Source organism: Panulirus ornatus, chromosome 4 (genome assembly GCF_036320965.1).
Source record: "Panulirus ornatus isolate Po-2019 chromosome 4, ASM3632096v1, whole genome shotgun sequence".
In the NCBI taxonomy this organism is placed as follows: Eukaryota; Metazoa; Arthropoda; class Malacostraca; order Decapoda; family Palinuridae; genus Panulirus; species Panulirus ornatus.
Genome location: NC_092227.1, coordinates 72,589,890 through 72,661,978, shown reverse-complemented (window position 1 = coordinate 72,661,978; position 72,089 = coordinate 72,589,890). Strand labels below are relative to the sequence as shown.

General features: G+C 39.6%; 1 protein-coding gene and 2 long non-coding RNA genes across 5 annotated transcripts in view; 2 read left to right on the top strand and 1 right to left on the bottom strand.

Annotated features, from left to right (window-relative positions):
• The window catches only part of LOC139767381 (uncharacterized), a 332,929-nt gene extending 320,817 nt beyond the window's left edge, over positions 1-12,112 (bottom strand). The window contains exon 1 of the long non-coding RNA XR_011717069.1: positions 11,496-12,112. This is a non-coding gene — a long non-coding RNA (uncharacterized lncRNA). The remainder of the gene's footprint in view (positions 1-11,495) is intronic.
• A 3,147-nt stretch (positions 12,113-15,259) lies between these two features.
• On the top strand, positions 15,260-57,505 carry Polr3E (RNA polymerase III subunit E). Of its 3 annotated transcripts, none has more exons than XM_071696676.1 (10): positions 15,260-15,404; positions 23,597-23,698; positions 28,343-28,497; positions 32,359-32,561; positions 37,629-37,776; positions 43,866-44,092; positions 44,653-44,861; positions 46,353-46,519; positions 52,941-53,019; positions 55,532-57,503. In XM_071696676.1, the coding sequence occupies exons 1-10, from the start codon at positions 15,363-15,365 to the stop codon at positions 55,685-55,687; spliced, it is 1,488 nt and encodes a 495-aa protein (XP_071552777.1). In that variant the 5' UTR covers positions 15,260-15,362; the 3' UTR covers positions 55,688-57,503. The 3 variants fall into 3 exon arrangements, with proteins under 3 accessions (XP_071552777.1, XP_071552770.1, XP_071552784.1); XM_071696669.1 differs by lacking the exon at positions 15,260-15,404 and adding an exon at positions 15,671-15,829 and having other exon boundaries at positions 55,532-57,505; XM_071696683.1 differs by lacking the exon at positions 15,260-15,404 and adding an exon at positions 18,100-18,234 and having other exon boundaries at positions 55,532-57,505.
• A 431-nt stretch (positions 57,506-57,936) lies between these two features.
• Positions 57,937-61,494, top strand: LOC139767397 (uncharacterized). Its single transcript, XR_011717089.1, has 2 exons — positions 57,937-58,097; positions 60,603-61,494. It is a non-coding gene; the product is annotated as an uncharacterized lncRNA (long non-coding RNA).
• The last annotated feature ends 10,595 nt before the right edge of the window (positions 61,495-72,089 follow it).

The following is a 72,089-nucleotide window of genomic DNA, read 5'->3' as shown; positions in this document are numbered from 1 at the left end:
GGCTTAAAAAGCTTACCTATCCCTGAAATTACAACACTGTTAAAACACAAACACACTGACATACCCTGACGAGTACTAAATAACCCATCTCTTTATTCAGTCTCAAACTCCAACCCACTAGACACCCATCAGACACTACAATATAAAAAAAAAAAAAACACGAGTCACTCTCCCACTTACACTATGAACATCACATCACATCACTACAACATAACCAACACCATCTTAACATCCCAAAACCCCTCATGCCAATGATATGAACTAAAGAAGACTCTGGGCACTTACTCCTCAAATTGCCTTTACTTTCTGTTAGTGAGGTAGTTTAAGAATAGAGTATTGAGCCTTTGAGGAAACATCCTCATTTGGCCCCTTCTGAGCCAGGTACCCATTTCATAGACCAAGCCCTGCAAGGGGGGAGATGAACAGCTGGGTTGACTGTGGACCAACTGTCACAACCAGGATTCAAACCTATGCCCTCAATCCTGGATGGCCTGTGAATGTGTACAGTCAGGAATGTTAACTGCTACATCACAGCTGGAACCTCATAAGGATAGAGTGCGAGCGGAAGTGGCCTTCTTTTGTCTGCTTCCTGGCACTACCTTGATGACCCAGGGGGTGGCGATGCTATTTCCTGTGGGGCAGGGGTGGCACAAAAGTGGATGAAGGCGAGCAAGTATTAATATTTCCATGTGTACATATGTATGTGTATGTATGTGTATATGTATGAATATATACATGTATGTATATATGTGTGTATAAGAGTGGATGCGTCTTTCTTGGTCTGTTTCCTGGCGCTACCATGCTGACACTTTGTCTCAGACAAAATCTGTAAACATTTCCCTTTCCAGGCCACATAATAAAATTTTATGGAACACATGATGACAGACCTGAACACCACCATCAGGTATCACTTGTTTATCAATGACATTTTGGCTACATCTCTTCCTTGTATATCAAATGACAGTTCTTTTGTCTTCTATCTCATTCTTGTATCTCCCCTACTATTGTGATCATTACACGAAAGTGCACTTGGGACCTTATTGTGTTTCATTTTCTTCATGGTCATCAGCAAATACTAGGCCATGTGCACCACTGTAACCTATTGCAATATATTTTTTTTTTCTTTTTTTTTTTTTGCTTTGTCGCTGTCTCCCGCGTTTGCGAGGTAGCGCAAGGAAACAGACGAAAGAAATGGCCCAACCCACCCCCATACACATGTATATACATACGTCCACACACGCAAATATACATACCTACACAGCTTTCCATGGTTTACCCCAGACGCTTCACATGCCTTGATTCAATCCACTAACAGCACGTCAACCCCGGTATACCACATCGCTCCAATTCACTCTATTCCTTGCCCTCCTTTCACCCTCCTGCATGTTCAGGCCCCGATCACACAAAATCTTTTTCACTCCATCTTTCCACCTCCAATTTGGTCTCCCTCTTCTCCTCGTTCCCTCCACCTCCGACACATATATCCTCTTGGTCAATCTTTCCTCACTCATTCTCTCCATGTGCCCGAACCATTTCAAAACACCCTCTTCTGCTCTCTCAACCACGCTCTTTTTATTTCCACATATCTCTCTTACCCTTACGTTACTTACTCGATCAAACCACCTCACACCACACATTGTCCTCAAACATCTCATTTCCAGCACATCCATCCTCCTGCGCACCACTCTATCCATAGCCCACGCCTCGCAACCATACAACATTGTTGGAACCACTATTCCTTCAAACGTACCCATTTTTGCTTTCCGAGATAATGTTCTCGACTTCCACACATTCTTCAAGGCTCCCAGAATTTTCGCCCCCTCCCCTACCCTATGATCCACTTCCGCTTCCATGGTTCCATCCGCTGCCAGATCCACTCCCAGATATCTAAAACACTTCACTTCCTCCAGTTTTTCTCCATTCAAACTCACCTCCCAATTGACTTGACCCTCAACCCTACTGTACCTAATAACCTTGCTCTTATTCACATTTACTCTTAACTTTCTTCTTTCACACACTTTACCAAACTCAGTCACCAGCTTCTGCAGTTTCTCACATGAATCAGCCACCAGCGCTGTATCATCAGCGAACAACAACTGACTCACTTCCCAAGCTCTCTCATCCCCAACAGACTTCATACTTGCCCCTCTTTCCAAATCTCTTGCATTCACCTCCCTAACCACCCCATCCATAAACAAATTAAACAACCATGGAGACATCACACACCCCTGCCGCAAACCTACATTCACTGAGAACCAATCACTTTCCTCTCTTCCTACACGTACACATGTCTTACATCCTCGATAAAAACTTTTCACTGCTTCTAACAACTTGCCTCCCACACCATATATTCTGAATATATATATGTATATATATATATATATATATATATATATATATATATATATATATTGAGAGGGTGAAGGCATGTACAGAGCATCAGATTGGGGAAGAGCAGTGTGGTTTCAGAAGTGGTAGAGGATGTGTGGATCAGGTGTTTGCTTTGAAGAATGTATGAGAGAAATACTTAGAAAAGCAAATGGATTTGTATGTACCATTTATGGATCTGGAGAAGGCATATGATAGAGTTGATAGAGATGCTCTGTGGAAGGTATTAAGAATATATGGTGTGGGAGGCAAGCTGTTAGAAGCAGTGAAAAGTTTTTATCGAGGATGTAAGGCATGTGTACGTGCAGGAAGAGAGGAAAGTGATTGGTTCTCAGTGAATGTAGGTTTGCGGCAGGGGTGTGTGATGTCTCCATGGTTGTTTAATTTGTTTATGGATGGGGTTGTTAGGGCGTGGTTGCGGGGCGTGGGCTGTGGATGGAGTAGTGCGCGGGGGGATGGATGTGCTGGAGGTGGGATGTTTGAGGACGGTGTGTGGTGTGGGGTGGTTTGATCGAGTGAGTGGTGTGGGGGTTGGGGAGGTGTGTGGAAATGAGGGGAGCGTGGTTGAGAGAGCGGAGGGGGGTGTTTTGAGGTGGTTTGGGCACATTGAGGGGGTGAGTGGGGAGGGGTTGACCAGGAGGATGTGTGTGTCGGAGGTGGAGGGAACGAGGAGAGGTGGGAGACCGGGTTGGGGGTGGAAGGATGGAGTGAGGGGGATTTTGTGTGATCGGGGCCTGGGCGTGAGGGGGGGCGGGGAATAGAGTGAGTTGGATCGATGTGGTATGCCTGGGTTGACGTGCTGTCGGTGGATTGAGTCGGGGCGTGTGGGGCGTCTGGGGTGAGCCATGGAGGGCTGTGTGGGTGTGTATATTTGCGTGTGTGGACGTGTGTGTATGCATGTGTGTGGGGGTGGGTTGGGCCATTTCTTTCATCTGTTTCCTTGCGCTACCTCGCAAGCACGGGAGACGGTGACGGGGCAAAAAGAGGGAAAAAAAGAAAAAAAAAAATATCCCTGGGGATAGGGGAGAAAGAATACTTCCCACGTATTCCCTGCGTGTCGTAGAAGGCGACTAAAAGGGAAGGGAGCGGGGGGCTGGAAATCCTCCCCTCTCGTTTTTTTTTTAATTTTCCAAAAGAAAGGACAGAGAAGGGGGCCATTTGAGGATATTCCCTCAAAGGTCCAGTCCTTTGTTCTTAACGCAACCTCGCTAATGCGGGAAATGGCGAATAGTATGAAAGAAAGAAAAGAATATATCTATATGTGAGCATCTTACTTCCTTTCCACAATGTCCCTTCTATCCTTGTAAAATTTCATAACTCATTGCTGAAAGAATATCATTCTCTCCACAAAAGTAAACACTAAATTTTTTTGTGATATCGTCAATGCTCCATATCAAGAAAACTTCATTCAGCTTTCTGATAAATGCTAAAAAAATGGTAATTTCTGTTTGGCATCACTTTCAGAGATATACTTCACAGAAATAAAAAGATAATAACAGGGTCTTTCTCTGTTTTTCTCTATTGCTTTGATGAACAATAATTATAACTTATGGTTCTGGTTATTCATGGTTAGCTGCAGAATATTAAGTAATGTAAGAAGTCTTGCTTTTATGATTTTTTTTAATAAGTAATGTCATCAGTTTTAAGAACTGCAATAAAATACTGTACATCATATATTTCAAAAGGAAATGTCAAACACCTCATATTCCTAAATGAGGTTTCATTCGTTTTGTACTGGTAAAATATTTCTAATGTAAATACATTTCCTGTCTTTGTTATGTCACTGACTTTTCAGAGTATACTTATGCTAGAATATGTATATAGTGTAATTACCTATTTGTACTGTATTGAGTCCTATACTTGTAGTACCATGTCTCACAAACTTTCTTTCTTCACACAACTTAAACTTCTGTATGCTGTCAGCAGTCACAGTCCCAGCACTTATTCTATTCATACACCACTCTCTTACCATAAAAGTGTTTCACATGTTTATAACATGAATATTGCTATGAACTCTTTTTGATCTTTTTTTTTGCTGATTTCAAAAAACTCCCTCATGACATCATCACTTTGATTAAGAAACTTGAAAGTTGTAATCATGTCTCCCTGAATTTTTCTATTCTTCACTGTAGGCAAATTCAGAATCTCTAACATTTTTCATATTTTCATAATTCATCTCCCTCATCTCCATTACTTTCTTGTTCAACCTTCTCCATCAGAGCTTCAAGCTCTTCAAGTACAGTGACTAAATTTAGGATGCTTCTGTAATTTTTGTCAAATAAATGTTGTAAATAATTCATTAAATATTTCATTACCCCTGTACTTACATGCAATTCTATTACTCATTAGAGGATAATCTGTCTCCTTAAGTTCTGCTATCATGCTGCTCTGGTGATAGGATGAGTACTATGTTGACCCCGAAGTTCCTTTCACACTTAGATTCACAGGGTTTATTTCCTTCAAGATTACAGTTCAGTCATGTCTAGGCTTCCTTTCACTGTGCTTCATCTTCATTTCATACTTTGCACTTCTCAGGCTAAATTACAGCACATGATAATCTCTGGAGAATGTCAAAGTCCCCTAATTTTCTCATGATCTGCAAATCTATTTAAGTATGCTTCTAGTCCTATGGAAAATTATTGACACATTAAGAGAAACATTGGCCCCATGATCAAGCTCTGGATACTCAAACTCAATTATAAAAGGTACCACTGGCATGTGTCTTCTGTTTTCTTCCAGTGAAATAGTTATTCTATTAATCAAAGAAGTTATCCCCCTGGGGCCTGCCAGAGATTCAATCTCTTAAGAAGTTTTCCCCCCTGGTGCCTGCCAGAAATTCAATCTCTAGGCCAACCCACTGAGTGGGATTGTATCATATGCTTTTTGCTTGTACAAGTACACACAATCTATCAAACTACCAATTTCATCTAAACCAAAGCTCACTCTGCCTTGGAAGTTTACAAGATTTGTTGCACATGACATCTGCCCTCAGAATCCATGTTACCTCTCTCTCATGTGGGTAGTTTCTTTCACAATCGATCATCCATATGCTCTCTAATTCTTCTAATGCTTTTGTGAAGATTTCAGATGTGTATCAAGTCTTTCTCCACTTGCTTTAAGTACACATGTTTGGACTTCACAGAACTAAGTGCCTTATGTGGATCAAAAATCTTTAATAGTATGTTTTCTATGAATTTTTCTAATTTCCATTGTGCCTTCCCCATTCCATCCCACTAGGGTTGGGGTTAGAATATTCTCCAATTTGGATAGATTTTGGAACATAGCATTCAGTTCTTCAGTCTAATTCTTGTCTACAACAACTCTTTCCTTTGAATCCCTTGTCCTAATTATTTGTCTTATAATTGATATTTGGCTCCAAGCAAATTCATGGAGCAAGTTTTCATTATCACTTGCCTAATCCATACAATTTCTTTTTTTAAGGTTTCTCTGTTCTCCAGTTATCTACTCTTACAACAATGACTATTGAATTCTGACAAATTGGTGCATAACCTATATCTACTTGGTGCATATCATTGATCTACAGCTTTTTGAAATATTCATCAAAACATATCTCACTAGCATCTGACCTTTCTCCACTTTCTGCCACTGGTTTCCAAATACATATAACACAGGAAATGCCAAACACATATGAAAGAAGAGAAAGATGAAGAATATTATGTAAATTATTCATATATCTATTTATTATACTTAGTTGCTCTCTCCCACATTAGCAAGGTAGTGCAAGGAAACAGACAAAAGAATGGCCTAACCCACCCACATACACATGTATATACATAAACACCCACAAATGCACATATACATATCTAAAAATTTCAACGTATACAAACATATACATACACAGGCATGTACATATGTACACATGTACATATTCATACTTGCTGCCTTCACCCATTATATATAAATATATATAAATATATATATATATATATATATATATATATATATATATATATATATATATATATATGTATTTATCATAATTTGTCGCTGTCTCCCATGTTAGCAAGGTAGCGCAAGGAAACAGACGCAAGAATGGCCCAACCCACCCACATACACATGTATATACTTAAATGCCCACACACACACACACATATATACATACCTATACATTTCAACGTATACATACATATACATACACAGGCATATACATATTCATACTTGCTGCCTTCATCCATTCCCGTCGCCATCCCACCACACATGAAATAGCACCCCCTTCCCCCCCGCATGCATGCGAGGTGGCACTAGGAAAAGACAACAAAGGCCACATTCGTTCACTCTGTCTAGTTGTCATGAGTAATGCACCAAAACCACAGCTCCCTTTCCACATCCAGGCCCCACAAAACTTTCCATGGTTTATCCCATATGCTTCACATGCCCTGGCTCAATCCATTGACAGCATGTTGACCTCGGTATAATAAATCGTTCCAATTCACTCTATTCCTTGCACGCCTTTCACCCTCCTGTATGTTCAGGCCCCAATTGCTCAAAATCTTTTTCACTCCATCCTTCCGCCTCCAATTTGGTCTACCACTTCTCGTTCCCTCCACCTCTGATACATATAACCTCTTTGTCAATCTTTCCTCACTCATTCTCTCCATGTGACCAAACCATTTCAATACACCCTCTTCTGCACTTTCAACCACACTCTTTTTATTACCAAACATCTCTTTCACCCTTTCATTTCTTACTCGATCAAAACACCTTATACCACATATTGTCCTCAAACATCTCATTTAGGACACATCCACCCTCCTCCGCACAACCCTATCTATAGCCCATGCCTCACATATAACATTGTTGGAACCACTATTCCTGCAAACATACCTATTTTTGCTCTTCGAGACGATGTTTTCGCCTTCCATACATTCTTCAACGGTCCCAGAACCTTCGCCCCATCCCCCACCCTGTGACTCACTTCCGCTTCCATCGTTCCATCTGCTGTTAAATCCACTCCCAGATATCTAAAACACTTCACTTCCTACAGCTTTTCTCCATTCAAACTTATCTCCCAATTGAGTTGTCCCTCAACCCTACTGAACCTAATAACCTTGCTCTTATTCACATTTACTCTCAGCTCTTCTTTCAAGCTTTACCAAACTCAGTCACCAGCTTCTGCAGTTTCTCACCCGAATCAGCCACCAGCGATGTACATAGCGAACAACTGACTCACTTCCCAAGCCCTCTCATCCATGCATGCATAATGCCATTGTATAAAGGCAAGGGGAATAAAGGTGCGCGTTCAAATTACAGTGGTATAAGTTTGTTGAGTATTCCTGAGAAATTATAAGGGAGGGTATTGATTGAGATTGTGAAGGGATGTACAGAGCATCAGATTAGGGAAGAGCAGTGTGGTTTCAGAAGTGGTAGATGTGTGGATCAGGTGTATGCTTTGAAGAGTGTATGCGAGAAATACTTAGCATTCGTGGATCTGTAGATGGCATATGATAAGAGTTTATAGAGATGCTCCGAGGAAGGTATTAAGAGTATATGGAGTGGGAGGTCAGTTGCTAGAAGCAGTGAAAAGTTTATCGAGGATGTAAGGCATGTGTACGAGTAAGAAGCGAGGAAAGTGATTGGTTCTTATGTCTGGGATACTATAACTTATAACCAATGTCATAAATAGACTTTACCCCTACCTTCAAGAACTATTTTGGAGTTAATTACACTATGTGTTACACGTTGTAAGTTCTAGTTCAATGGTAGTTTGTTCACTAAGCAGTTTGGTACGAGTTTTGAACATTCAGCCTTTTTGGGTAATTCGCATATTGAATTCTTTGAGCAAGTTTATAACATCTTATACGTAATATCAAACGTTACGTATACAAAACATCCACTTAAATTTGTACCCCTGTAATTCAAACATACACATCTGCACCCCCGACTTTATACAGCGGCACTATACATAGATTCTGCCAATGCGGAAAGATGCTAATGTGAACTGAATACAGAATAGCAACATATCTTCAGACGAACAGCGGGAGGTTCACTTTCAAAATGCGGGTACTCTCATCACTTATATTGTGTTGAATATCATGAAATTTTGATATGTTTGTAAGAAGTTATTACAAGGCTTCGATATCTAAAAAGTTTTTAAGTCCACAATCAGGATTCATTCACTTTTAACATGATTTCCGTCAAGAGAAGTCTTCCTTGCCATAGCATTGCTCGAATAAAAAAATCCCTTGAACGCCGGCCCCTGTGATTATTTTCTGTACGTCACTGCTGAGGTTGATTGGTTGTTTGGGCTTTTGACGTGTCAACGGCCAGTCATTCAAACCGTGAACGTGAAGCTACCAACTTCTTAAACATCTTCAAGTTTCAAGGATATTTATAAGAACACTTAAAATCTCAATTTGTAAAGGTCTTTCTGACTACTGAACATCCCCACTCCCCCACACCGACATATAGAATCCACACATTATATCTAGATATTTCTTTTCTAAGGGTAGTTTAAATATTCGGAGGACCACTGATGTTTTAAAACGAAATATATTGAAAATCCACAAGGTACGATACTTTAGTAAAGACTGTCGATACACAAAACAAAAACCCCGGGTTTTAGACAATAAGACTATCAAGGTCTACGAGGATAGTGATCAACGGCAACTGTGGAAGATGATACCCTCCACACATCTTATTTGCAAAATCACTGAAATGAGGCAAAACTGCCCTCACACAAATATACCCGAAAGTAGATTACATAAGGCTCGCCTCGCTTTGAGAAAATCTACAGCACAAATGAATTCCTCATAGCTGACAAAAGAAATATCGTAAAGAATAATCTCAGCCAGATACAAAAGTCAACTGCCTTTCAAAAACTTAGAGAAACCTTATTCACAACATTGAATAAAGGATTTCCATAGTTCACAAATAGTTCATATCCAGGGTGTTCGCTATTAACAATGTCTGATAACCTTCTTAAGCCACAACTCATTTGGGTCAATGTGGCCAAACCTTACTATGCCAACTGGCTTAATACATAGTTCACACACTAACTCTGCCTTCGTCAATAAATTTCTCTAGCCATTAATCCTCAACACCAGCACTGCTTTGTCACCCTCTAAGTCCTGCCCCAAATCTAACTCCACAACACATTAATGTGCTTCACCATCCCGTATCTCACATCTGGAGCCCAGCGGGAGCACTTAGTCCAACCATCCTTTCTCGTAACCGAATGGTCCTCCAACTATGCGTAAATGTCAGCGCAGTTTACCTATAGCCTGGGGCATTCTATGCCACGCCACAAAACAAGATAGATATCACATGGTACATTTCTTATCCCTAGGGTACCCCTTGGCCTCATTGCGGCCGTTTGTGGCAGACAGCAGCTGGTCAAAACCTGATGTACAATTCTGGGAATTACGTGTCCCCTCACACTCACCGTCCCTCAAGACACCGCCGAGTAGCAAACTTGATTCGTCAAAACTCCTAAATATCCTTCCTGTCGAAAATTTCCCAGATCACAACAATCTATGACTATATATACCACATACAACGATGTTCCACAACTCAGCCGTATAACTGCTTAAATAACGGCAAAATTTCCACCACATGCAATGAATTATGAACGTGTTTATCACTACAGTCGATATGTGCGTGCCCGCCGCATTTTATCACGACCACAACAGGTAACTTCCATTACTGGGAAATTTTGTAAGTCGAGGATATCCTGTTATCACCTCTACTTTCAATCATGTATGAAATATTCAATACTGTTGTTGTATGGGGTAATGAATTATATTATTCATACTTTTACGGAGAAATATAAAGGATAAATACACTCTAACCTAAGGCATGAATTCTCCATTTCAGTATCAAGCAATAGCATAGCCAACTTGATCCTGTATGATTCAAGCCATGGACAAATAAAAAGTGGTAAAGTACGAAATCGGGCATTCATTGGGAGTCCTGGGCCTTAAAGAGAGTGGATTCAGCATACGATTAACTTGAACACTTGATGTTAAAGAATTGTTGTGTGCTGATTTTAACGTCATGGTGAACTTACTATCCTGGCAGTAGATAGGCCAAGGAATAAACACCAGCCCGCTGCATGGTAATCATACCCACACAAATACTGGAAAGACACTGAAAACGAAGGGCTTACTATCATAGTGATAACTCATGTGCATCTACCTGTACTTACAAAGCTCACCATTCCTATGCACCGAAAAAGAGGGGTATCGAGCACGACAATGAACACGAAAGTGAACCAACACTGCGTAAACGCAGCTCCCAACTCCAATGAATTCGTTTTCAGAGAACATAGCATCACATGAGGGGAAATTTGCAAGCCGCCTGATCCAAAATATCTAAATAGATGAATCTTAAGTAAAAACTATGTTTTGTGTCAGTGACCCATTCAAACTAAATAGATGATATGAATGACATGTTGAATAGTCATTATTTGCTGAACAGGTTCATGAAGGAAAACTCCACTCAAGCAACTGGACCAACATCACATGATCTAACCGAGTTGATGCTTGACCTCTGATGAAGTAACGTGGTCATCTCTATGCACACATTTCGCACTTGCAAATCAACAGTCGCATCAGAAAAAAATATGCAAACGTCCTTACATCACTATATGTATTGTTTTAAGGGTTACAGGATTTCAGTTACTTATTGGAGGTTATTTTTCTCTTCTCTACTTTAGAAAAAAGTGACACCTTACGAAACTTCATTAAGACACACTTTTAAATATACGACAAAAAATCAAACCCCTTAAGACACGCTTGTAAATATACGACAAAAATATTAAACCACTATCTCGTTGTTCATGTTCTCATCATTACCATCCCAACATATACACTTACCATCACCACATACATATCTTGGAAGAAATGGAGAATCTGATGTTAGACCATCGACAGAAGAGTTTGGAATATATCTATTTTAATATTTTTCACCTGACGTGGACCAATGTGAAACAACTGTGGGTTATATTAATATCTGATAGTGGCTCACAGTCAGTGTATCTAACATAACCTGATATCCCATGAAATATGATCAACAAATAAATCCGGAATAAAACCTGCAATTAGTTAATTTATAACTAACAAAGAGGTTCATAAATAATTGTTACTTACCCTATGCTGCCCAGGTGTTGGACGGGTAGTCATCATTCACAAGTGACGAGACTTGCAAGTTGTTAATCACTTTAAAGGATTTCCAAGAAAAGACACTATATGAAAATGCAGAGTAACTTCCGAAGGCATTATTGTACTAAAGCCATTTACAGTTATCATGTAATATTTTTACCACATCGTTCACCAATCACATTAGCTCCACCGCAATGTTTAGAGACTCCATATACTTTTGAAATTTTCTGGTCTTCAGTCTTACTTTCCACATCATGAGCCATTAGTGACGCCAATACAGTTGTGACGTATAAAGTTTGTGTGAAAAAAATTATTTCCAAACCCCATCAATGGGCATATTACCAAATCACTCAGTTTTATTAACACTTTTGTTTTGTATGATCTAACACGGAACAGAATACTTCACTCCAATTAATGCTTTCTTAAATCAAATCATTTGCATTACTTTCTTCGTGTGATTTGCTGCTTATGTTCTCACGGCGAATCACTCAACTGTTTCATTTTACAGACAGTAAGTTAGTATTATCATCACCAAAAGTAATTAACGTATCACACAACAAATATACTAAGCGTTATGTACAATGCGTCTTCTTCCTTGGAAGGTCTGGCCTTTACTGATGGGGAAGGGGTTGAAGCTTGTTCGTGGGTTGGGCGGAGCCAATTAACAAAAGATCATGAAAGGTAGTTTGACCAACGAACAGTTTTGTTGGGACATTGTTGACTGGTAAAATATGCACGGCATCTCGATTATGCTTGTAATTGGATATAAAATTGTTTATAACGCACCAACAAATGTTTTATATTTTCTCTACTAATTACCAGAAATGAGTAGACGCTCACAAACGTAAATACTGGCAAACAAGTGGGTGGGTGGGGCAACGTTCGGCTATTTCTATTATTATTATTAATTATTATTATTATTATTATTATTATTATTATTATTATTATTATTATTAATATTATCATTATTATCATTACTACTACTACTACTACTACTATCATTATTATCATTACTATTATCATCATTTGGCGGCCAGTGCACCCACGGGATCGTTCCAGGGAAGTACGCGCAGATCTCGACATGACATAAAAACTAGAATTGTCTATGACAATAAAAATACATGTCACAGAAAATGGCGTTACACTAACATGCTTAACCATTAATTTAATTTAGAGTTCATGACAGAATTGCAGATCTTTTTCTTTTGATTTTAGATTAATGGTCATGCTTCTTAGCTGACCCAAGGACATGATATATTGGCTGCTATAAAACTATTGCACTTTGCAAGATATCCAAGTCCCTTACTGATCATTTTCAAAACTGCAGTTTATAGATAAGTGTAGTTGGAGAATATGTCTCCAGGAAGCGGTTGAGTGGCGTAAGTACAGTTGTATTCAGGTTCCAGAGTTTATGCATGCTAATTTCCTTCCTTTATCAATTAGTGAATTCGATTAAAGCTATCTCACTCCACATCCAGCTAGAGCTATCTCGTCACATTCTGCCAGAGCTACCTCACTCCACATTATCGCCGTACTGTTGTCATGTATTCCCCATGAATTAGGAAGCTGATCATCATGAATACGAGCACAGATTGGTTAATCATCTGAATTTTTGTAGATCTAATGTTTTCTTTCGCGGTGATATCCATAGAATTCTCCAGAATCGTCTCCACCAACCACTTCGGTCCTATCCCCATCCAACTGCATGTCAGTTAAGGGGTCCTCAATTTGTTTTGATTTCTTCGCAGCTTCCTGGGTCTTGGGGAGTTAACGTCAGTAGGTCGACGGTCGAGGGTGACGGTTAACACTCTCTTCTATTTCGTAAACGGACAACAGGACGTAATCACTAGTATCTAAGAAGCGAGATACTGCTAGTTCGGTCGTGCCGACTGCTGCCATTTTCATCTTGCTAACCAGGTTTTCATTACCATATGTATGTAGTGAGCCTTGGTCCAGGAAAGCTCTCGTAGTTCCCTGGCATCATGGGTTGCAAAAAAAGAAATGGAATTCCACCTGACTCTACAGCAATCGAGTAGGAAGGGCTTAGACAGTGGCAGCCCTTCCCACACGACCTTTGCTCTCTCTCTCTCTCTCTCTCTCTCTCTCTCTCTCTCTCTCTCTCTCTCTCTCTCTCTCTCTCTCTCTCTCTATATATATATATATATATATATATATATATATATATAAGATTCGTGGCATATTTAGTAAACTCTGTTCGATATTATCATTTAACACCTAATAGTTCCTTATTCTCCCAAGCTCCTCTCACATCTCGAACTAAACTCTTCACCTGGCAATCCAACATGGGTACACTTGTTACACGCCTTGTAAGAACGGTGAATCATAACAAATTTCATTGTCTTGTGGCTTAAGGTGCATCTCCCTACTACCACGATTTTCCGTTGTCTTGCCTTATGCTCTCCGAATGAAAAGTTTATAATTTTTATTTTCCTTGACGATCTAGGTGCCTGTCATGGAGCTGTAGCATCCTATCACCCTCCACTTAAGGTGTTTACGCAGGAGACTTAAACGTGAACCATAAGGAATGGGTTGAACTTAAATACAGATGGTAGATGGATTGAGGCCCTCACACTTTCCATTCTTAATGATCTAGAGCACATTATCACCAACCCTACCCTACTCTGGAATATGGGTGGGCGTATAAAATGGTTTGATAGAATATGTAGATATGTAAGATATCACACATATAGAAAAAGGTATATATATATTCCTGTTGCATGATACAAAAGTGAATGGGACTACAGGATGAGTTGTGAGGATGATGTTAAAAGATGCAAGAAGTATTTTACTGGAGTAAAAGAGTACACTAAAGCGTCACATTACAGAATATTGCATACTGTCTAGGTTTCCAACAAGAGGTGATATGCTCAACATTACTATTAGATTTATAGAAATATCAATTTAAAAGCATTGCAAAAACTTGAAATAACAACGTGCATGATGACAGACTGGTGGAATAGGAAATTCTACATGAGCATTTTAAATTTTGGGTGCTCTTATATGCTAAAAAGCCCAGAATTAACCAGTCTACTCTAGCAATTTACATAATTCATAAAACATGTAAACTTTCCCTACAGTAAGTTTTCAGATTGCTCACATCTAACACACACACACACACACACACACACACACACATAACGACCTCAAAGAATTCACAGTACTCACAATCACAGATGGGCCGACATCATTACTTAATGGCCTACCACCAACACATCATACATAGCCAGTAATGTCATCCGTTCTCTGGGTTACTCTGGGCGGACCTTTACATATATCATAGACCGCAAAAACGTGAAAAAACATTTGAAATAATAACATAACGTGACATAACCAACGAAACTGTTATCAGTTATCAGTTACATGTTCATTATACTTCATTCCTCTGCAAGACTGTGTTCTTGATAAGAATGTACTTGATTTTTTCTATTATACGAAGGAAGAACAAATGTGAAAAAAAAACACATAATGGTCATACTTTAGATATACATTATTTCTAGTTTCATTAAACTTAACTACATTCTCCACAGCTTTAACTGGAACCCTGTGTTTTATGTAGGCTTAGTTAGTATACATAGATATATGAACACCTATGATTATAATCTTTGAATAGATTAAAACATACGAGCCATGGAGTTAATAAGTGCCTTACTAATACAAAATTACGTATTCGCTAGCGACTGTACACGCCAGATGTGAGTTTGTGGAATACTTCGTGGATATATTCGCTGTTTTGATTTTTCGCTCAGAATGTGCGCTGGCATGACAACAGTGTACCGGGTGTGTGGGGTACGAACACACAAGCAATAGTTGTTTACTAAGAAATATATTGTCAGTATGAGGGCTGATGAAACAGACAACGATCCTGTGGTTGCTGAGGTATGAAAACATTAATATTTGTCCCCTTGACATTTACTACTTCTCAGATTAGGAGATATTCAAGGATTATACATGCAATGAATATGGTTTTTAGAATTTAACACATGAAGTGTTCATTTCTCAGTCAGCGTTTGTATATGTAATTAGTTAAGCTCTAATTCAGGAGCATGCAAAAGTAACACTGATTAAGATAAAGGCATATTAATGGATTCCTTACACTTGATAAAAGTCAATCAGACCCGCGTAGCGTGATTCGGGGTATTTATTTTTAATGGTCGTGATTTTGGCGACAAGGTTGCTCTGGTTAATCAAACGTTTTTCGCCGAATAGATTCTTTTAGAACTTTATTTATTTTTATACTCTGCCCTAGGGTTATGGTGAGGTCGGATGTCCTGGATATGAAGGCCCACCCTCCCTGGATGGGGGTAAGGTACTGCAAGGTGCATTGTATTGATTATTGCAACTCGGCTGTTGTTCTAGAATTGAGGGTGGCGACCGGCATTACGCCTTCTTTGACCCTGTCAAAATTGAGCATACTTAGTACATAGTAATTTATTGATAGTTGACTAATAAATCAGTAACATTAAAACATGAGTTAGACATGAGAGTTCAATACCAGCTGTTTGAATGTAAATAAAAACACACATTATGCTACCTACACTCTCCTTAACTTTTGTAAGCTCCTTAACTTCTGGCTTACAAATTTTTATAAGAGGATGTAGAACATTCTTATGAGTATCACAGGATACCACAACATCTGTAAATTGCTTACAAATAAGAATACAAGCTGAAATATACATATAAAAACACTGTTAAGCATCGAAGTCTATAATATCTAGCCTATATCAGCACAAAATGGAAAATAAAGCATAATCCAATGGTAACATATCAGTTGATAAATAGATATATACAGGGTGAGGGAGGGGCGAAGGTTCTGGGAGTGTTGAAGAATGTGTGGAAGGCGAGAATGCTATCTCAGAGAGCAAAAATGGGCTTGTTTGAAGTAGTTGTTCCAACAATGTTATATGGTTGCGAGGCATGGACTATAGATAGGGTTATGCAGAGGAGGGTGGATTTGTTGAAAATGAAATGTTTGAGTACAATATGTGGTGTGAGGTGGTTTGATCGAGTAAGTGATGAAAGGGTAAGAGAGATGTGTGGTAATAAAAAGAGTGTGGTTGAGAGCAGAAGAGGGTGTACTGAAATGGTTTGGTCCCATGGAGAGAATGAGTAAGGAAAGATTGACAAAGAGGATATATGTGTCAGAGGTGGAGGGAACAAGACGTGGGAGACCAGATTGGAGGTGGAAGGATGGAGTGAAAAAGATTTTCAGTGATTGGGGCCTGAATATACAGGAGGGTGAAAGGCGTGCAAGGAATAGAGTGAATTGGAACAATGTGGTATACTGGGGTTCACGTGCTGTCAATGGATTGAACCAGGGCATGTGAAGCGTCTGGGGTAAACCATGGAAAGTTTTGTGAGGTCTGGATGTGGAAAGGGAGCTTTGGTTTCGGTACATTACACATGACAGCTAGAGACTGAGTGTGAACGAATGTGGCCTTTGCTGCCTTTTCCTAGTGCTACCTCATGTGCGTGCGGGGAAGGAGGGTGTTGTTTCATGTGTGGCAGGATGGCAATGGGAATGAATGAAGGCAGCAAGTATGAATATGTACATGTGTATATATGTATATGTCTTTGTATGTATATGTATGTATACATTGAAATGTGTAGTTATGTATATGTGCATGTGTAGGCATTTCTATATATGCATGTGTTGGAAAGGGTCACAATTTTGCACGTGATCAAGTATATTCCTATGAGTCCATGGGGAAACTGAAACACGATAAGTTTCCAAGTGCACTTTCGAGTAATAATCATATCATCAGGGGAGACACGAGAGAAAGATATAAGTCAGTTGATATACAACGAAGACGTAGCTAGGACGCCATTTAGTAAACATGTGATTGTCCAAGACATAACGAGCGTATCATAAACTTATTATGTGAATAAGGTTGAAATTGTTTTCAAATTTTATCAGCAATAAAGTTATCCAATTTGTATTGACCTTTACTAATATTAAGGTTATAATTCTTTGTGTATTTAATTATTGAATACACAAAGAATTATAACCTTGATATTAGTGAAGATGTATACAAATTGGATAACTTATTGTTGATAAAATTTGTAAACAGTTTGTATTTGATATCAGAGCTCTTGGATTATGCACCACAACAGTGAGAGCAATTTGTGAGCATGCAGATACATTGAGATAGTACATGTCCAGTATGACACCTGTAGATGCAATGAAGATTGCAGGTATCAGAGGTGAAGTCTTGGAGAATATTGATTATTTTTTAGCATTGGAGGCTTTACTCCTGGACCAAAGTCCACATTAAGGCTGGGCCTTTATTGAAATATAGAGAGGTTCATGAAATAGAAAAAGAAGAGACATGGGAAAGCATTTGTGAATGTTAAAGGAAGTGAAAAACCTGTCTTTTAAAAGGTGCCAGGTTATAGTTGTTGGGAAAGACATGAGAGGGTAGAGTGTTCTAAAGCTTTAAGGGGTTGGCAAAGAAACAGTTATCAAAATAGCCCATCCTTGAGTTGCCAGTGGCCACTTAGTAATTATGTGATGCAGCAGTTTGCTGAGTACTGCATGATGTAGCTAGTGGGGTCACACAAGTAGCCAGCTCTTGGGAGCAAAAACCAGAGTAACACCTATAAAGGAGAGAAAGTGAACTAACATTGTGGCATAGGTCAAATGGGTCAAGTTTTGAAGTTGGTCTTGGAGAGTTTATAACTTGGACCACTGTTGACTCAACTCTGTCAAGTGAGGAAGCAGAGCTAAAACCATTCCTAACATGCATGTACTAACTGTATTTTTACTTAAAAACATAATTACATAGTATTTGTATGTTGTGTGTCTTATTTAGAAACTAAGATTAATAATGTATTGTACCCTATGTCTCTTGGCATTCGTGTTTTTTGTATGTTGACTCAGCTTAGTTGTGTTTTTCAGGAATGCATCTCTAACATACAGTGGCAATTAGTTGTATGTTGCCAAAATGTGAGATGAGTGAGCTTTTTATGTGGACAATCATGAAGTAGCTTAGGTAGTAGAGGTTATGTTTAAAACAAAGTCTTCAGATTAGGTTTGGTTTTCCTAAGAAAGAGTAAAGTACTTGGCTTGCAGAAAGAGCTAGATATAACTAGCATGGTGATTCAGATAATGTTGCCTCTGTAGAATTTTCAAAACATATATGCCACAGAGGAAGTGGATCTAAATGGATCCAAACTGCCACTTACTTGATAATGTTTGGAATATATCATATGTACCAAAGTAGGAAGCAACACTAGTTCCTGCCACCCTAGCAGGTAACTTCCTTTGATATCACCACACCCACCTAACCACCTAAGGAACTGATTACACACAGTCATCATCATAACACATTGCCAAAACCAGGGGTCATGAACACACACAAACCTTGGACTGAAAATACCATAACACAGAGCATCTGTATTGATGGCTCTCTAAACTTTGCCACTGAGATAGCTGTCATTATGATTCAGCCTAATGGTAATATATTATATTTTTTTTTTTTTTTTTTTTTTTTTTTTATACTTTGTCGCTGTCTCCCGCGTTTGCGAGGTAGCGCAAGGAAACAGACGAAAGAAATGGCCCAACCCCCCCCCATACACATGTACATACACACGTCCACACACGCAAATATACATACCTACACAGCTTTCCATGGTTTACCCCAGACGCTTCACATGCCTTGATTCAATCCACTGACAGCACGTCAACCCCTGTATACCACATCGCTCCAATTCACTCTATTCCTTGCCCTCCTTTCACCCTCCTGCATGTTCAGGCCCCGATCACACAAAATCTTTTTCACTCCATCTTTCCACCTCCAATTTGGTCTCCCTCTTCTCCTCGTTCCCTCCACCTCCGACACATATATCCTCTTGGTCCATCTTTCCTCACTCATTCTCTCCATGTGCCCAAACCATTTCAAAACACCCTCTTCTGCTCTCTCAACCACGCTCTTTTTATTTCCACACATCTCTCTTACCCTTACGTTACTTACTCGATCAAACCACCTCACACCACACATTGTCCTCAAACATCTCATTTCCAGCACATCCATCCTCCTGCGCACAACTCTATCTATAGCCCACGCCTCGCAACCATACAACATTGTTGGAACCACCATTCCCTCAAACATACCCATTTTTGCTTTCCGAGATAATGTTCTCGACTTCCACACATTTTTCAAGGCTCCCAAAATTTTCGCCCCCTCCCCCACCCTATGATCCACTTCCGCTTCCATGGTTCCATCCGCTGACAGATCCACTCCCAGATATCTAAAACACTTCACTTCCTCCAGTTTTTCTCCATTCAAACTCACCTCCCAATTGACTTGACCCTCAACCCTACTGTACCTAATAACCTTGCTCTTATTCACATTTACTCTTAACTTTCTTCTTCCACACACTTTACCAAACTCAGTCACCAGCTTCTGCAGTTTCTCACATGAATCAGCCACCAGCGCTGTATCATCAGCGAACAACAACTGACTCACTTCCCAAGCTCTCTCATCCCCAACAGACTTCATACTTGCCCCTCTTTCCAGGACTCTTGCATTTACCTCCCTAACAACCCCATCCATAAACAAATTAAACAACCATGGAGACATCACACACCCCTGCCGCAAACCTACATTCACTGAGAACCAATCACTTTCCTCTCTTCCTACACGTACACATGCCTTACATCCTCGATAAAAACTTTTCACTGCTTCTAACAACTTGCCTCCCACACCATATATTCTTAATACCTTCCACAGAGCATCTCTATCAACTCTATCATATGCCTTCTCCAGATCCATAAATGCTACATACAAATCCATTTGCTTTTCTAAGTATTTCTCACATACATTCTTCAAAGCAAACACCTGATCCACACATCCTCTACCACTTCTGAAACCGCACTGCTCTTCCCCAATCTGATGCTCTGTACATGCCTTCACCCTCTCAATCAATACCCTCCCATATAATTTACCAGGAATACTCAACAAACTTATACCTCTGTAATTTGAGCACTCACTCTTATCCCCTTTGCCTTTGTACAATGGCACTATGCACGCATTCCGCCAATCCTCAGGCACCTCACCATGAGTCATACATACATTAAATAACCTTACCAACCAGTCAACAATACAGTCACCCCCTTTTTTAATAAATTCCACTGCGATACCATCCAAACCTGCTGCCTTGCCGGCTTTCATCTTTCGCAAAGCTTTTACTACCTCTTCTCTGTTTACCAAATCATTTTCCCTAACCCTCTCACTTTGCACACCACCTCGACCAAAACACCCTATATCTGCCACTCTGTCATCAGACACATTCAACAAACCTTCAAAATACTCATTCCATCTCCTTCTCACATCACCACTACTTGTTATCACCTCCCCATTTACGCCCTTCACTGAAGTTCCCATTTGCTCCCTTGTCTTACGCACCCTATTTACCTCCTTCCAGAACATCTTTTTATTCTCCCTAAAATTTACTGATAGTCTCTCACCCCAACTCTCATTTGCCCTTTTTTTCACCTCTTGCACCTTTCTCTTGACCTCCTGTCTCTTTCTTTTATACTTCTCCCACTCAATTGCATTTTTTCCCTGCAAAAATCGTCCAAATGCCTCTCTCTTCTCTTTCACTAATACTCTTACTTCTTCATCCCACCACTCACTACCCTTTCTAAACAGCCCACCTCCCACTCTTCTCATGCCACAAGCATCTTTTGCGCAATCCATCACTGATTCCCTAAATACATCCCATTCCTCCCCCACTCCCCTTACTTCCATTGTTCTCACCTTTTTCCATTCTGTACACAGTCTCTCCTGGTACTTCCCCACACAGGTCTCCTTCCCAAGCTCACTTACTCTCACCACCTTCTTCACCCCAACATTCACTCCTCTTTTCTGAAAACCCATACTAATCTTCACCTTAGCCTCCACAAGATAATGATCAGACATCCCTCCAGTTGCACCTCTCAGCACATTAACATCCAAAAGTCTCTCTTTCGCACGCCTGTCAATTAACACGTAGTCCAATAACGCTCTCTGGCCATCTCTCCTACTTACATAAGTATACTTATGTATATCTCGCTTTTTAAACCAGGTATTCCCAATCATCAATCCTTTTTCAGCACATAAATCTACAAGCTCTTCACCATTTCCATTTACAACACTGAACACCCCATGCATACCAATTATTCCCTCAACTGCCACATTACTCACCTTTGCATTCAAATCACCCATCACTATAACCCGGTCTCGTGCATCAAAACCGCTAACACACTCATTCAGCTGCTCCCAAAACACTTGCCTCTCATGATCTTTCTTCTCATGCCCAGGTGCATATGCACCAATAATCACCCACCTCTCTCCATCAACTTTCAATTTTACCCATATTAATCGAGAATTTACTTTCTTACATTCTATCACATACTCCCACAACTCCTGTTTCAGGAGTATTGCTACTCCTTCCCTTGCTCTTGTCCTCTCACTAACCCCTGACTTCACTCCCCAGACATTTCCAAACCACTCTTCCCCTTTACCCTTGAGCTTCGTTTCACTCAGAGCCAAAACATCCAGGTTCCTTTCCTCAAACATACTACCTATCTCTCCTTTTTTCACATCTTGGTTACATCCACACACATTTAGGCACCCCACTCTGAGCCTTCGAGGAGGATGATCACTCCCCGCGTGACTCCTTCTTCTGTTTCCCATTTTAGAAAGTTAATACAAGGAGGGGAGGATTTCCGGCCCCCCGCTCCCGTCCCCTCTAGTCGCTTTCTACGACACGCGAGGAATACGTGGGAAGTATTCTTTATAGAATTGTATAGTATTGTATAATAAACATCTGGGCTTGTTCAGTATACACTGAATTGTCCACCACCATATGTATTGTTCTGAAGTTTGCTGAAACCACAGCCAAAGATAGTATGATTATTTCTTATTGCTTATACTTACAGTATGCCTTAAAAACCTTGAGATTGAAATATACTGTACCAATCTTGTCTCTGAACTAAATACAGATATGTGAACATGTGATTCATTTCAAATTTTTATGGATTCCTTCTCATGCAGATGTCTGGAAGCATGATAAAATTGATGCTTCAGCCAGACATGCACATGATAAAGATGTGGTTGAACACAACATTAGGTCATCAATTAGAAGTCTTAAAATTGTAATTAGGAAGAAAGTAACAGATTTATTTTAAGGAAAAGGACAAATGTAAATTGGCACAAGTAGATCAATATTCCATGAAAATGAAATTTAAGTAATATGTGTATGGAAAAAGTAACAAGATAGGTAGAGAGCAAGATATAGTCATCACTAGATTAAGGCTAAGCTGTAGATACTATTGGAACTTTTGCTTATCAGGAGATGTTAATCATATGAATAGCAAAGTTTAAGGTGAGAGATAAAGACATAGTAAAACAAGGTGTCTTAGCTTGTAAAAGATTTGAACCTTTTAGTGACAGATCCAAACAAACCCTGCAAGAAATGGCACTACACCTTATTGATGATAATAAGGTCGCAAAAATCTTAGACTATCCAGTTTTTTCGCATCCATTAGATGAATTTACTTTATGAAAGATTGTAAGACCGTGTAATTAACCAACTTTGTTAATTATCTGACTACTGGAGTCTAATAAAGATCTTTTGTAACCTCAGTAATATTTTTGTTCTACTGCTCACAGGATGAATATGGGATGCACAATAAACTTGCAGCTCATAGCAGCAAAAACTCTTGTATGAAACTGGTGCCAGTATGTTTTCTTAGGGTGTTTAGTTTGTTTATGGCCTTTTAGTTGATGTTTGTGATGAGAAGATTAATGTCATGTATATGTTTTGTGTGTGATGTAGCATTGTTGGTGTTTTGATGAGTGGGAGTAGTTGATCCCTTGGTTTATTGAAAGCATGCAAGTTGTGTGGTCTGTCCGAAATTAAGGTGTAGATGGTAGGTTTCTGTGTGGGTCATAGGTTCTTCATGAATTGTACTTGGATTATGGAAAAACTTTAATAGGCTTAGCAGGCTGCAAAAGCATTGTATATTATGTGATGCAAAGTATATCTGAGTTCCTTTTATGATGCAGATGGTTTACTTTCAACAGATTCCTGTGTATCTTGCGAAGACCCTTGCTGAACAGTTATATGTTTTACAGTATCCTGTTAGACCTCATTCTCATACCTATGATGATTCTACCATTCTCAAGGTCAGTACATTATTACATCATGTAGATGAAATGAGATGAAATTAAAATAGGTATGACAAAAATTTCCTATATTTTCTTTTATACCCATAGGCTGAAACAGTTTCATAGTGGTTAGTTTTATGACATGGACACTGTTCTTAATTGTACTGATATTTCTGAGTAAAAGTTATGGATATGGCACGACAGTTTATTGGAATAGATGATAGTTAAAGAATCTGAAATTATCTATATACTATGGAGAGAAAATTGTGAAAGTTATTAAACAAAGTACTTATACATACCTAACTAAATTCAGATTAGGAACATTTTTCAGAGAAACTTTAATTACAGGTAGAAAAGGTGTTTGATTTTACGTATATTTGTATTGTACTTATGCCTCAAAATTATCATCGTGAATGTAAGTAAAATGATTTGATGCTTGTACTAATGCTACATAGATATTATCTTAAATGTAGAGTTAACTTGCTACTGCTTGAATGTTATAATTTCATGATTTTATTATCAGTAGGGTAAAAAGGTTGGCTCAACAAACTTAAGGATTATCCTCTCTAGGATGAAATTGTGTACTTATGAATGTTATTTGCATATATTCCTGTAATTGAATTGTTAAGCTTGCCATATGTAGGAACTAAGTAATGTCTAGGGATATTCATAATAGTCAGGCTGTATTCAGCAGTCTTTTTTTCAATTCTCTATGTTGTTCTCCATTTCATCATACAGTTGATTCTTGGTTATGTGTTACACTATATGTTATTTTCAGTGTAACAAACAATACTGTATGTGTAGTGAGACAACAAAAGTAGGTATTATGGTAATGCCTAATTTTTATTACCTGTTTGTGTGTATGGAGAGGGATCTTTTACACTTATCAATTGATTTTCATTATAAAGGCTTTTTAACTTTCCACTGCTTTGTGGTTTTGTGCATTTAACCCCTCATCAGTTGGCTTGTTCCTTGTGTTCACAACTCTGTTGCTGAAGAAATCCTCATATCTTTCAATACTCCTTTTGCCTAACTTTTTATTATACTTTTGTTTTAGATTCTCTTTTGACTACTGAGAACTGCTCTAACCTCCTAGAAATTCATATGTGGTTACCATGTTTTCCTTTATCCTTTTTTCTTCCAAAGTGGGCAGATTGCAGGCTGCCTTCTTTATTCTACTTATTTCTGGTCCATTTCTTGTTACTCTTCTTTCTACTAATTTCTGGTACCATTTTTGTTATGATGGTCATCATGTTTCCATATCCCTTTTTTACCCAAAGTGGGGATTTCTTTTCTTTGTCTTCCTACAATCATTCAGACCTGATGTTCTAGTTACAAGCTTGGCTTGATGTCAACTCCAAGGCTCTTTTCATTTTCAATGTATGAGTCTTTAACTGTATTTCATTCGGTATGGCATTTATAGCTTCATCTGTTGAATTGTTTCTCTTCTTTTTTACTTTATAATCCTGACCTCAATTTTGACAGCCATTTGTCTTAGCACTACTGCATTTCTTCCAGGTCCCTTTGCAAGATATTGTAGTCCCTGTTATTTTGCACTTCTTCCATGGTTTTTTCATCATCTGCCTTATTCATAAATGATTTTGCCTCATCTAGCAAATCATTCACATGGATAAGAAATATAGTAGTAGTGGTCCAGACACTTTACCTAGGGGAATCTCATTCATCCTTACTCTGCTTAAAAGTTCCCCAGTGTGTGTTCTTTGTCTGCTGTCATAAAGGTAGTTGTCACTTCATTTATGTAGTCCTCCTCTAACGCCAGCTTAGATGCCTAAAATCAACAGTCTTCTTCAGGGATAGTATCAAAGACTAAGAATATGCAATCTACCAAACCATTACCCTTTTAGATGTTGCTTTTCCTCATGGAAATCCAACAGGTTTCTCATATAAGACTTTTTCTTTTTGAATTTGTCTTGTCTCACACTGAAGCAGTTTCTGCTAGTCAGAATTTGTTTTTTCTTGTGTATCTTGGAGGCAATGCTGATTTACCATACTAGTCTTCAGTTGTAGGCTTTTTATACATAAACTGGCATTACTACACATTGGCTCTTCCGTTATGTTGGAATATTACCCTATGAATTCTAGTATGTATGCAGTGGTACTGTATGTTTGTATTAATAACTCTACAAATGTGCAAAAATTAGAATTACCTTTGTACAGTGCAGTCTTTACATTTTTACTAATGTGTTGAAGCACTGGTACAAATTACAGGCTGGTCTTCACCAAATTTCTAAGTATTACACAGAATTGTACTGATAAACTATGCTATGGTTTGAATGTAATCAGAATAGGTCAGTGGTCAGAGGAGAGTTCACTTAGTGTATGCCAGGTGGTTTTTTAATTAAGTTTTGGTGTGCCAGAGGTAATATTTGGTGAGGGTGACTGTTCAAGGTGGTGGTCTAGGAGTCAGGTTGGTTGACTGCAGAGGCTATAGGTCTTTAAAGGTTACAGTCAATGTAAAGAGAATATCTGTGAGAAGTGGGATGTAATGGAAATACGTTAATGAAACTTGTTCAGTTTTAATGGTAATCATTGCTAAGGAAGTGATGGGAGGAAGGTAATGTTGGTTAATGGGCCATCTATTATTTATCCACTTATTCATGATTTGCTCCTCAGTCTCTTGCAGTGTATCTTAAATAATCTTGCCTGTGGGTGTTAAGCTAGGCAGGATGTGAAAACTGAAATTTCTGCACTCAAAATTGTTGGGTGTGTTGATTAGGTTCTATTATTGGGGAGTGTTTCTGGCAGGAATTTGTTATAGTAGGTATTTTTTTATGAGCACTGTTGCTTTTTATGATTTGTGTGTCTTGAGTGGGATGTTGTAAACAAGTGCCACAAGTTATCCTCCTTTTACTTGTGATTGTTGACTTTCTCCACATAGAGAGGTGTAGTTATAGAAGGGAGGATGGATGTGTGTGAATGTGTTTAGGGGATGAGGGCTTTATATATGTTGTGTTCTTGGAATAGGTATATGTTTGGGACTGATACCATTTATGTCAAGTTGGATATGTTTAGTGTGTGACTAAATATCTTGTGGCAGATAGTGTTTATTATTGTTGGATGGGGATATATTGGCATTTGTTGGATGTTTGTAATGGGTGTGTGAAGGTTTGGGTGAATGTTGTGTGCAATAGTGTCTGAGTGGTTGCTTTATGTTCTGAGTGTTGTGTTGTCTTTTATGGAGGGAAGTGTTATGCCTGAGTGGTTACTTTATGTTGTGAGTGTTGTGTAGCCTTTTATAGAGGTAAGTGTTGTGCAATGGGAAGGAATCCAGTGGTGGCAGTTGTTACATCTAACATCATTAATTTTTGGTTATGGGGTTGGCATAATAGGTAGATATAGTTAGGAGGTCTAGTATTAGGGTTAATGTCACTGACCTACATTAATAGATGGAGAATCTTAGCTGGGTTGTCACCTATAGTGGTGGAAAAACATAAGTAAATGAGTGAAATGCTTGGGTCTGACCCTGTGGTCTAGCATGGTGGCCCAGGACAGCTTGAGACTTTGCTCCACTTTACAGCTAGGTGGAGTGGGCTTCCTTGATGGTGAGTCTAACATTGGTATATATCAGCTGATGACTTGAAGTTCATCAGCATAGTGATTACTATTGATGATGCAGCCTTTCTAAAGGTGTCTTTTTGCTTTCTTTTCCATCTTACTGATGTTTAGTTGTTTGTTGGAGAGATTGGGGACTTCTGTTTGTCACCTTTGATGTATCAAAAGCTTTTGATGGGGTGTGTCTTTGGGTCTGGTCTTCAAGCTTCCTTCAGTTACCTGTTTCTCTTAATGTGTTCTTTCATATCTGGCTTCCTCTCTGGCCAGTCTTGTCTCCATAATTGTTGATGGATCAAACTCTCTCCTTCATTCCCCATCAAAAGTGATGTCTGTTATGGCTTCATCATTTTTCTTATGCTTGTCATTTCTATCAGCAAGTTCCTCAACAAACAACCAAATGCACTTTTTTGTCAACACTGCATTCCACCACTACTTTCAGGTCTGTTCCATCATTCCTTGCCAGTTTGCCTCTCATTACATTACTGTTAGCTCTGTGAACTCAGATTTAGGCAGGATTACCTAATGGGACAGACACAATCTGGTAAATACAATTCCTCTCCATCTCTCTAAAACCCCTCACTACTATTCCATTTTCTTTAATCACTTTGTAATTCCTTTACTTACAACAGTAAACCTACTTGGTAACATTATAACATCTGACTTATTTTGGAAACCCAACACTGCACAAATATGTAAATTCTCCTGTGAACAGTTGCCCCAGTTATTTGAAGTACTTCTCTCACATCTGGGGAGATTCCACCTCTCCGTATGTATATGACAGAGTTAGGTTCAAAGTAGTCCATCTCATAAACTCTCCCAGTCTGACATTAAAACTTGACCCTTGCTCTATGCTATAGTAGTGGTTCTCTTTGTTTCTATTGTAGATATTACTGTGGTGTCTGCTCGAAAAAACTGGCTGCTTGTGTACCCCTACCATTAGCTAGATCATGTAGTACTTGGCAAGCTACTGCAGTAAATATCTATTGTGTGGCCTCAGGCATCTGAAAGCTGGGCCATTGTGATGTCTACTTTTTTTTTCCTGCAGGAAAGAGGAAACATATTTGTTCCATTTTTTATTTCACTTAACAGACAAATGTTCGACCTCGTAGTGGCCAGATTGAAATGGAGTTGGGATTACGCACCAGAGGGCCCACCTATGACAGAAGCAAGGGAGAGCAGATAGCTCTTAACGTTGACGGAGCATTTAGAGATAAGCGTGACTCAGAAGATAATTTCTACAAAAGGTAATTGATTTATGGGTTTCCATGATGTAGTGGTTAGCATTTGTTCATGTTCATCCTCCCTTTGGAGATGGCTGATAAATGGGTAAGTGGATTAGACTGTTTTATATATAAACACAATTTATATTCTGATTTATTATTTTTCAGGCCTTCTTTCTGGAAAGGATCCTGGAGTTCTTCCAGAAGATTTGTAGAGGTTTTCAGAAAAAGAGAGAATTTTTGGGAGAAGAGAATGGTGAGAGTAAGTGAGCTTGGTAAGGAGACTTTTGCGAGGAAGTACCAGGAGAGATTGAGTGTAGAATGGCAAAAGATGAGAGCAAATGACACAAGGGGAGTAGGAGAGGAGTGGGATGTATTTAGGAAAGCAGTGATGGCTTGCACAAAAGATGCATGTGGCATGAGAAAGGTGGGGGGTGGGCAGATTAGAAAGGGTAGTGAGTGGTGGGATGAAGAAGTAAGTTTGTTAGTGAAAGAGAAGAGAGGCGTTTGGATGATTTTTGCAGGGAAGTAGTGCAAAAGACTGTCATGTGTAATGCACTGAAACCATGGCTCCCTTTCCACATCCATGCCCCACAAAACCTTCCATGGTTTACCTTAGACACTTCATATGCCCTAGTTCAATCCATTGACAGCACGTCGACCCCGGTATACCACATTGTTCCAATTCACTCTATTCCTTGCACGCCTTTCACCCTCCTGTATGTTCAGGCCCCAATTGCTCAAAATCTTTTTCAGGCCATCCTTCCACCTCCACTTTGGTCTCCCGCTTCTCCTTGTTCCTTCCACCTCAGACACATATATCTTTTTTGTCAATCTTTCCTCATTCATTCTCTTCATGTGACCAAACCATTTCAACACACCCTCTTCTGCTCTCTCAACCACAATCTTTTTATTTCCACACATCTCTCTTACCCTTTCATTACTTACTTGATCAAACCACCTCACACCACATATTGTCCTCAAACATTCAATTTCCAACACATTCACCCTCCTCTGCAGAACCTTATCTATAGCCCATGCCTCGCAACCATATAACATTGTTGGAACCACTATTCCTTCAACATACCCATTTTTGCTACGAAATAACGTTCTCACCTTCCACACATTCTTCAATGCTCCCAGAACCTTCGCCCCCTCCCCCACCCTGTGACTCACTTCCGCTTCCATGGTTCCATCCACTTCTAAATCCACTCCCAGATACTAAAATGCTTCACTTCCTCCAGTTTTTCTCTATTCAAAGTTACTTCACAATTAACTTGTCTCTCAGCCCTACTGAACCTAATAACCTTGCTCTTATTCACAGTTACTCCCACCTTTCTTCTTTCACACACTTTACCAAACTCAGTCACCAACTTCTGCAGTTTCTCACCCGAATCAGACACCAACACTGTATCATCAGTGAACAACAACTGACTCACTTCCTAAGCCCTCTCATCTGGAACAGATTGCATACTTGCCCTTCTCTCCAAAACTCTTGCATTCACCTCCCTAAGAACCTCATCCATAAACAAATTAAAGAACCATGGAGATGTTATGCACCCCTGCCGCAAACTGACATTCATTTGGAACCAATCACTTTCCTCTATTCCTACTCGTACACATGCCTTACATCCTTGATAAAAACTTTTCATTGCTTCTGTCAACTTACCTTCCACACCATATGCTCTTTATACCTTCCACAAAGCATCTTTATCAACCCTATCATATGCCTTCTCCAGATCCATAAATGCTGCATACAAATCAATCTGTTTTTCTAAGTATTTCTCTCATACATTCTTCAAAGCAAACACCTGATCCACTCATCCTCTACCACTTCTGAAACCACACCGCTCTTCCCCAGTCTGATGCTATATACATGCCTTTACTCTTTCAGTCATTACCTTCCCATAGAATTTCCCAGGAATACTCAACAAACTTATGCCTCTTTAATTTGGACATTCACCTTTATCCCCCTTGCCTTTGTACAACGGCACTATGCATGCATTCCACCAATACTCAGGCACTTCACCATGAACCATACATACAGTGAATATCCTTACCAACCAATCAATAACGCAGTCACCATGAACCATACATACATTAAATATCCTTACCAACCATTCAACAATGCAGTCACCCCCTTTTTTTTTTATATAAATTCCACTGCAATACCATCCAAACCTGCCGCCTTTCCAGCTTTCATCTTCTGCAAAGCTTTCAATACCTTTTCTCTGTTTACCAAACCATTCTCCCAACCCTCTCACTTCGCACACCACCTCGACTAAAACACCCTACATCTGCCACTCTATCATCAAACACATTCAACAAACCTTCAAAATCCTCACTCCATCTCCTTTTCACTTCATCACTTCTTGTTATTACCTCCCCATTAGCCCCCGTCACTGATGTTCCCATATGTTTTCTTGTCTTATGCTCTTTATTTACCTCCTTCGAAAACACCCTTTTATTCTCCCTAATATTTAATGATACTCTCTCACCCCAACTCTCATTTGCCCTCTTTTGTCACTTCTTGCACCTTTCTCTGACCTCCTGCCACTTCCTTTTATATATCTCCCTGTCATTTGCACTACTTCCCTGCAAAAATCCTCCAAACGCCTCTCTCTTCTCTTTCACTAACAATCTCACTCCTTCATCCACCACTCATTACCCTTTCTAATCTGCCCACCTCCCACCTTTCTTGTGCCACAAGTATCTTTTGTGCAGGCCATCACTGCTTCCCTAAATACATCCCATTCCTCCCCAGTCCAATATGTATAGGAAAGGATCACAATTTAGCACATAATCAAGTATATTCCTATGAGTCCACGGGGAAATGAAACACGGTAAGTTCCCAAGTGCACTTTCATGTAATAATCACATCATCAGGGGAGATACAAGAAAAAAATATGTCTGTCGATATACAATGAAGAGACGTAGCTGGGACACCATTTGGTAAACAAGTGACTGTCCAAAACACAACGAGCATATCATAAACTTATTATGTGGACCAGAAGGGGAATTGTTTACAAATTTTATCAACGATAAATCTATCCTATTTGTATAGACCTTCACTAATGAATTGGTTATTTAGTAATAGAAGATTCAATGATATTTCTCGTGGTACTGGAATTAGAGTTGACAACTGAGATGGCATTACTCCAGTCAGTATGATGATCATAGTTTTGAATGTCCAGTTCTTATACTATATCTATGTTGCTTAAGTCTAACAGAAAGATCCTTACCAGTCTGCCCAACATAAATCTGATCACAATTTCTACATGGCACTTTATAGATGCACCCAGCAGAACTTTCTAGTAAGTTCCTGATTAAGATATTCTTTATAATATTATTGTTGCTGAAGGCAACATTTACATTAAAGGATTGAAGCAACATGGGAAGTAAAGTTATTATTAAAAGGGAGAACTTAAAGATTTTTAGTGTCAATGGGAGGTTGGGGTTCAACTCTATAAAACGATTTCTTTGCCAACTTAAGGGATTTATCAGTGAAAGATCTAGGGTAGTTTAACTTGGATCCAATAAGATATATCTTCTCACACTCATCATCAATAAACTCTGGACTGCGGGGATTTCTGTGTAAGGCAGAAGAATGCTCAAGTAGTTGAACTGTATTATTAGTGTTTCTCTTTTACTTTTTTAAAAAGAAGTGTGGTTAAATAGTTAGTGACTGAATTAAAGTTACCTGTACAGATGTCTAGACATAAGATATCTGAAGTTTTTAAGTTGCAGTTGCAAATGTCTCTTTACTCTCAAATTTAGGATTTTCGTAATGGATACTCCTGAAAATTTAAGTAAAATTTGTATTGTAAATGGAAATGATTTGATTTTCATCTTAGAGTGTTGTGTGACTTTGAATTGTGTTTGCAGCAATGTCATGGACAAATTGGTTTTAACATCTACCAAAGCCTTAAGTGATGTTAGTCGCTATGCAGTGGGTGTTGTACGTGATTCTAGTCTTCACTTAACACCTATAGCTTCTGTTCTTGCTCTCCGACCATCATTTTCTTACCTGGATCATGCAGATAAACGTGGACGGCAGGAACGAAAGGACACAAGTGGAGAGATAGAAGGTGAGGTCTTTAGATCACTATTTTATGTGTTCTTTTTGATTACTTTGCCATACTTCCCATACCCCCCCCCCCATGTTCTTGTGCTGTATTTTAAAGTAAGATGACATAAACACGCATGAACAAAGAGTCTCAGGTGTTACAGACTCTGCCTGCAAGTGGTTGCACTACAAACCAGAGGCCATTTTAGATGAGGCTATATCATCTATAGTGGAGAAGTGAGTACCTTTTTAATCTTGCAAAGGATCTACTTTCCCCAAAAGAGTCCATCATTTCCTGGTTCCTGTAAGGAGTGCAGCTTTGAAGTGGCAGGAGCCCATTAAAGAGGCCCTTGGGTTATATAATTTCTTATTCACCATTTCCCATGTACTGAGGTGTATAAAGGCAGTGTATAAAGGCAATGGGAAAAAGGTGAGTGATCACACTACAGAGGCATAAGTTTGTGGAGTATACCTGGTAAGTTGTATGGGAGGCTGTTGATGGAGAGGGTTAAGGCATGTATAGAGTGTCAGATTAGGGAGGAGCAGTGTGATTTCACAAGTGGTTGAAGATGTGTGGATCAGGTGTCTTTCTTTAAAGAATGGGTGCGAGAGGTACTTAGAAAGACAGATGGATTTGTATGTGGTATTGATGGATCTGGAGAGAGCATATGATAGGGTTGATAAAGATGCTTTGTGGAAGGTCTTAATTATATATGGTGAGGGACAAAGCAGTGAGAAGTTTTTATCAAAGGTGTGAGGCTTGTGTACGAGTAGGAAAAAAAGGAGAATGAACAGTCCCAATTAAAGGTTGGTCTGCAGTAGGGGTTGTGATGTTACCATGTTATTTGGTTTGTTTATGGATGGGATGGTGAGGGAGGTAAATGTGAGAGTCTTGGAAAAAGGGGTGAGAATGCAGTTTTTTGGGGATGATGGCCTGGGAAGTGCGTCAGTTGTTGTTTTCTTGTAATACATCACTGATGGCAGATTTGAATGAGAAAATGCAGAAGTTACTGACTGAGTTTGGAAGAGTGTGTGAAGAGAAAGTTGAGAGTATATTTTGATAAAAGCAGGGTGGTTTAGCAGACTTGAAGGACGGGTTATTTGGGATGTGAGTTTGAAAGGTGAAAAATTGGAGTATCTGGGAGTAGACATGGCAGCGAATGGAACTGTGGAAGTGAAAGTGAGTCATAGGGTGGGGGAGGGGATGAAGGTTTTGAGAGTGCTGAAGGATGTGTGGAAAGAGATAATGTTATCTTGAAGGATGATAATGGGTATGTTTGAAGGAATAGTAGTCCCAACAGTATTGTATGGATGTGGGGCATGGGCTATAGATAAGGCTGTGTGGAGTGGGGCAGATGTGTTGGATGTGAAATGTTTGAGGACAACATGTTGTGTTGAGAGAGTTTGATGGAGTAAGTAATGACAAGGTTAGAGAAATGTGTGATAATAAAGAGTGTGGTTGAGAGAGCAGAAGAGGGTGTGCTGAAATAGTCTGGACATATGGAGAGAATGAGAGAGGAAAGGTTGACAAAGAGGATATATATGTTAGAAGTGGAGGGAACAAGGAGACCAGGGAGACCAAATTGGAGATGCAAGGATGGAATAAAAAGATTTAAGTGATTGGGCCTGAATATGCAGGAGGGTGAAAAGCATGCATTGGACGGAGTGAACTGGAATGATGTGGTATACTGGGGTTGACATACTGTCATTGGATAGAACCAGAGCATGTGAAGTGTCTGTTGTTAAACCATGGAAAGTTCTGTGGGGCCTGGATGTGGATAGGGAGCTGTGGTTTCAGTATATCACACATGATAGCTAGAGAGGGATGTGAGTAGACGTGGCCTTTCCACTTTTGTTCCTGGCGCTACCTCACTTATGTGAGAAAAGGCGATCAAGTGTGAAAGAAAGAAATAATCATGAAAAGTGAGAATAGTATTGAGCCATCGTCAAATGATAATGGTACGTTATCTTGTGACGATAAAAAAGCGACTTACTTTCTAAACAGGTATTTCAACTTATTGTTTGCTATCAGATATTCTTTTAATGTACCACTGGGACAAAACATATTTCTGTATACTGAAAATGAAAAATTGGACTGTGAATATATTGAATGCCATAAAGGACTTAGATATTTAGCAAAACTAAATCTGAATAAATCAAATATCTGTTTCGTTTGATATCTTCCTTAGGATATTGAAAAATATCAGCTGGGAGATAGCTTTTCCGATCACCAAAACATTCAACAGACTGGTGCAGGAAGGGGAAATGCCCAGTGAATTGAAAGCTAGCTCATGTAACACCAGTGTTTAAAAAAGGAGATTGAAAATGCTCATCAAACTACCATCCTATTAATTTCACTTTGGTTCTAAGTAAAGTGTATTTATTCATTATACTTTGTCGCTGTCTCCCACATTAGCGAGGTAGCGCAAGGAAACAGACAAAAGAATGGCCCAACCCACCCACATACACATGTATACACACACACGTCCACACACGCACATATATATACCAATACACTTCAACGTATACATATATACATACACAGACATATACATATATACACATGTACATAATTCATACTTGCTGCCCTTATTCATTCCCGTCGCCACCCTGCCCTACATGAAATGACAACCCCTTCCCTCCACATGTGCGTGAGGTAGTGCTAGGAAAAGACAACAAAGGCCACATTCGTTCACACTCAGTCTCTAGCTGTCGTGTATAATGCACTGAAACCACAGCTCCTTTTCCACATCCAGGCCCCACAAATATTTCCATGGTTTACCTCAGACACTTCACCTGCCCTGGTTCAATCCATTGACAGCACGTCGACCCTGGTATACCACATCGTTCCAATTCACTCTATTCCTTGCACACCTTTCACCCTCCTGCATGTTCAGGCCCTGATTGCTCAAAATCTTTTTCACTCCATCCTTCCACCTCCAGTTTGTATAGAAACAATTATTAGATATAATAGCATTAAATTCCTAGAAAATAGATTAATAACCAATTATCAAAAGTGGTTTTCAGAAAGAAACATGGTGTTTAGTGAATCTGGTATAGAGACTGATTGTGAACAAATGTAGATTAATAACCAGTCATCAAAAGTGGTTTTCAGGAAGAAACATGGTGTTTAGTGAATCTGATATAGAGACTGAGTGTGAACGAATGTGGTCTTTTTTGTCCTTTCCTGGTGCTACCTCTCTGAAAAGGGGAAAGGAGGAATGCTGTTTCCTGTGTGGCAGGGTCGCGATAGGAATGAATGAAGGCAAGCAAGTATGAATATGTACATGTTATATATGTGTATGTCTGTGTACATATATGTATGTATATGTGTGTGTATGGGCGTTTATGTATATGTATGTGTATGAGAGTGGTTGGGCCATTCTTCATCTGTTTCGTGGCACTACCTCACAGATGTGGGAAACAGTGATTAAGTATAATAAATGAAATTGAATATATAATTCTTTATTCATATATATGATAACTAGACCTCCAGAATTTCTTCTCATGTTATATACTTAGACTTTTGTAAACTCTTTGCTAAATTGCCCCATAAATGATTGCCAAATAAAGGTCACAGCAAAGGAGATCAAATCTTTGTGTGGATAGAAGATTGGCTCCCAGAAACAAAGGGTGGTATTAAATAGGGAAGCATCCACCTGGCCTCACACATATGTAATGGCATTAGTTCTAGGACCTATACTTTTCATCATGTACATCATGTACATCAGCACCTGTAGTGCTTATGTGAAAGACAAAGAACAATGTATGTATGAACTTAGGGAGATTGATGCAGTGGAAGAATAGATAGAAATATCTATATATCATCATTAACTCCAATACCGATACATGTATTATGGGATGGATCCTCCAAAAACTCTCATGCACATTCTCATGCCCAGTGTTTTGAATTGAAACATGGACTTCCACGCTTATAAAACTGCTACTTACATTTTCACAAAGCACCTGAAGTCGATTTGTCAGGTGAACAAACATATCTCTTCACTGTTCCTCTGTGCACAAAATACTTCCATTGCAACCAGTCCCCAGTCAGTTCTCTGGAATCAGTATGTGAAATATCAATAACCCTCACCAGTTCTTTCACTGCATATGTCCATCTCTTCCACAGTCAATCTCTCCTCCTGGTTACCTTTGACTGTATTACTGTACATGTTTTTGACCAACTAATCATCTGGCATAAGTTGTACATTGCCATATCATTGTAAAAGACTTTCATATATGTATTTCTGTAATGATTTCTCTAAATCACATATCTTTGTAATTTCTTCATTCTTCATTATATTTTCATGCATCCAATTCTTCCAACTAAGTTATCCATTTGTTGGACTTACCCTGAGCCATATAGATGAAGGTTTCACATAGATACATTAGATGTAGATCAATTCCCCTTCTTGCTTGCTTTTTGCGGACTCTTTGATTAATTCCATGTACAAAAGCTTTCATTGGACTCCAGTTTTCTCCCTCGCATGATTCTGCATTCAGCTTCAGTTTTCCCTCTGTTGTGCTTATTGAACTTTACTCCCAAATATTACCCAAATATTAAAACTCATTCACAACATACAGTTCTTCACCGTGTAGGCTGACTTTACATTGACCCAGCCCTTTCAGAGACTAGTCTTGTCTTTGCATTCAGTTTCGGCTTCCTTTTGTCCAGTCTATCCTCTTATTTTGTTAACAACATAGCATTAACTACTTATAGAGACTGTGGCAACTTCAGCACTATTTCTTTATGATAGATTTTTATACTGTTTTCATCCCAGATAGCTTTCACCTCATGTAAAGCCCCATCCATAAAACATTGATTAAACATAGATTCCTTCTTGTATCATATTCCTGTTTTTTATTTCTTATTTCCACATTTCTTGTCATCTTTCCTTTCTCATTTCTTATTCCCCTTTTTCTTCACAAAGGCTTGTTTTCATTCAGTGAAGACTTCTGTTCATGATACAGACTTTTTGAGAAAAAACCTTGAGCGTATGGAAGAACAAGGGAACTTTGAGTTGAAAATATTAATGCTGTTTTTATTCAGTTACTTGGCAAAACTTTAGGTAATTAATTTTTTTCACAGATTCAGATGACGAGGAAAAGGCTAAGAAAGTGACTATACGATTTGAGAAACCAGAAACAGAGAAGAGCCGTAAAGCAAAAGAAAAGAGCTATGGTTTCCTCCTTCGACAGATACGTGAAGAGCCATGGATTGAAGTGACTTACCACAAGTATGTTCTATTTATTGGTTGTTGAAGAACTTTATCTATGGAATAAGTCAGAAGTTAAAAATTTTTCCCATAGATAATGAAGAGAGTTACCATCATGAATGGACTTTAGATTTTCACATCTTATTTACTCATTCATACAAGCTAAGAATGAAAACTTTGTATTCCTGATCTCATACTTTTTTGTAGAAAATCTTTTTTTTCCAAATTACTTATTCCAGCTCAGGGAAGGAGCATCAGGAACAAACAACAACCTCATTTTCACATATCCACTCCTTAGCTGTCATGTATAACTACCTTCCATTTTATCCATATACCATGTTCATCTTAGTTTACTGTGCTTTGCAGAAAGATTATATCTTCATCCACTGAAATTATTCTTCTTTTCGGTGTTCAACACATTTTCTAGTTCTGTGGAGAAGGGGTTGGAAGTTATTTAGGGTATGAAGGCATGTACAGAGCATCAGATTGGGGAAGAGCAGTGTGACTTCAGAAGTGGTAGAGGATGTGTGGATCAGGTGTTTGCTTTGAAGAATGTATGTGAGAAATACTTAGAAAAGCAAATGGATTTGTATGTAGCATTTATGGATCTGGAGAAGGCATATGATAGAGTTGATAGAGATGCTCTGTGGAAGGTATTAAGAATATATGGTGTGGGAGGCAAGTTGTTAGAAGCAGTGAAAAGTTTGTATCGAGGATGTAAGGCATGTGTACGTGTAGGAAGAGAGGAAAGTGATTGGTTCTCAGTGAATGTAGGTTTGCGGCAGGGGTGTGTGATGTCTCCATGGTTGTTTAATTTCTTTATGGATGGGGTTGTTAGGGAGGTGAATGCAAGAGTTTTGGAAAGAGGGGCAAGTATGAAGTCTGTTGGGGATGAGAGAGTTTGGGAAGTGAGTCAGTTGTTGTTCGCTGATGATACAGCGCTGGTGGCTGATTCATGTGAGAAACTGCAGAAGCTGGTGACTGAGTTTGGTAAAGTGTGTGAAAGAAGAAAGTTAAGAGTAAATGTGAATAAGAGCAAGGTTATTAGGTACAGTAGGGTTGAGGGTCAAGTCAATTGGGAGGTGAGTTTGAATGGAGAAAAACTGGAGGAAGTGAAGTGTTTTAGATATCTGGGAGTGGATCTGGCAGCGGATGGAACCATGGAAGCGGAAGTGGATCATAGGGTGGGGGAGGGGGCGAAAATTCTGGGAGCCTTGAAGAATGTGTGGAAGTCGAGAACATTATCTCGGAAAGCAAAAATGGGTATGTTTGAAGGAATAGTGGTTCCAACAATGTTGTATGGTTGCGAGGCGTGGGCTATGGATAGAGTGGTGCGCAGGAGGATGGATGTGCTGGAAATGAGATGTTTGAGGACAATGTGTGGTGTGAGGTGGTTTGATCGAGTAAGTAACGTAAGGGTAAGAGAGATGTGTGGAAATAAAAAGAGCGTGGTTGAGAGAGCAGAAGAGGGTGTTTTGAAATGGTTTGGGCACATGGAGAGAATGAGTGAGGAAAGATTGACCAAGAGGATATATGTGTCGAAGGTGGAGGGAACGAGGAGAAGAGGGAGACCAAGTTGGAAGTGGAAAGATGGAGTGAAAAAGATTTTGTGTGATCGGGGCCTGAACATGCAGGAGGGTGAAAGGCAGGCAAGGAATAGAGTGAATTGGAGCGATGTGGTATACCGTGGTTGATGTGCTGTCAGTGGATTGAATCAGGGCATGTGAAGCGTCTGGGGTAAACCATGGATAGCTGTGTAGGTATGTATATTTGCGTGTGTGGACATATGTATATACATGTGTATGGGGGTGGGTTGGGCCATTTCTTTCGTCTGTTTCCTTGCGCTACCTCGCAAACGCGGGAGACAGTGACAAAGCAAAAAAAAAAAACAAAACTATTAGATTTAAGATTTTCACTATTGATGAATATGATTTTGTTAGTGATTTACATCTATCTGTTTGAATCTCTGGCGGCTGTTCCCCCAGGAACTCCCTCAAGGGGGTAGCCATGGCAAAAGAGTCTTCATAACTGGTTACTCCAGTGCCACTTTTTAGCCTGTAGTGCCTCATCCTTGACAGGCCACTGGTAAAGGGCAATTTGAGCACAGTGTTTCCAGAGGCTCCTACCTAATGTTCATATAGACTACTTCTACCTAATTTAGATTAGTCTACCTAATGTTCCTGCCTGTAACTTCTACTTAATGTTTCTACCTAATGTTCCTACCAACTACTTCTATCTATTGTTCCTATCATGTCACCAAAAGGTAGGATTAGTGCCTAGTGCTCGCCACAGGAAAATCTAGAGTTAAAAAGAATGAGTTGCTTGAGTTAAGTGTTGTCGTGTTATGTATGCCAACAGTCCACTTGTGGGTGAGGCAGAAAGAAAAGACAGCTTCCTGGGTCAGAGGAATGCAGTTTGACAATCACTAAAGTGCTGGCTCACTACGCAACCATCACTAACCCTCCTGATTCCCATGCAGGAAGTACCGGTAATAAACATCCCTGGTGATTGGCTTTTTACCAACTTCTGCCTACCAAGAGATTGATAACTGATTGCATTCTGTAAGATTTTAGATTATCAGTTGTCATTCATGAATGATTTGGTAAATGTTTATTCACCAGAATGAATACAGATGGAAAATATGGAAGCTAGCTATGTGGGAGAGTACGTTTAAGTATATAAAGCAAGACAAGCTATGAATGATATGTAATGTTGAGCTTTGTATCAGTTTTTCTAAGTACCTGTGAGGGGTTAGATGTTATCACAGGATAATACTGACAACACATGCAGTTTACCAATTTGCAGTGGGAAATATAGAAGGGTTAGCAAAATGCTCAGATCATGCAATAACTATAATTAAGATTATTTAATGTACTGCATGAAGATACTTGTACACTGCAAGGGTGATTGGCACAAACCTAAACAGTAATAAGACACCCAGCTGATGTGCTTATGTCTTCAACGTAGCTTGGCATAGCCTGGGGCTTTGTGCTGGGTGATGAAAAGGATTTTTTTATGTTAGCTGTGATGGCATGAGGAACTGAGGGTCCTAGTCAAAGCCATACCATTAACGGTGTGTATATATATATTGTAGCTGAAGTCAGGTACCCAGTTTATTGATCAGCCCTGTGGGGAGGATGAACAGTTTGGTTGAATACAGAGAAAATATTTTGATCAGGATTTGAATTTATGTAGGCTCGACCATGGTCGACCTGTGAATGTGTCACAGTTGGCAGTGCTAACTGCCTTATTTGGTGGTTGCTAATGCAGGATGGTGATGACAGCATGGTGGTGGGTAGCTGTCTTGTTCAGCTGTCAAAGTTGTAAGGGGCATATGTGGCAGACCTTTACCATTGTAGACAGATATCCAGGGTTCAGGGGTATCCTCATTGCTGGAACATACCAAACAGCTGGTGTGTGACACCTCCCTGCAATGGAAATGTGGCTTTTTTATTGGCCACAGTGAATTTTTTGGCCAATATCACACTTTCATGTGATACATCCACTGATTCAAGCCCATACAGAGGGGCAGACTCAGTAAATCAGCTGGAGAAATAGGGTGATTTAGATGAACGGGTTTCAGAGCTGTTTCTGCAGTCGGGGAGAGCACCAATCCACTACAGAAACATGACACTTTGGAACAACATCTTCCTTAGGGTAACTCAAGAATGTTAGCTAAAGATAGTAACTATTGGCAAAACTACCAGGCCATCAGTCACCAATCCTAGTATCTATGGCATTGTTTGGGCTGCTTCTATTATGCCTTACCCAAACATCCTGGAGAAAAAAACCTGATGCCATTGGGCAGGTGCTGATGCTGTTGATGATGTGAGGTATTAGTTTAGGATGGGATAATCCTCATGAGGTTATATTCCTACTGTAAAGGGAGTATGATAGACTAGTCATTGATCTTGCCAAAAGGAACAGTGAACCTCTTGTTGGTGAAGAAAGAGATCTACTTAGTAAGGAAAGAGGCTGTGTGCATAACAGGTAGGAGAGGAATTCTATTGCAAATTAAATGATGTGCAGCATTATTGATGTAGTTGGGTCACATAAGTAAATAGAAAAACTCTCTGGAAGTTCTTTGTATGATGTGCATGGGAGATATTTTTGATGTTGAGATTTTAATGTCAGTAGTGCATATTTGGAGAGTGTGGGGGGAAGCATTGGTGGTGTTGCCAGAGTCCACCTTTATGAAGTTGCTCTGTGTGTGAAAAGTCATGTTTGACAAGGCTATACATTATCATTAGGAGTACAGTCTCACTGGAGCACTTCTCACTCTAAAGGAGTCCACATTCCCCTGCTACTGGGAGTAGTGCCCCAGGAACCTTTGAAAAGATGTCCTGGGTAACGCTAAGACTTTTTTTTTTTTTTCAAAGAGGCCGTACAGTAATAATAAACAGAAAGTAAATAAAGTTGCTTGAAATGAATGTGTGAGTGCATCAATGCTATGTAATGTCAACATGATTGTTTAATGTTTATATGGATTAGGCATTACTTGAGATGGGAACAAGATGGGGTGATTGTTGGGTAGCCCGGGCTTATGGAAACGGGATGGAAGTTTCCACATTTGCTGTATGCACGTGAGGCTCTCTTCTTAGCTAAATCAGAATATGTGGATAGAATGTTAGGCTGTTTGAATAATGTATGTAGGAGGATGCTGAAAGTTAATAAAAATAAGAATGAGTTGCTAATTTTTAAAAGGATTGGAAGACTGTAGTTTAATATCAGTTTGCATGATGAAGAATTAAAGATGTGGATGGCATTTGGTATTTGAGAGTAAAGTTCAGCAAGGCTTATCATAAAAAAACTGAAATTGAGAAAAGAGTTGAGCAAGGAATAAAAATTGGAAGGGCACTGAAAGCTCAAGTGAATGGAAAAAGTTAGGCATAGTGTGTGCAAGAAGCACTTTTAGAGGAGCAATTGCTCCAGCTATGATAAGTGGATTTGAAACTCAGTTTTATGTATAGGTCAGGGTAGGTAGAAAATAAGAGCAGGAGAGGGGACTAACTTTTCTCTTATAGTGAGCAACATGGCTCATGCAAAACACACCCCTGTCGAGGCCAAGTTAGGTGAAAGAAAAAAGTAAGAGGGAAAGAAGTAGAAATTAGGGCTTTGCAGGTGTTTATAGACCTGACTCTTAGAGGAAGAAAGGTTATATGAAGAGGGAAAGACAAAGAAAGGAAGAGAATTCCACAGCTTAGCATAGTATGTTTGGAATATGGAGGACTGATCAGTGAAAATGATATGAGAAGGATATGTTGTGTGAAGAAATCATTAGAAAGGCACATTAACGAAAGTCTTTAGGATTGTATGGCAGACAATAGGCTTTCTAGAAGATATATGACTACAATTGAAGGTAACAGGAAGAGAGGCAGGCTATAGGAGATGGAGAGGTGTAGAGAGAATTGGTGAGGTTTAGGGATGTATCAGTTGAATAAACAAGATGAATGACTCAGGATTGGATGCAGTGGAGACAGTTTGTGTACAGATTAAGTGTGAATGGAAATACTGGTCTCACTTAATTAAAGTGAAAGAGTAAGAAGCACTTCCATCGGTTTGGATGTTTCACTTAAGCAAACTGGTCTTGGGTTAAGGATGTGCTTAATGATTTTAGGAGCTGTTTATAAATGATCCTCCTAATGGAATTAATGACAGTTAGATATATTAATAGATAGGAACAAGATGTAGAATAGTGTATGATGGCTAATTAGCAAATATTCAGGTATTGATTGGCAGTAAGTATGATGATAAAGAATGAGCTAGTGTATTCATTTTTTTCATGCAGAAGTTGTGTTTAATGATTTTTAGTGAAGTAATCCATAGAGGAAGTCTTTCACATTGGTTATATGTGAATAGATCACAGCAGAATCCAGGTTTTTGAATACTCATTTCTTTGTTTAATAGATTCATTAAAAATCATTGTACAAAAGTAATGCTTCTTTTAGTTATCATCTTACTTGCTTTGGTGATATGCAGCATTATATATGATGCAGCTGGATGATTTCATATTTATAATGGTGTACACAAAACTTCGTTTTATGAAATCTTCTGTCTCATCATGAAGAGAGAGCTTCATTCCTCATTGCATAATGCATCTTCTCTTTCAGATTTGGGAGTGAGCGTAGTGAGTTTGATATGCGGAAGATGTATTGCATGTATGAGGATGAGCATGTTGATCAGTTCAGTCTTGGATCAAAGGAATATTTGAGTCAGCTAGTGCCTCCCACAGAGGAAGTTCAGGCAACCACACCAGGACTCCCAGCTCATCTTATGTCCCGTTCTGCACTCATCTCCCTTCCTTTGCATGATCGAGTCAAAACTGTAATGATTAACGGTATGTTTATAAGATAAAAATCTAGATAAAGTCTGGTAGATGCAGTCATAGTTGGTAATTTTCTCATTTGTAGGTACATAAACATCCTGACTCATTAAAGAGTTAAGATTGTTTTCCAGGCATCCAGAACTGTGTGATATGCACAGAATCTTTTTCAAATATTTTAGGAAGCTGTTACCTCCAAGTTTTCAGTTTCTGAAGAACCACATTTACTGTATGAAGTACTTTTGAAAGAATTCTCAATGTTAATTTGGTCATTATAGATGGGATGCAGTTGACAGATATTTGTCTTGAAATATAAGAATTCTCATTACTGTTTCAGCAAGATTAAAAAAAGATAGAAAAGGGAAAGTTCAAAAATATAGAGAAAATAGATAAAGAAAAAAAGAAGGAATTTGGGAAATGGTAATCTGTGTTTGAGAATTTATAGTAGACCACTGAGTGGGATGGGATGAAGTGGAAAATTGATCAAATGAGAAAGTGCTCATATGATATAGATAATTTCTTAATATTCTTTTGAAATCACCAGTCATGATACAAAAATTTTCCCTTTTTTGCAGCTGGTGTGGCATCATTTGTTGAACTTCTGGGAGTGTTGGGTTGTGGGAACAATGTAGAGTCTGCACTCTCTGTACTTAAGGTTCTACAGCAGGTTGCAGTGCTTGTTCAAGGCAACTGGGTTGTCAAATCAGACTTACTTTACCCAAAGGACAGCAAGTCAGAGTCTGGAGTACCTAATGAACTTATTCAGCGAGGCAGAGATTATGTGGTTGGTATTAAAGATAAGTGGGTAGGTTGTAGATCAGTAGGCTTTGGTTAACCGCAGAAGACCACTTATAGGAGAAGCATAGAAGTCAGATAATTTCATGTTAGTGGCATCATTTCTTTCAATACTGAGGTCAAACCTTATTGTAACTCTCTCTGGTGATTTTAGAAGGGTTCATGCATAGTTTAGTTGACTTTTCTTTGTCTTTTTAGTATTGGCCAACAGAGGCTTGTACCTTTATCCGGTTTAGGAGACAAGCAGCAGACTGTATCAAAAGCAAAGTTAAACTAATAGAGTGGTCACTTCATCCTTGAATGTTTGGCTGCTGCTTGCTTACTAGTCATCAGTTAACATGAATTCCTCTGTTTAGACACTTAATACCTTGAATTGTCTGTAGCTAACCTCAGTCCAGTTAGCTGGCTTCTCAGTTAATCATATCATTGCAGAGGGTATACATAACAAATCACATTTTGCCCATACATTGTGGGTTATACAAATAGAGATTCCCACTTTCAAAAATGCCATGTGGGGTATTAGAATACAGATATTAGAGTTGTTGATGTCCATTTCCAGCCATCATGTGGTGCCATACAGTAGATCAGTTATTTTTCCCTTCTGAGGGTTAGCTACCCTGAAGATGTTCAAGAGAGAAGTACAGTAAAGTCACGCTGCTGTGGCAATGAATGAAAATCCAGGTAATTTCTTAGATTTAGTGGATATCTTTATTATCAATGGGCATACAAAGTAGATATCCATATAGATTCATGTACAGTCACTCATATACTGGTAGTTACTATTGTACTGGTGCAGTAGAAGCAAGAAGAATTAAATATGCTAGTCAATGTTTGGCATTGCTGACTGGCTTATAACAGTTGATGATTTACACCGTTTGATTCTTTACAGCACTGGTGTAAAGCATTGCATCCAAGCCAATTTTATAATTTTGAAATCATGAATAAGTACTGTTTTAACTATCACAGTCAATTTTTTTTTCATTTTCAAAAATTATTCCTCACCAGAAGTGGATGTTAGGCCATGAGCCTGCCACAGTGAAACAATTCTTTATCTTAGAGTTCATATGTCAGTAATGGGAAAAGCACATTAATGCAGCAGTCTAGCATGGGAAATGCCTTATAGGTGCAGGTGTTGAAAATGAAGGTAAGTGAGAGCTGGAGGGAGCAAGTGTCAAAAAACATGACAAAAAGGGAGTGGCCATAGCAAAAGGGTCTCCATAATTGATGTACTCCAATGCTGCTTCTTAGCCTTTAGTGCCTCACCCTGAACAGGCATCTGGCGGAGGGCAAGTCTAGTGCAGTGTTTTCAAAGACTATTACCTAATGTTCTTACTGACTACTTGTACCTAATGTGTCTACCTAATGTTCCCTTCTAATGTTCCAACTCACTACTACTACCTGATGTTCCTACTCGCCTCTTTATAAATTTTTCTTGTCCTCTTGGATCATGTGAACTAATGTAGCGTTTCTTTATACACAGTTATACCTCTTTACAAAAAAGACAAGTGTGGGGCGTGCTGAAGTTGCAGATGTGGTGGGTCTGCCAGGCAGTGACTTGAAAGACATATTACATGGAGTGTCTCGATCTCGAGGATCCCGAGTAACATGGGAGTTTCTCTTACCAACAGATATGGCATTCTTAAAAAAGTAAGACATTTTTGTTGTTTTATTTAGCTGTTTAGACTAGATTACTAAAAAGACTATCAGGTAGAAGGTCCCCAGTCTGAATATCCATAGTCTGAGTGCATCCAAAATGGGGCAAGAGTTTCCAAAATATGAATTTAGGGGCTTTTGCTCTTGTTCTTTATTTCTGATGTTCTCTGTCAAGCTTGCATTTGCAACCACATTATTTTCTTTGTGACTGCCAAACTCAGCCATATTCTGTGTTACACTTGTCACATCATATGTCCAACGAATTTGCTTTCATTCTTCAGATTGAGTACCTACTTCTCTCATAGTTTACCAAGGAAATTAAATGTAGTGATAGGAATTCAAAAAACAAAGTAAGAAATATTACATTCCTTTTGGTCTGCACATGTTGGATTGGTTGGAAATGCATTGACTGATACGGTGGCAAAAGATGGATGAAGGAGGAGTGAGATAGATTTTCTGTACCTAAACATACAGTACATTAAAGTAAATGAAAATTTCGAAAGGCAACTTACAGTGAAGGAGAGATTGGAAGCAGAAGATATTAAAGAAAACAGATGAAATATAAAATGATATGATGAAATATAAAGAGCAGTAGGATGTTATTCAGAGGGAAAAAATAGGTGAAAGGATATTGTGGTTAGATTAAAATCTGGGTACAAAACTGGAAGGGATTATTGAATAAGTTGTGAAGATGAAGTTAAAAGATGTAATTCTTTATGTGAAAGAAATTAGATACACTTCAGTATTATATTCAGTAATTTGACATGCCATCTAAGTTTAGAATGAAAGGTGATATGGAAGATAATGTTATAAGATTAATAGAACAGATTAATGTAAAAACTGTAATATATATGTGTGGTAATAAAAAGAGTGTGGTTGAGAGAGCAGAAGAGGATGTGCTGAAATCTATCTGTCTGTCTTTCTGTATCTCTGATGCCTGTTCCAATTGGAACTCCCACAAGGGTTTGGCCACGGCAGTAGAATCTCCATAATCAGAGAACTCCTGTGCCGCTTCTTAGCTTTCTTAGCCTCACCCTTGATGGGCCACTGGCAGAGGGCAGCTCTAACACAGTGTTTCAGAGGCTCCTACCAAATGTTCCAACTAACTACTTCTATCTGGTGTACTGGAATGATTTGGAGATATGGAGAGAATCAGTGAGGAAAGGTTTACAAAGAGGAAATTTGTGTCAGAATTGGAGGGAACAAGGAGAACCAGGAGATCAAATCGGAGAAGGAAGAATGGAGTGAAAAAGATTTTAATCGATCAGGTGCCTGAACATGCAGGAGGGTGAATTCAAATGATATGGTATACTGGGGTCAACATCCTGTCATTGACTGAACCAGGGCATATGATGTGTCTGGGGCAAACCATGGAAAGATCTATGGAGTCTGGATGTGTATAGGGAGCTATGGTTTTGGTGCATTACACATGAGAGCCAGAGAATGGGTATGAGTGGATTTGGCCTTTCTTTGTCTCTTTTTGGTGCTACCATGCTAACGCTGGAAATGGTGATCAAGTATGAAAAAAGATATGTGTATATTTCATTTCTTTCTTATTCTTTCATACATGATCACTGTTTCCCATGTTAGTGAGTTAGTGCCAGGAACAAATGAAGAAAAGTTGCATTGACTCACATTCTCTAGCCGTCATGTGCAATGCACCAACACCACAGCCTCCTATTCATGACTGTGACACACAGACCTTTCCATGTTTTCTCTGGCCAATTCACATGCCATAGTTCAGTCTAATGACAGCATGTTGAGCTCTGTATACCACATCATTTCAATTCATTCTGTCCTAGCACCCCTTTCACCCTCCTGCATGCTCAGGCCCTGAACACTCAAAATCTTTTTCATTACATCCTTTCATCTTCTATTTGGTCTTACTTTTCTCCTTGTCCCCTGCACTTCATACACATGTATATCCTTTTTTTTTCAACCTCTTCTCTCATTCCACATATCCAAACCATTTCTGTGTACCCTCTTCAGCTCTCTCAACCATGCCCGTATTTATTACCATACCTCTGTTTTACCCTTTTATTACTTGCTCCATCAAACCACAACATGCCACACAATTTCCTCTAACATTTGATTTCTAACACATCCACCCTCTTCTGCACATCCTCATCTGCAACCCATGCCTCATATCTATGCAACATTGTTGGGACCATTGTGCCCTCAAACATTCCCATATCCACCCTCCCAGATAATGACCTCTCCTTACACACATTCTTTAATGCTCCCAGAACCTTTGCCCCCTCACTAACTCTATGACTCATTTCTGCCTCCTTGGTTCCATTTGCTGCCATGTCCACTCCCATGTTTTTAAAACACTTATTTTCCTTCAAATTTTCCCCATTCAGACTTAAACCCCAATTGACCTGTTATTCTGCCCTGCTGAACCTAGTAACCTTGCTTTTATTCACATTTACTTTCATCATCCTCCTTTCACACACTCAATCACCAACTTTTGCAGTTACTCACTCAAATCTGCCACCAGTACTATATTGTAAGCAAACAGTTGACTTACTTCTCAGGCCTCCTCATACTCTACAAACTGCGTACTTGGCCCTTTTTCCAAGACTCTTGCCTTTACTTTCCGCAACATAAACATGATGATATACACCCCTGCCTCAGACAAACCTTCCATTGGAACCTCACGCTCTCCTCTCTTATTTATACACAAGCCTTACACCCTTGATAGAATCTTCTCTGCTTCTAGCATCTTTCTTCCCACACATTCCATGACACCTTTCACAAGGCATCTCATTCATCCCTTTCATATGTTTTCTCCAGATCCATAAATGCCTCATACAATTCTGTTTTTCTTAGTATTTCACAAACACATTCTTTAAAGCAAACACACATCCTGCACCACTTCTGAAACCACATATCTCTTCCCTGGTCTGTACATGCCTTCACCCTCTTAATCAATACTCTCCCATGCAACTTACCAGGTATGCTCAACAAACTTGTACCTCTGTAATTTGAACACTCACCTTTGTCCCCCTTGTCTTTATACAGTGGCCTTGTACATGCATTCTGTCTATCCTCAGGCACCTCACCATAGTCCATATATATACTGAAAATTCTAATCAATCAGTCAACACAATCACCCCTTTTTTGATGAATTCAACAGCAATACCATCCACTCCAGGCATGTTATCATTTCACCATATGCAAAGCTTTTCCCTCTTCTCTAGATCACAGTGTATGACCCTCTCACTTTGCACAATAGCCAGACCCACACATCCCACATCTACCACCCTATCGTCAAACATACTCAACAGTCCTTCAAAATGCTCACTTTATCTCCTCCTTATTTCATAACTATTCCTTACAATTTACCTATTTGCCCCCTTTCACCATTGTTCCCATGTTTATATCCTATCTATTTATTATACTTTGTCACTGTCTCCCGCATTAGGGAGGTAGCACAAGGAAACAGATGAAAGAATGGCCCAACCCACCCACATACACGTATATACATACACATCCACACACGCACTTATACATACCTATACATTTCAATGTATACATATATATATACATTCACAGACATATACATACATACACATGTACATAATTCATACTTGCTGCCTTTATTCATTCCCATCGGCCACCCCGCCACACATGAAATGACAATCCCCTCCCCCCGCATGCGCGCGAGGTAGTGCATGTTTATATCCTATCTATTTATTATACTTTGTCGCTGTCTCCCGCTTTAAGGAGGTAGCGCAAGGAAACAGATGAAAGAATGGCCCAACCCACCCACATACACGTATATACATACACGTCCACACACGCACTTATACATACCTATACATTTCAATGTATACATATATATATACATTCACAGACATATACATATATACACATGTACATAATTCATACTTGCTGCCTTTATTCATTCCCATCGGCCACCCCGCCACACATGAAATGACAACCCCCTCCCCCCGCATGCGCACGAGGTAGTGCTAGGAGAAGACGACAAAGGCCACATTAATTTACACTCAGTCTTTTCCTAGTGCTACCTCATGCCCGTGCGCACGGGGGGTTGCCATTTCATATGTGGCAAGGTGGTGGTGGGAATGGATGAAGGCAGCATGTATGAATATGTACATGTGTATATATGTATATGTTTGTGTATGTATACGTTGAAATGTATAGGTATGTATATGTGCGTGTGTGGGCGTTTATGTAAATACATGTGTACGTGGGTGGGTTGGGCCATTCTTTCATCTGTTTCCTTGCGCTACCTCGCTAATGCGGGAGACAGCGACAAAGTATAACAGAATAAACATTTCAAGATATATCAACATATACATACACAGATATACATATATACACGTACATTGTGATTCTTGCGGCCTTCGTCCATTCCCGTCGCCCCCACACCACACAGGAAAATAGCATCCACCCCTCCAGTGAGGTAGCCCCAGGAAAAGACAAAAAAAGGCCACATTTGTTCACACTCAGTCTCTAGCTGTCATGTGTAATGCACTGAAACCACAGCTCCATTTCCACATCCAGGCCTCACAGGCCTTTCCATGGTTTACTCCAGATGCTTCACAAGCCCTAGCTGAATCCATTAACAGCATGTCGACTCCAGAATACCACATCATTCCAATTCACTCTATTCCTTGCATGCCTTTCACCCTCCTTTATGTTCAAGCCCCAATCACTTAAAACCTTTTTCACTCCATTCTTCCACCTCCAATATGGTCACCTGCTTCTTGTTCCCCCCACCTCTGACACATATATCCTCTTTGTCAATCTTTCTTCACTCATTCTCTCCATGTGTCCAAACCATTTCAACATGACCTCTTCTGCTCTGTCAACCATGCATTTTTTATTACCACACATCTCTCTTACCCTTTTGTTACTTACTCGATTAAACCACCTCACACCACATATTGTCCTCAAACATTTAATTTCCAACACATCAACCCTATTCTGCACAACCCTATCTTTAGCCCATGCCTCACAACCATATAACATTGTTGGAACCACTGTTCTTTCAAACATACCCATTTTTGCTTTCCGAGATAAAGTTCTCACCTTCCACACATACTTCAATGCTCCCAGAACCTTTGCCCCTTCCCCCATCCTGTGACTCACTTCCACTTCCCTGGTTCCATGTGCTGCTAAGTCCACTCCCAGATATCAAAAACACTTTTTCCTCCAGTTTTTCTCCATTCAAACTTACCTCCCAATTAAAGTGTCCCTCAACCCTGCTCTTATTCACATTTACTTTCAACTTTCTTACACTTTACCAAAATCGGTTACCAACCTCTGCAGTTTCTCACCCGAATCAGCCACCAGCGCTGTGTCATCAGCGAACAACAACTGACTCACTTCCCAAGCCCTCTCATCCAAAACACACTGCATACTTGGCCCTTTCTCCAAAATTCATGCATTTACCTTCCAAGCCACCCCATCCATAAACAAATTTAACAACCATGGAGACATCATGCACCCCTGCTGCCAACTAACATTCACTGGGAACCAATCACTATCCTCTCTTCCTACTCATACACATGCCTTGATAAAAACTTTTCACTGCTTCTAGTAACTTACCTCCCACACCATATACTCTTAAACCCTTCCACAAAGCATCTCTATCATACCTATCATATGCCGTCTCCAGATCCATAATGCTACTACATACAAATCCATCTGTTTTTGTAAGTATTTTCACATTCATTCTTTAAAACAAACACCCAATACACATATCCTGTACCACTTCTGAAACCACACCGCTCTTCCCAAATCTGATGCTCTGTACATGCCTTTACCCTCTCAGTCAATACCCTCTCATATAATTTCCCAGGAATACTCAACAAACTTATGCCTCTGTAATTTGAACACTCACCTTTATCCCCTTTGCCTTTGTACAGTGGCATCATGCATACATTCTGCCAATCCTCAGGCACTTCACCATGATTCATATTTATACTGAATATCCTTACCAACCAGTCAACAACGCAGTCACCCCATTTTTTAATATATTCCACTGCAATACCATCCAAACCCGCAAAGCTTTCACTACCTGTTCTCTGTTTACGAAACCATTCTCCCTGACCCTATCACTTTTCACACCAACCCGAACAAAACACCCTATATCTGCCATTCTGTCATCAAACACATTCAACAAACCTTCAAAATACTCCCTCCATCTCCTACTCACTAGTTATTACCTCTCCATTTGTATCTGAGTGAAATAAGTGGATGGATGTAAGAATGAGATGAGGTATATGTTTGCAGGAGAGAAGATATGGAAGAATATTAAGATATAAATCTTGATATAAGATGCCTGCAGGTGTTTTTGTATGGAACAGTCTGAATTGCATAGGAAAAGTATGATGAACAAACGCTCAGATTGGTTTTTCAAAATATTATCAACTTTGACCAGGTATCCAGATGTGGTACAAAGACAACAGATGATCTGGCAGTCCAGAAGTGAACAGCTGTCACACATTTTCAAGGATAAGGTAAGAGGACATGTGTTTGTTTTGAGTTTTCTTGAACCCAGCTATAATGAAGAGTTTGATATATTCTGCACTACAGAGCTAACCTGGCTGTACAATAACAGTAAAGCAGGTATGGTCCTCATTTGAAAGAAATCATAAAGTAATAAAAACATGAAATTTCCCTTGGTTTTGACTTTGTATAATGATAATGTTATACCTGTGGCACTTTTAACCAAGCTACCCGCAGAGTGTGGTGGGGAGAGGAGAGGGTGTTTATGAAATGGTTTGGTCACATGGAGAGAATGAGTGACGAAAGATTGACAAAGGATATATGCATCAGAGGTGGAGGGAAGAAGGAGAAGTGGGAGACCAAATTGGAGGTGGAAGGATGGGGTGAAAAAGATTTTGAGCGATCAGGGCCTAAACATACAGGAGGGTGAAAGCCATAAAGTGAATTGGAACGATGTAGTATACTGGGGTTGACGTGCTGTCAATGCATTGAACCAGGGCATGTGAAGCGTCTGGGGTAAACCATGGAAAGGTGTGTGGAGCCTGGATGTAGAAAGGGAGATGTGGTTTCGGTGGATTACACATGACAGCTGGAGACCAAGTGTGAATGAATGAGGCCTTTTTTCTGTCTTTTCCTGGTGCTACCTTGCTGGAGGGGGAGGGGGGATGCTGTTTCATATGTGGGGGGGTTGGCAACAGGAATGAATGAAGGCAGCAAGTATGAATATGTACGTGTGTCTATGTCTGTATATGTATATATATATATGAATATGTGTGTGTGTAGGCGTTTATGTATATATATGTGTATGTGGGTGGGTTGGGCCATTCTTTCATGTTTCCTTGCGCTACCTTGCTAACGTGGGAGACAGCTGCAAAGTATAATGATGATGAAATATATATATATATATATATATATATATATATATATATATATATATATATATATATATATATATATATATAAGAGGGAGACCAAATTGGAGGTGGAAAGATGGAGTGAAAAAGATTTTGTGTGATCGGGACCTGAACATGCAGGAGGGTGAAAGGAGGGCAAGGAATAGAGTGAATTGGAGCGATGTGGTATACCGGGGTTGACGTGCTGTCAGTGGATTGAATCAAGGCATGTGAAGCGTCTGGGGTAAACCATGGAAAGCTGTGTAGGTATGTATATTTGCGTGTGTGGACGTATGTATATACATGTGTATGGGGGTGGGTTGGGCCATTTCTTTCGTCTGTTTCCTTGCGCTACCTCGCAAACGCGGGAGACAGCGACAAAGCAAAAAAAAAAAAAAAATATATATATATATATATATATATATATATATATATATATATATATATATATATATACCACGTATTCCCTACGTCTCGCAGAAGACGACTAAAAGGGGAGGGAGTGGGGGTGCTGGAAATCCTCCCCTCTCATTTTTTTGATTTTCCAAAAGAAGGAACAGAGAAGGGAGCCAAGCGAGGATGTTCCTTCAAAGTCCCAGTCCTCTGTTCTTAACTCTACCTCGCTAACGTGGGAAATGGTGAATAGTGTAAAAAAAGAATATAGGTTATTAGATTCAGTAGGGTTGAGGGACAAGTTAATTGGGAGATAAGTTTGAATGGAGAAAAACTGGAGGAAGGGAAGTGTTTTAGATATCGTGGAGTGGACTGCGCAGCAGAAGTGAGTTACAGAGTGGGGGAGGGGCAAAGGTTCTGGGAGCGTTGAAGAATGTGTAAAATGCAAGAGCGTTATCTCGGAGAGCAAAAATGGGTATGTTTGACGGAATAGTGGTTCAAACAATGCTATATGGTTGCAAGGCATGGGCTATAGATAGGGTTGTGAGGGAGTAAGTAATGAAAGGGTAAGAGAGAGGTGTGATAATATAAAGAGTATGGTGGGGAGAGCAGAAGAGGGTGTTGTTGAAATGGTTTAGACACATGGAGAGAATGAGTGAGGAAAGATTGACGAAGAGGATATGTTTCAAAGGTGGAGGGAAGAAGAAGCAGAAGCAGGAGACCAAATTGGAGGTAGGAGGATGGAGTGGAAAAAGATTTTGAGCGATTGGGACCTGAACATATTTTTGAAATTTTTTTATTATACTTATTCTCTGTTTCCTGCATCAGCGAGGTAGTGCAAGGAAAATGGACGATGAATGGCCTAATCCCTCATCTAAACACACAAACATATATATATACATATATGTGTATGAGTTTAATGATGCATGAGTTAACTGAGAGGTTTAACGAGCTTGATGGGAATGAATTAAAGATAAGAGGTAAGTATAGATTTATAAATCAAGAGGCTTTTTTGCTTGAGGTAAGTTTTTGAAGTCTTGTTGTTAGATAAATTGCATTGTATTGATGTTCTTTTTTGAAGAGATCGCATAAGTTATGAATTTAGCTCTACCACCAGATGTTTGCCGCAGTACCACAAGAAAAATTATTTCATTGGAAACTAAGATTTCTTATGTCTTAAGATTTAGGATGTTTCAGTGGTATATCATCACTGACACTTATGTTCTTATCCCCACAGCAAAACAAACAAGATGATTTAAACAAGGCTGGTCCCTCTGTACAAAGAAAAGCACGCGCTGTTCACATCAAGTCAGAACCGGTTGATGATGTGTCAGATGCACAGACAAAACCACTGCCAGCTAAACAACGTCGAGGCAATAATGATCCAAGATGATTTCATGTTTACATAGGTGTAACTATTCTGGTTGAATGTAAAAGGCATTTAGTTATGACTTTTTAATGCAATCATGTACTGTCTTTAAACTTAGACTGAAGAACTCTGTTGCTTGGATTATCAGACCAACTATGTGACATGTAAATCTTGATTATTGGCTTTATCAGACTGGAATATTTTGATTGTCAATTTTCGTATCTGTTATGTGACCTGTATCCTTGTTCATATATGCTGGCTCCTGTACTGTATCACTGAACAGGATGGATTTTGATACTGGAGAAAATTTAGTTTTTGGGAAATTGAAGTGTGCAGAATAGAATAACAAGTGTGACCAAAAATATTTTATTTAATTGTAGCAAGCATTTTTTGGAAATTTTTCATAATGTTATTATCATTGCATCCTATATGAATATGATTATTTTATTAAAGTGAAAGAATACAGAATGAGATTGTCTCTTTTAAAAGATAGTACAAAGAATAGCAACATTTGGATACCGAATACCAGAAGTTAGGTTGGAAAACGGAAATACCATTAAGTATGTTGCATGGATGATGTAGGTCAGAAATGCATCGTCAAGCCACATCTGACCAGTGTTGATTCTGCTCAAAGTCCACAGGTATAGAAACTAGGATAAGTAAAAGTATGTCTGGCGTTAGCTGAACTAACTGGCCCTTATCCCCCTCATTCTCTCCATGTGACCAAATCATTTCAACATACCCTCTTCTGCGCTCTCAACCACACTCTTTTTATTACCACACATCTCTCTTACCCTTTCCTTACTCGATCAAACCACCTCACACAACATACTGTCCTCAAACATTTAATTTTCAACACATCCACCCTCCTCCACACAACCCTTTCTATAGCCCATACCTCGCATCCATATGACATTGTTGGAACCACTATTCCTTTGAACATACCCATTTTTGCTCTCCAAGATAACGTTTTTGCCTTCCACACATATTTCAATGCTCCCAGAAACTTTGCTCCCTCCCCAACCCTGTGATTCACTTCTGCTTCCATGGTTCCATCTGCTGCTAAATCCACTCTCAGATATCCAAAGCACTTCACTTCCTCCAGTTTTTCTCCATTCAAAGTGACCTCCCTATTGATTTGCCCCTCAACCCTACTGAACCTTATAACCTTGCTCTTATTCACATTTACTTTCAGCTTTCTTCTTTCACACACTTTACCAAACTCAGTCATCAACTTCTGCAGTTTCTTACCCGAATCAGCCACCAGTGCTGTATCATCATCGAATAACAACTGACTCACTTCCCAAGCTCTCTCATCTACAACAGATTGCATACTTGCCCTTCTCTCCAAAACTCTTGCATTCACCTCCCTAACCACCCCATCCATAAACAAATTAAACAACCATGGAGACATCACGCACCCCTGCCGTAAACCGACATTCACTGGGAACCAATCACTTTCCTCTCTTCCTACTCATACACATGTCTTACATCCTTGGTAAAAACTTTTCACTGCTTCTAGCAACTTACCTTCCACACCATATACTCTTAATACCTTCCACAAAGCATCTCTATCAACCCTATCATATGCCTTCTTCAGATCCATGAAGGCTATATAAAAATCCATATGTTTTTCCAATTATTTCTGGCATATATTCTTCAAAGCAAACACCTGATCCACACATCCTCTACCACTTCTGAAACCACACTGCTCTTCTCCAATCTGATGCTCTGCACATGCTTTTACCCTCTCAATCAATACTTTCCCATATAATTTCCCTGGAATACTCAACAAACTTATACCTCTGTAATCTGAAGACTCACCTTTATACCCTTTACCTATGCACTATGCATGCATTCCACCAATCCTCAGGCACTTCACCATGATTCATATTTATACTGAATATCCTTACCAACCAGTCAACAACGCAGTCACCCCATTTTTTAATATATTCCACTGCAATACCATCCAAACCCGCAAAGCTTTCACTACCTGTTCTCTGTTTACGAAACCATTCTCCCTGACCCTATCACTTTTCACACCAACCCGAACAAAACACCCTATATCTGCCATTCTGTCATCAAACACATTCAACAAACCTTCAAAATACTCCCTCCATCTCCTACTCACTAGTTATTACCTCTCCATTTGTATCTGAGTGAAATAAGTGGATGGATGTAAGAATGAGATGAGGTATATGTTTGCAGGAGGAAGATATGGAAGAATATTAAGATATAAATCTTGATATAAGATGCCTGCAGGTGTTTTTGTATGGAACAGTCTGAATTGCATAGGAAAAGTATGATGAACAAACGCTCAGATTGGTTTTTCAAAATATTATCAACTTTGACCAGGTATCCAGATGTGGTACAAAGACAACAGATGATCTGGCAGTCCAGAAGTGAACAGCTGTCACACATTTTCAAGGATAAGGTAAGAGGACATGTGTTTGTTTTGAGTTTTCTTGAACCCAGCTATAATGAAGAGTTTGATATATTCTGCACTACAGACTAACCTGGCTGTACAATAACAGTAAAGCAGGTATGGTCCTCATTTGAAAGAAATCATAAAGTAATAAAAACATGAAATTTCCCTTGGTTTTGACTTTGTATAATGATAATGTTATACCTGTGGCACTTTTAACCAAGCTACCCGCAGAGTGTGGTGGGGAGAGGAGAGGGTGTTTATGAAATGGTTTGGTCACATGGAGAGAATGAGTGACGAAAGATTGACAAAGGATATATGCATCAGAGTGGAGGGAAGAAGGAGAATGGGAGACCAAATTGGAGGTGGAAGGATGGGGTGAAAAAGATTTTGAGCGATCAGGGCCTAAACATACAGGAGGGTGAAAGCCATAAAGTGAATTGGAACGATGTAGTATACTGGGGTTGACGTGCTGTCAATGCATTGAACCAGGGCATGTGAAGCGTCTGGGGTAACCATGGAAAGGTGTGTGGAGCCTGGATGTAGAAAGGGAGATGTGGTTTCGGTGGATTACACATGACAGCTGGAGACCAAGTGTGAATGAATGAGGCCTTTTTTCTGTCTTTTCCTGGTGCTACCTTGCTGGAGGGGGAGGGGGGATGCTGTTTCATATGTGGGGGGTTGGCAACAGGAATGAATGAAGGCAGCAAGTATGAATATGTACGTGTGTCTATGTCTGTATATGTATATATATATATGAATATGTGTGTGTGTAGGCGTTTATGTATATATATGTGTATGTGGGTGGGTTGGGCCATTCTTTCATGTTTCCTTGCGCTACCTTGCTAACGTGGGAGACAGCTACAAAGTATAATGATGATGAAATATATATATATATATATATATATATATATATATATATATATATATATATATATATATATATATATATATAAGAGGGAGACCAAATTGGAGGTGGAAAGATGGAGTGAAAAAGATTTTGTGTGATCGGGACCTGAACATGCAGGAGGGTGAAAGGAGGGCAAGGAATAGAGTGAATTGGAGCGATGTGGTATACCGGGGTTGACGTGCTGTCAGTGGATTGAATCAAGGCATGTGAAGCGTCTGGGGTAAACCATGGAAAGCTGTGTAGGTATGTATATTTGCGTGTGTGGACGTATGTATATACATGTGTATGGGGGTGGGTTGGGCCATTTCTTTCGTCTGTTTCCTTGCGCTACCTCGCAAACGCGGGAGACAGCGACAAAGCAAAAAAAAAAAAAATATATATATATATATATATATATATATATATATATATATATATATATATATATATATACCACGTATTCCCTACGTCTCGCAGAAGACGACTAAAAGGGGAGGGAGTGGGGGTGCTGGAAATCCTCCCCTCTCATTTTTTTGATTTTCCAAAAGAAGGAACAGAGAAGGGAGCCAAGCGAGGATGTTCCTTCAAAGTCCCAGTCCTCTGTTCTTAACTCTACCTCGCTAACGTGGGAAATGGTGAATAGTGTAAAAAAAGAATATAGGTTATTAGATTCAGTAGGGTTGAGGGACAAGTTAATTGGGAGATAAGTTTGAATGGAGAAAAACTGGAGGAAGGGAAGTGTTTTAGATATCGTGGAGTGGACTGCGCAGCAGAAGTGAGTTACAGAGTGGGGGAGGGGCAAAGGTTCTGGGAGCGTTGAAGAATGTGTAAAATGCAAGAGCGTTATCTCGGAGAGCAAAAATGGGTATGTTTGACGGAATAGTGGTTCAAACAATGCTATATGGTTGCAAGGCATGGGCTATAGATAGGGTTGTGAGGGAGTAAGTAATGAAAGGGTAAGAGAGAGGTGTGATAATATAAAGAGTATGGTGGGGAGAGCAGAAGAGGGTGTTGTTGAAATGGTTTAGACACATGGAGAGAATGAGTGAGGAAAGATTGACGAAGAGGATATGTTTCAAAGGTGGAGGGAAGAAGAAGCAGAAGCAGGAGACCAAATTGGAGGTAGGAGGATGGAGTGGAAAAAGATTTTGAGCGATTGGGACCTGAACATATTTTTGAAATTTTTTTATTATACTTATTCTCTGTTTCCTGCATCAGCGAGGTAGTGCAAGGAAAATGGACGATGAATGGCCTAATCCCTCATCTAAACACACAAACATATATATATACATATATGTGTATGAGTTTAATGATGCATGAGTTAACTGAGAGGTTTAACGAGCTTGATGGGAATGAATTAAAGATAAGAGGTAAGTATAGATTTATAAATCAAGAGGCTTTTTTGCTTGAGGTAAGTTTTTGAAGTCTTGTTGTTAGATAAATTGCATTGTGTTGATGTTCTTTTTTGAAGAGATCGCATAAGTTATGAATTTAGCTCTACCACCAGATGTTTGCCGCAGTACCACAAGAAAAATTATTTCATTGGAAACTAAGATTTCTTGTCTTAAGATTTAGGATGTTTCAGTGGTATATCATCACTGACACTTATGTTCTTATCCCCACAGCAAAACAAACAAGATGATTTAAACAAGGCTGGTCCCTCTGTACAAAGAAAAGCACGCGCTGTTCACATCAAGTCAGAACCGGTTGATGATGTGTCAGATGCACAGACAAAACCACTGCCAGCTAAACAACGTCGAGGCAATAATGATCCAAGATGATTTCATGTTTACATAGGTGTAACTATTCTGGTTGAATGTTAAAGGCATTTAGTTATGACTTTTAAATGCAATCATGTACCGTCTTTAAACTTAGACTGAAGAATTCTGTTGCTTGGATTATCAGACCAACTATGTGACATGTAAATCTTGATTATTGGCTTTATCAGATTGGAATATTTTGATTGTCAATTTTCGTGTCTGTTATGTGACCTGTATCCTTGTTCATATATGCTGGCTCCTGTACTGTATCACTGAACAGGATGGATTTTGATACTGGAGAAAATTTAGTTTTTGGGAAATTGAAGTGTGCAGAATAGAATAACAAGTGTGACCAAAAATATTTTATTTTATTGTAGCAAGCCTTTTTTGGAAATTTTTCATAATGTTATTATCATTGCATCCTATAAGAATATGATTATTTTATTAAAGTGAAAGAATACAGAATGAGATTGTCTCTTTTAAAAGATAGTACAAAGAATAGCAACATTTGGATACCGAATACCAGAAGTTAGGTTGGAAAACGGAAATACCATTAAGTATGTTGCATGGATGATGTAGGTCAGAAATGCATTGTCAAGCCACATCTGACCAGTGTTGATTCTGCTCAAAGTCCACAGGTATAGAAACTAGGATAAGTAAAAGTATGTCTGGCGTTAGCTGAACTAACTGGCCCTTATCCCCCTCATTCTCTCCATGTGACCAAATCATTTCAACATACCCTCTTCTGCGCTCTCAACCACACTCTTTTTATTACCACACATCTCTCTTACCCTTTCCTTACTCGATCAAACCACCTCACACAACATACTGTCCTCAAACTAATTTTCAACACATCCACCCTCCTCCACACAACCCTTTCTATAGCCCATACCTCGCATCCATATGACATTGTTGGAACCACTATTCCTTTGAACATACCCATTTTTGCTCTCCAAGATAACGTTTTTGCCTTCCACACATATTTCAATGCTCCCAGAAACTTTGCTCCCTCCCCAACCCTGTGATTCACTTCTGCTTCCATGGTTCCATCTGCTGCTAAATCCACTCTCAGATATCCAAAGCACTTCACTTCCCCCAGTTTTTCTCCATTCAAAGTGACCTCCCTATTGATTTGCCCCTCAACCCTACTGAACCTTATAACCTTGCTCTTATTCACATTTACTTTCAGCTTTCTTCTTTCACACACTTTACCAAACTCAGTCATCAACTTCTGCAGTTTCTTACCCGAATCAGCCACCAGCGCTGTATCATCAGCGAATAACAACTAACTCACTTCCCAAGCTCTCTCATCTACAACAGATTGCATACTTGCCCTTCTCTCCAAAACTCTTGCATTCACCTCCCTAACCACCCCATCCATAAACAAATTAAACAACCATGGAGACATCACGCACCCCTGCCGTAAACCGACATTCACTGGGAACCAATCACTTTCCTCTCTTCCTACTCATACACATGTCTTACATCCTTGGTAAAAACTTTTCACTGCTTCTAGCAACTTACCTTCCACACCATATACTCTTAATACCTTCCACAAAGCATCTCTATCAACCCTATCATATGCCTTCTTCAGATCCATGAAGGCTATATACAAATCCATCTGTTTTTCCAATTATTTCTGGCATATATTCTTCAAAGCAAACACCTGATCCACACATCCTCTACCACTTCTGAAACCACACTGCTCTTCTCCAATCTGATGCTCTGCACATGCTTTTACCCTCTCAATCAATACTTTCCCATATAATTTCCCTGGAATACTCAACAAACTTATACCTCTGTAATCTGAAGACTCACCTTTATACCCTTTACCTATGCACTAGGCATGCATTCCACCAATCCTCAGGCACTTCACCATGAACCATACATACATTGAATATCCTTATCAACCAATCAACAACACATTCACCCTCTTTTTTAATAGATTCCATGGCAATACCATCCAAACCTGCTGCCTTTCCAGCTTTCATCTTCTGCAAAGTTTTCACTACCTCTTCTCTGTTTATCAAACCATTCTCCCTGACCCTCTCACTTTGCACACCACCTTGACCAAAACACCCTATATCTGCCATTCTGTCATCAGATACATTCAACAAACCTTCAAAATTCACTCCATCTCCATCTCACTTTATCATTACTTGTTATTACCTCACCATTAGCCCCCTTTACTGGTGTTCCCCTTTCTCCCTAGAATTTAATGGTACTCTCTCACCCAAACTCTCATTTGCCCTCTTTTTCACCTCTTGCACCTTTCTCTTGACATTCTGCCTCTTTCTTTTACACATCTCCCAGTTATTTGCACTACTTCCGTGCAAAAATTGTCCAAATGCCTCTCCCTTCTCTTTCACTAACAATCTTGCTTCTTCATCCCACCACTCACTACCCTTTCTAATCTGCCCACCTCCCACCTTTCTCATGCCTCAAGCATCTTTTGCGCAAGCCATCATTGCTTCCTTAAATACATCCCATTCCTCCACCACTTCCCTTATGTCATTTGTTCTCACCTTTTGCCATTCTGCTCTCAACCTCTACTGGTACTTCCTCACATAAGTCTCCTTTCCAAGCTCACTTACTCTCACTACTCTCTTCACCCCAACATTCTCTCTTCTTTTCTTAAAACCCTATACAAATCTTCACCTTCTCTTCCATAAGATAATGATCAGACATCCCTCCAGCTGCCCCACTCAGCACATTAACATCCAAAAGTCTCTCTTTCACTCGCTGATCAATTAACGTGTAATCCAATAATGCTATCTGGCCATCTCTCCTACTTACATATGTATACTCAAGTATATCTCTCTTTTTAAACCAGGTATTCCCAATCACCAGTCCTTTTTCAGCACACAAATCTATAAGCTCTTCACCATTTTCATTTACAACACTGAACCCCCCATGTACACCAATTATACCCTCAACTGCCACATTACTCACATTTGCATTCAAATCACCCATCACTATAACCTAGTCTTGTGCATCAAAGCTGCTAACACACTCACTCAGCTGCTCCCAAAACACTTGCCTCTCATGATCTTTCTTCTCATGACCAGGTGCATAGGCACCAATAATCACCCATCTCTCTCCATCCACTTTCAGTTTTACCCATATCATTCTAGTTTACTTTCTTACACTCTATCACATACTCCCACAACTCCTGCTTCAGGAGTAGTGCTACTCTTTCCTTTGCTCTTGTCTTCTCACCAGCCCCTGACTTTACTCCCAAGACATTCCCAAACCACTCTTCCCTTGTACCTTTAAGCCATGTTTCACTCAGAGTCAAAACATCTAGGCTCATGTCCTCAAGTATACTGCAGTACCTATCTCTCCTTTTTTCTCATCTTGGTTACCTCCACACACATTTAGATACCCCAATCTGAGCCTTCGAGGAGGATGAGCACTCCCCGCTTGACTCCCTCTGTTTCCCCTTTTAGAAAGTTAAATACAAGGAGGGGAGGGTTTCTAGCCCTTCGCTTCCGTCCCCTTTAGTCACCTTCTACGACACACAAGGAATATCTGGGAAGTATTCTTTCTCCCCTATCCCCAGGGATAGTGGAGGAAGTATATTTATATATTCTATTGTATCTGTTCTATGGTGTGTTTAAGATATTCATCATCTGCATACATCTCTCTTACCATGTGGATATTTATTTCGGTATTTTATATTTCCTATGATTCTTTTTTGTATTTAATGTATATGGCTTTTTATCATCTGTTTACAGAACACAATATTTATCAACATTTTCAATGAAGATTCACAATTTAGGGTTATAGATTATGAATATAATTACCTAATAAACATGTTCACACTGCATTGACGCTTGCTCCCTTAATCTGTTCAAGTCCCTGATTCTCATCAGAAGACCAGAATTAAAGTAGGAGCTAAAATGATATTAGTTCCTTTAGTCATGACATGAAACTAAAATTTGGAATACACTATTGATATATTTATTTATCTGTCTATCTGATGCCCATTCCCTCCAGGAACTCCCATCACAGGGTGGCTCAGCAAAAGACTCTCCACGTATCCCTGTTGTTACATTCCTCCTTTGTATACACCATTCCATGCATTCTTCCATGATTTCTCTCCCTCCCTTCCTATTTGCCCATGTCACAGGTGGTCTTCCTCTCACTTCAACCCCTTTGATTGTACTATCACACACTCTTCTTGTATGCTCCTAGTCTTGCATTCTTTCCACATGCCCAAACCACCTCAAAGTATTACGGTTCATTCATTCTACCACTCCACAATTCATTCCCTTTGCATTCCCTACCATAACACATCTCTGATACACCCCTTCATGTCTTTCTTCATTCCATCTAGTCACACCACATGCTTCTCTCAGATAGTTCATTTTCATGGCATGGATTCTTGACCTCTGTGCTCATTCCATGTCCATGGTTCGGTTGCATAGGTCATGGTTGGGAGGACTATGCTGTCCCTTAATCCTCTCTTCACTGCCATACTTGCATCTTCATTATTCTATTAGGGTACCCAATAACTCTTCTACCATACTTCTCTCTCCCTTATCTCACCTTCCGTATCACCAGACTTACCCAAGACAGCTCCTGAGTACTTAAATTCTCTCACTTCTTCCAGTCTTTCTCCCCCCTCATCCAAAGCAAAATTTAGTATACTTTCTTCTTTCACTCTGTATGGTTTTACAAAATCTAAACTTTCACTATTTCCTTTCAAACACCATTACTTTAATTTTACTTGCATTTACCCTTAATCGCCTATGCTTACACACATCATAACACACACTTACAACCTTCTGCATCTCCTCTTCACTCTCAGCAAACAACACAGTATGAGCCATGAACAGGCTTGCCACCAGCCACCATAAGTCACTGCCACACTCCATCTCTGCACCCCTTTTTCCTCGGGGCCTGAACATGCAGGTGGGTGAAAGGCGTGCAAGGAATAGAGTGAATTGGAACGATGTGGTATACCGGGGTCGACGTGCTGTCAATGAATTGAACCAGGGCATGTGAAGCGTCTGGGGTAAACCATGGAAAGTTCTGTGGGGCCTGGATGTGGAAAGGGAGCTGTGGTTTCAGTGCAATTTTACATGACAGCTAGAGACTGAGTGTGAACGAATGGGGCCTTTGTTATCTTTTCCTAGCGCTACCTCGCACAAGGGGGGAGGGGGTTGTTATTTCATGTGTGGCGAGGTGGCGATGGGAATGAATAAAGGCAGACATGCCCTGATTCAGTCCATTGACAGCACATCGACCCCAGTATACCACATCGATCCAATTCACTCTATTCCTTGCTCGCCTTTCACCCTCCTGCATGTAAGAACGTAAATTCTCGAATACTATGGGTAAAACTGAAAGTTGATGGAGAGAGATGGGTGATTATTGGTGCATATGCACCTGGGCATGAGAAGAAAGATCATGAGAGGCAAGTGTTTTGGGAGCAGCTGAACGAGTGTGTTAGTGGTTTTGATGCACAAGACTGGGTTATAGTGATGGGTGATTTGAATGCAAAGGTGAGGAATGTGGCAGTTGAGGGAATAATTGGTATACATGGGGTGTTCAGTGTTGTAAATGGAAATGGTGAAGAGCTTGTAGATTTATGTGCTGAAAAAGGACTGGTGATTGGGAACACTTGGTTTAAAAAGCGAGATGTACATAAGTATACGTATGTAAGTAGGAGAGATGGCCAGAGAGCGTTATTGGATTACGTGTTAATTGACAGGCACATGAAAGAGAGACTTTTGGATGTTAATGTGCTGAGAGGTGCAACTGGAAGGATGTCTGATCATTATCTTGTGGAGGCGAAGGTGAAGATTTGTATGGGTTTTCAGAAAAGAAGAGGGATTGTTGGGGGGAAGTGGGTGGTGAGAGTAAGTGAGCTTGGGAAGGAGACTTGTGTGAGGAACTACCAGGAGAGACTGAGTACAGAATGGAAAAAGGTGAGAACAAAGGAGGTAAGGGGAGTTGGGGAGGAATGGGATGTATTTAGGGAAGCAGTGATGGCTTGCGCAAAAGATGCTTGTGGCATGAGAAGCGTGGGAGGTGGGTTGATTAGAAAGGGTAGTGAGTGGTGGGATGAAGAAGTAAGATTATTAGTGAAAGAGAAGAGAGAGGCATTTGAACATTTTTGTTGGGAAAAATGCAAATGAGTGGGAGATGTATAAAAGAAAGAGACAGGAGGTCAAGAGAAAGGTGCAAGAGGTGAAAAAGAGGGCAAATGAGAGTTGGGGTGAGAGAGTATCATTAAATTTTAGGGAGAATAAAAAGATGTTCTGGAAGGAGGTAAATAAAGTGCATAAGACAAGGGAGCAAATGGGAACTTCAGTGAAAGGCGCTAATGGGGAGGTGATAACAAATAGTGGTGATGTGAGAAGGAGATGGAGTGAGTATTGTGAAGGTTTGTTGAATGTGTTTGATGATAGAGTGGCAGATATAGGGTGTTTTGGTCGAGGTGTTGTGCAAAGTGAGAGGGTTAGGGAAAATGATTTGGTAAACAGAGAAGAGGTAGTAAAAGCTTTGCGGAAGATGAAAGCTGGCAAGGCAGCAGGTTTGGATGGTATTGCAGTGGAATCTATTAAAAAAGGGGGTGACTGTATTGTTGACTGGTTGGTAAGGTTATTTAATGTATGTATGACTCATGGTGAGGTGCCTGAGGATTGGCAGAATGCGTGCATAGTGCCATTGTACAAAGGCAAAGGGGATAAGAGTGAGTGCTCAAATTACAGAGGTATAAGTTTGTTGAGTATTCCTGGTAAATTATATGGGAGGGTATTGATTGAGAGGGTGAAGGCATGTACAAAGCATCAGATTGGGGAAGAGCAATGTGGTTTCAGAAGTGGTAGAGGATGTGTGGATCAGGTGTTTGCTTTGAAGAATGTATGTGAGAAATACTTAGAAAAGCAAATGGATTTGTATGTAGCATTTATGGATCTGGAGAAGGCATAAGATAAGAGTTGATAGAGATGCTCTGTGGAAGGTATTAAGAATATATGGTGTGGGAGGCAAGTTGTTAGAAGCAGTGAAAAGTTTTTATCGAGGATGTAAGGCATGTGTACGTGTAGGAAGAGAGGAAAGTGATTGGTTCTCAGTGAATGTAGGTTTGCGGCAGGGGTGTGTGATGTCTCCATGGTTGTTTAATTTGTTTATGGATGGGGTTGTTAGGGAGGTGAATGCAAGAGTATTGGAAAGAGGGGCAAATATGAAGTCTGTTGTGGATGAGAGAGCTTGGGAAGTGAGTCAGTTGTTGTTGGCTGATGATACAGCGCTGGTGGCTGATTTATGTGAGAAACTGCAGAAGCTGGTGACTGAGTTTGGTAAAGTGTGTGAAAGAAGAAAGTTAAGAGTAAATGTGAATAAGAGCAAGGTTATTAGGTACAGTAGGGTTGAGGGTCAAGTCAATTGGGAGGTAAGTTTGAATGGAGAAAAACTGGAGGAAGTGTGTTTTAGATATCTGGGAGTGGATCTGGCAGCGGATGGAACCATGGAAGCGGAAGTGAATCATAGGGTGGGGGAGGGGGCGAAAATCCTGGGGGCCTTGAAGAATGTGTGGAAGTCGAGAACATTATCTCGGAAAGCAAAAATGGGTATGTTTGAAGGAATAGTGGTTCCAACAATGTTGTATGGTTGCAAGGCATGGGCTATGGATAGAGTTGTGCACAGGAGGGTGGATGTGCTGGAAATGAGATGTTTGAGGACAATGTGTGTGTGGTGTAAGGTGGTTTGATCGAGTAAATAATGTAAGGGTAAGAGAGATGTATGGAAATAAAAAGAGTGTGGTTGAGAGAGCAGAAGAGGGTGTTTTGAAATGGTTTGGGCACATGGAGAGAATGAGTGAGGAAAGATTGACCAAGAGGATATATGTGTCGGAGGTGGAGGGAATGAGAAGTGGGAGACCAAATTGGAGGTGGAAAGATGGAGTGAAAAAGATTTTGAGTGATCGGGGCCTGAACATGCAGGAGGGTGAAAGGCGGGCAAGGAATAGAGTGAATTGGATCGATGTGGTATACCGGGGTTGACGTGCTGTCAGTGGATTGAATCAGGGCATGTGAAGCGTCTGGGGTAAACCATGGAAAGTTGTGTGGGGCCTGGATGTGGAAAGGGAGCTGTGGTTTCGGGCATTATTGCATGACAGCTAGAGACTGAGTGTGAACGAATGGGGCCTTTGTTGTCTTTTCCTAGCACTACCTTGCACACATGAGGGGGGAGGGGGATGGTATTCCATGTGTGGCGAGGTGACGATGGGAATGAATAAAGGCAGACAGTGTGATTTGTGTGCATGGGTATATATGTATGTGTCTGTATATATATGTGTACATTGAGATGTATAGATATGTATATTTGCGTGTGTGGACGTGTATGTATATACATGTGTATGGGGGTGGGTTGGGCCATTTCTTTCGTCTGTTTCCTTGCGCTACCTCGCAAACGCGGGAGACAGCGACAAAGCAAATAGAATAAATAAATAATAAAACATATATATATATTAAAAAGCAACAGTGACATCAGTAAGTGCTGCCTTACACCTGCATGTATCTCAGAACTTTTGCTCAACTCTCCATCCACTCTTACAAACACATTTGCTCCTCTTTAGAAGACTTTCTCTCCATCCAACAGTTGTACCCTACACCATGTATCCTTAACACATCCTATGATGCATTCCATTTGACTGTCATACACTTTCTTCAGATCCATAAAAGCTGCATACAACTTCTTACCTTTCGCTAAATACTTTGCCGCAGTCATACAGAAATATGATCCACACATCTACCTTTCCTAAAACCTCCTTGCTCTTCATTTTTTCTGCATTCAGTCACTTCCATCACTGTATCAGTTAACATTCTTGCATCCACTTTTCCTGGTATACTTAACAGACCTATTCCTCTATAACTGCTACATACATCCTTAGCACCTTTTCCTTTGAATAAGGAAGAATAATTGCTTTAACAATAATAACTTTAATAACTTTAATTTTCACGATGAAATTGCATTAATACATTTTTGCAGCTTATGGTGTGCTCGACCCTTAAAGGAATATTCTCAAACTGCATGTAATAGAATGGTACTACCTGATCATGCAACAGGTGAGATAGTTTTCCTGCAAGCATCTCAAGGAGCTAAATGGTTCCTTTACTGATTAGAGGCTTGTATAGATGCCAGATGTTATCTTCCCTATGCTAACAAGCAAATAGGGAAGGGCTCAGTTACTAGAGGTATCCATGGGAGTAAAATTCTTCATGCAAACTACATTTAGGCTTCCTCCTTGTATGTAGTGTAAACAAATGAGATTTTGTGTTGTAAGATGAAATGTGGCAAGGTGGCTGGAATGGATGGTATTGCAGTTAAATTTCTTAAGAAGGGGAGAGGGCACTGTGTTGTTGACTGGTTAGTGGGGATTTTCATTGTATATATGGATCATAGTCAGGTGATTGAGGATTAGCATAATGCATGTATAGTGCCATTGTATAAATGCAAGTAGAAATGTTCAAATTATAGAGGTATAAGTTTGTTGAGTGTACTTGGTAAGTTTTGTAGGACATTACTGACTGAAAGGGTGAAGGCCTATATAAGTGTGGTTTCAGAAGTGGTAAAGGAAGTGTTGATCAGGTGTGTGCTTTAAAGAATGTGTTTGAGAAATACTTAGAAAAACAGATGGATTTGTGTGGCATTTATGGATTCAGAAAAGTCACATGATAGGGTTGATAGAGATACCTTGTGAAAGGTCTTAAGAATATACAATGTGGGAAGAAAGCTCCTAGAAGCAGTGAAAAGTTTTCACCAAGGGTGTAAGGTATGTGTACAACAAGGAAGGCTGGTCTGTGGCAGGAGTGTGTGATGTCACTATAGTGGTTCAATTTGTTTATGGATGGGATGGTGTGAGAGGGAAAATAAATCTTGGAGAGAGGGTTGAGTAATGCAGTCTGTTGGGGATGAGAGGGCCGGGGAAGTGAGTAATTTGTTGTTTGCTGGAGAAAAGCACTGGTGGCAGATTGAGAGAAAAACTGCAGAAGTAAGTGATTGAGTTTGGGAGAATGTGTGAAAGGAGAAAGGTGAGGGTAAATGTGACAAAAACAAGATTATTAGGTTTAGCAGAGTCGAGGGATGGACTACTTGGGATGTAAGTTTGCACAGAGAAAAATGGAGGAAGTGAAGTGTTTTCAAGCTAGGTGGTACAGTCTGAAAGATAAGGAAAAAAAAAAAAGAAAAAAAAGGGCCCTCTCATAAGCAGTAGAAGAAAAGGCTAACAAGGTAAAGGCTCTCTCTGCACCTTCCACTCCCTCTGGCAGGAAAACAGGTAGAAAAAAATACCTTGCAGGATTGATAAGTCTGAAGGAAATTTTAATAAGAAGGTCATAGGGCAGGATGCACATGAATATGTCATGCACCCCATCACCAATGACATGCATCCCCTCACTTTTTGTTATAAAGACAACCCTCATGATAAACTTGAGCTCCAGTCTCTCAACTCACCATGACTGTGTTATTTTTGATGTTTAAGAATGATACGGTAATTCTTAATTACTCTCTCAAAGCAGGAGACGGGTTAATCAATGTTTGTGTGATACCACAACATGGTCAGGAAGAGATCAGTGGTTGAGAAGCTAGCAAGATACACAACTGTGTTATGACAACTGATTAAATTAATTATTCAATACTGGAGAAAGAAAAGTGGTCAAGCCTAATTTTGAAGATATTAAGGGTGTTACTCTGAATAACATTTTCTTGGAGCTTATTGCATGCATCAATGATGTCTTGGGGAAAAAATATACAATCCAGATTAAATTCTAATACATTTTCTTTTGTCAGTAACGCTGGTGCTACTGTAAAGAAATGTTCCATGTCGACGCTATTGAATCCTTTAAGTATTTTGAAACATTCTATCAATTTGCCCTGGAAGCCCTTCTTGCTTAGGGGAAACAAGTTTGATTCTTGCAGTCTCTCCTTGTCTTGTTATGCAAGGTGGGAATCAATTTAGTTGCTCTTTGCTGCACTGCTTCCAATTCAAGAATGTCCTAAATTAAGTAGGGGACCCAAAAGTGTATAGCATATTCAAGGTGTGGTCTAACTAGACCTAGGTATAGTGGCAGTAACACATTCTTACCTTTGTATGTAAATTTTTTGTTTATAAATCCTAACATTCTATTTGCTGTCTTGGCAGCTTCATTGCAATGCTGGGAGATTTTGAAGTTATTGGAGACAGTGACCCCCTAGATTCTCATACTAGGGTTGTCCTTTTTCTTGTGGCACACCACAATCAAATATTTTTTTATGTTTTCTACTTGTAACATCTGACATTTATTGACGTCAAATAGCATTTACGATTTATTAGTCCTTTCAACAATTAAACTAGATCCTCTT

What these genes read in the sequence shown, in the direction of transcription:
- Polr3E (XM_071696669.1), top strand. Translation starts at nt 15,779, where the DNA reads ATGGTGAGGTCGGATGTCCTGGATATGAAGGCCCACCCTCCCTGGATG. An exon ending in ATTGAAGTGACTTACCACAA is followed by an intron (nt 37,777 to 43,865) that starts GTATGTTCTATT and finishes CTTCTCTTTCAG; the next exon opens with ATTTGGGAGTGAGCGTAGTG. An exon ending in CACACATTTTCAAGGATAAG is followed by an intron (nt 53,020 to 55,531) that starts GTAAGAGGACAT and finishes TTATCCCCACAG; the next exon opens with CAAAACAAACAAGATGATTT.